Source organism: Quercus lobata, chromosome 4 (assembly GCF_001633185.2).
Source record: "Quercus lobata isolate SW786 chromosome 4, ValleyOak3.0 Primary Assembly, whole genome shotgun sequence".
In the NCBI taxonomy this organism is placed as follows: Eukaryota; Viridiplantae; Streptophyta; class Magnoliopsida; order Fagales; family Fagaceae; genus Quercus; species Quercus lobata.
The window spans coordinates 78,018,093-78,090,181 of NC_044907.1; the positions used below are offsets into that span (position 1 = coordinate 78,018,093).

General features: G+C 34.4%; 1 pseudogene; it reads right to left on the reverse strand.

The window, feature by feature from the left end:
• Positions 1-1,992: 1,992 nt before the first annotated feature.
• On the reverse strand, positions 1,993-27,766 carry LOC115984255 (annotated as a pseudogene).
• Between the last annotated feature and the right edge of the window lie 44,323 nt (positions 27,767-72,089).

Consider the following 72,089-nt stretch of genomic DNA (forward strand, 5'->3'; position numbering starts at 1 on the left):
TTAGCATAAGACGATTTTAGGTAGTGGGTTGATGTAATTTTTTTTTTTTTTTTTTAAATAATGTAATACATATTGTTACTTGAGTGTTAATGACCATTAGTTTGGATCCAACGTTGTAATTTATGTAGATTGGCTAGAAATTTTAAGGGAGTTTTGGGATTTTAGACTCACGACAAACATTTTAATTTGGATTTTAAAAAAATCTAATGTCGCGGTATAGTTGGCAGTTGCTGTAGTATGAAAATATTTTTTATTATTATTTTGTTTGATACATCAATTTTTTTTAATCCAAGAGATAACAACAAGGATTAAATTGACACCGTACTAAAAATATTAGGGATCAAATTGACATTATTGAAAAGTTAGGGACTAAAATTGACATATAATATAAATGATAAGGACTAATTTTGTGGTTTACCATGGTGTGCCTTTGTGTTAGAATCCCTTTCTCTCTCCCTTGTGTGTGTGTTTGTTTCTCAAAAAAAAAAAAAAATTTTTTGGTTTACCCAAAAAAAAAAAAAAAAAAAAAAAGGCATATAGGCCCTTCATTAGTCATATAAGCAATCCATATAAAGGAAGAGGACTAAAATGGTATATTTTAAATTATTTTTAAGGTCTAAAATAAACTATGAATCTATCGTGAGATTCTGAATTCGAACCTCTTACCAATATTTTGGGATTATTCCATATGATTTTTTCTATACAAAAATCTGAACACCCTCATTTGGAATCAAAATCTTATATTCCACCTTTTCTGTATCAATCTATGTTCCACTGATAAGAATTTGCCACTTCTCTTCTTATTTAATTAAATTCTCTAATTATGCCTTTTCTTAATTAATAACCCAAAATAAATTAAGAAAACAAATACACCACCACCACCAACCTTGGCCGGTGCCAGCCATCTCCGCCCTGAACGTGACCTGTCACGACAGCCACAATCGCCCGATCTACACCACCATTGGAGATCCAAGCCAATCCCACCAATTACCCTCACTCCACCAAAAAGACCAACAAATCTGACTTTATTTCTCATTTCTTCACTATCTATTAAGAAACAAAATCAACAATAAAAGGTGGAGAGTAAAACATAAACAAATCTAACGTAAAGGCTATTCAAAACCAAAAGGATCTCTAGAAGAAAAGCCCAGTAGTTTGAGTTGAGGTATTCACGTGATGGGCTTCAGATCCTTGGTAGCGCTGATGGTTGGATGGCTGTAAATGGCTGCTTTGATGGCGTTGACTCCAAAGAAGGTTGGTGGAGGTGGTGGTGGGGATATGTTGGGATTTTCTTTGTACCATTTGTCCAAATATTGTGTTAGATCCACTGCTTCCTGACTCTCCCTTTCCCGATATGCTCAAAACCTTGGAGGTGATGGACGGCCATGAAAGGCGGAGTTGTTGCTGTTGCTAACCTCTACTACTGCTGTTAGTGGGGCGACAATAGGATGTGCTGGCTATATATTTGTTTTAGGTAATTAAAATAAGAATAAGTATAAATTTTGGATTGCTTAAATAAGTGGACACATGTCCGGTTTTTATTTGTGGAACACAAAGTAGTATAGGGACTGTGGGACAGAAGATGTTCACTCCCTTGTTTATCAAAAAAAAGACAATTACTTTCTTCACTTTTATACATAGAATAAATTGTTGAATGTCACCATAACTTTGAATTCAGACATGAATTAATATGGTATAGAATAGATCGTCCCTTACATTATCAATTAGTTTTCTTATTATCTAGTGATGGATACTGATACTTTTGTATCTTAATTAGACTACCTTTGCTTCAAAAGGTAAAGATCTACATTCAAATTATCACGAATGAGACTTAATGGATTAGGAATCATACTATCCTTGTTCAAAATAAATAACTAAATTAGAAACTGAATAGATAATATAAAGAGTGAAAATATATAATGGAGTTATGATTTATTTGATTTAAAATAAAAGGGTTTAAAATGAAAAAATAAAAATAAAAATAACACGCAATATCCATCACAAGAGAAAAGTTCATTAGATATCTTTCAAAACAAAGTAAAAATAATAATTTCTAACATCACCCTACATCACAAATAACTTATGACCCATACTTCGCTTTCTTGTTTATGATCCTTGATCCATATGTTGAAATGACCATGTCAATAAGAAGGTGAAATTGCATGCATGTGAATAGGGTAACTGGAACACTAGCAAGACAAATGGCAGGAATGACCACCCGTGATTTTCCTGGTAGAATAATGGAAAGAGAAGCACAAAAGGTTATCATCATGTTTGCTATGGAGAGGATAAGGGTGGAAAGGCCTACTATCATCTTTTTGGGTAAGGAATCAAGGAAATCTTCCTCTGCATAACGTGATGTGAGGATGCCAAGAAACATCAACAGTGAAGTTGAGGCAGAAAGTAGAGACAAAGCATCAGATATTATAAAGACCATAAAAACCTTCTCATTTAAGAAGGTTGGCAAGCCTGTTTCTTGTTTGTTGCCACCTGGAACTGTAATTGCTGCTGCAAACATAATGGTAACAATCAGAGTAGCTACCACTGTACAAGAAGATGCTGTCCCCTTCATCCATTCTTCTCCTTCTTTCACCAACACTTTATGGCTTTCTGTAAACAATTCTCGAGGTCTTTTACCATTTGTGTTTATACATTCTAATTTGGAAGGAGGGACAATGCTCTCCACCTCCTGATTTATTAAACAAAATCTCATAAAGACTATTACTTAAGATATAAAAAAAAAAAATTAAATACTTAGTAACTTTGCATCTTTTTCCTTTTTTTAAGAATGATTCCATCTATTATAAATGAAAAGTTTATAGGATTAAAAAGTGAGAAAGATTGAATGCCTGAAAGTTAGCATGTTGAGTTTTGTGTATAGTATATGGGTTACTTTTATATGGTTTTTGATTTTCACACATGCGCTATTTCACATCTTTTTTTTTTTATACATTCACTTTTATATGTTAAAATGTGGAAATTTTTACATCAATTATGGATAGACCTATAAAATAGTGGATGTGAATGAGTGTGAAAGAATACTTTTCTCTTTTATATAGGCACACTAAATAATGCAAAAATACAAAAATACCTAGATATGCAAGTATATACAGGTAGAACATTGTAATGTAAGGATAATAAAGTGTAGTGAAAAAGAGTATTGATACTCTGAATCATGACAGTTACGACTTGGCCTTGGGCTCCTAGGCCTATTTGGCCTAGTACCTAGGCATTTTTTTTTTTTATTTTAACTTTTTGGAGAGAGAGGCCTAGTAAATAGGATAAACTATAATAATATGGCACTCTATAGGTTTTATCTATTGTAATTCATAGGTGAAATTACATAAAAAGTACTCAAGTTTATACACTTTTTTAGATTAAGTCTCAAGTTTTTAATTTTGTTAATTAGAGTCATAAACTTGTGAAATCATTTAAATTTGAAGCCTGTATTCATATATTTTATTCATTTATGTTATTTTGGACACTAATAGAGTACAAAAAAAAAGGAAGCCATTTATAAAATTTGTATTTTACTAAGGAATCAATTTTGATTTTTTGACTCTCTCTCTATGTAGTTTTCTCTCCAAGCTTTCTATTGATCAATAATTGCAAAATTGACTTATGAACAAATCTTAAGCGAAATGTAGAGTTTAATCACTTGTTTTATGTTTTAATCTGTCATGTTGCTGTCCAAAATAATAGAGATGGACAAAAACCTTAAATTGAAACAATTTTATAAATTTAAGACCTAATATTAAATAGGTATAAATTGTACACCTTTTTATATAACTTCATCTAATTTATATTAGTTGATTCTATTAATTAGATTTATCTTTTGAACTTAATGGAGTGGAACTCTTGTTAATTACTTGTTACGCACTTTATAACTTTTTTTAATCATTTTTTTGATAAATTCACAATTGAATTAATGAAAACACATAATATCTCTTTGCTAGCAAAATATCAAATTGATAAAAGATTAGTAATTATCTTTTATATAAAATTTTCAAAATTTTTAAAATTATATAGAAAACAAGAGTTAATATATCAAATCAATAAAAACATTGTTATAGATAGTTTAAATATTGTAAAAGATAACCAATTATTATATTCTGTACATTAAATTATATTATTATTTTAATTTAACAATTTAATGACTTTTTTTATTATAGGAATTAGAATATGAAACCACCCAACCTTTTACTCTATTTCATTTCACTTCCATTTCGTATTTGTCAGTTTATAATTCCACCCCCCCCCCCCCCCCCTTTTAATTATCTCATTTCCGTTCATTTTCTTTATCTTATTGGTGGGATATTGAAGTCGTAGTCATCCTCGCACATTTTGACATTTACGTGGATCCTTAGTCACCTATTCACTCACGCATTCTCACATTGTAGTTTAGAATAGAGTTTCCAAAGAGTGTCAAATAATTAATCATAAGAGAACTGAAAACAACTCATCATTGAAATTATATTAAAAATATATAAATAAATAAAGTGAGGGATATATATTATACCTTATACCATTGTACTTCTCTTTGCATAAGAAAAGCTGCTCCTGGAACCGCTAGAAGGTTCGAACATTGCTGCGAAGTGTAATATGGTATTTTTATCGCGATCTACTAAAGCAAATTTTGGGTTCTTTGCAGGAGATCTGCATAGGAGGCGAAATACTTCATCCTGACGATGAAGAATGGACAACTTAAATAAGTCTCGATCCGTGGAGTTTTCACGACACCATACAAGGTCAGGACATGCTTTTAGCATTTCGGTAACAAACTCAACTCTCCCTTGCTTGACAGCTTTGATCATGGCTTCAATAACCTTACCATTTTCTAGTTGTTGAAGATTCAAACCCGGTAATACTTCACAAATGCGAAGTAAAAGTTTTTTGGATTGGTGGTGAAGAAGCTTCAATTGATATATTTGATCGATTTCTAAGTCAATAAACAAACAATGTTTAGTCAACTATTTGAGAGAAAAAAAAAAAAGAAGAAAAAGAAGTTGACCACAATGATCAATGAGTAAGATATGAAATTAATTGACTAAATGTATCATACCCAGGAATTTACGGAGATTCCAAACTGATCCTCGAGCTGCAAAGTGAAAAAACAAAAAACAAAATCAAATACGATTACTTAAAAAGAATAGAGAACAGTTAGTTAGGGTTGCTATTAGTAGGTTACGCATTTGCTACCAAGATTAGTTTTGCTAATGCAGATTTGTAATGTATTTATTTGTGTAGTTAGAAGTTTGTTAGATCCTAGAGGAAGCTATCGACGTGCTTAAAAGTATACATAAAACTGTAAAATCCATGCAGAGTAGAGAATCAAATCTCCATTAACTTGAAAGAACCAAAAATTGTTTCCATTTCTTCAACTTATCACTAGCTGACCCTAGACCTGGGCAACTTCGGCAAATAAGTTGCCCCCAAATGCCAGGGCGAATAAGTACTTTTTTATTAAAAAAATGTGAGTTGTTCAATTTTGTTGGGTTAAAAATAGATTAACCTCGGTTTATTAATTCAATTATCCAAGTTGATTAATTATCCAAATTACATGCAATATCGTGGAGACACAAACAAATCACCAATTTAAACTAGAGTGCAGTAGAAAATAAATTGACGCAATGATTTGTTGATGAATGGGAAACCTTCACAGATAAAAACCCCATTGGGTAAATTTTAGGTCATCACTCTTGAAGAACCCACTAATTGAGAATAACTGGTTATAAGTATAAGGAATCTTACCACTATCCAACCTATCCCAAAATACCAAATTATAGTTAAACCCTTATGCTAATCTCCAATTAGACTTGATCTTGTAGAAACTTCTCCTTTGCACGAATCTCAATCCATAACTAACTGCACAACAACTTGATTGTTGTTGTTTGATGCAAAGTTCTTCAATTCACATTTAAAGATTTGAAAAATGCTTGTAACATAACCCAAAGATGCACAAGATGTCGCAGCAGCTTCACGAAAGCATGTATCTCAATAGTAGTCTCTGTGTCTATGATGATAGCTATAAATTTTTTTTTGCTTTTATATCCTCTGGAGATCTAGAGCATGAAACCTTAGAAAAGTCTTGTCATCATGTGCCAAAAAACAAATCTAAAATTTTAGAATCTGCATACATTGATAGATTGAGAGGTGACGAGGTATGTATCGCAATTCATTAAAGCTTGATAGATTGGAGGTGTCGAGCTAGGTATCTAGACAACTTGTTTCAGCTTTTCTTGTATTGTTTCTTGAGTAATCTTCATATCTTCAATAATACCACTTGTTATACTTCTTCAAAGTACTTCATATTGTTCTTAAAACCACTTAGAACTACATAATTATAAGTAAAGTGTATTTTGTCATATGATATACCAATTCATAAAATATGACCCTAACAATTTTTTTATTTTTTTTTCCTTTTAAGAATGTCAAAAAAAAAAAAAAATGATTAATGTTGAAAATACTACAAATTTTATTGCATGGGTCTTACAAATTATTGTACTACCAATTATAAGAACTAATTTATATATTCATTTATTATTTTGTTGAAATGCTACCAAATACATTCTTTTCCACGTCATTTTGTAATATTTTTGTTATAAAGGTTGTAGTAGTTTTAGCATTTTCTCACCAAAAAAAGAAAAAAGAAAAAGAAGATTAATAGAAATCCAACAAATCAGCATTAAGTAATTAAAACTGCTAAAACTGCTACAAATTCTACTAAAAAATACTTAAAAAATGACGTGGCTAAAATAGACTGGTAGTTTGGTACCACTTAAACAACATAATAAATGATTGGTTGAAACAATTTTTTTATTTATTGGAGACACTTTAGTTTGTAATGCCTACGTGACAAAATTTGTTATATCCCTAACATCGTTCAAGTGAATTAGTTATTAAAAAAAGTAAGAATAATGCATTTAAATGAAAAAAAAAAATTATAATGCATAACATTAACTAAATTAACTAAAGTTTTCATTTAAGGTCTCAAATTGTATTCAACTAGACTTGCTAATCATCTACAAATAACTTCAATCCCACAAGTTCTCAACCACAATTGCAAACACCAAATTTATTTCTATCCCACGTTTCAAATCTTATTTATATCAAGCTGATAGCTCTAACTATGTGCTTTGGAAGTATCAAATAATACCTTCCATTCTTTGATCATACTCCTTGCTCGATTTTACTGATGGTACATAGCTAAATCCTGAAAAGTATCTCCTAGATAAGAGTGGTACAACTCTAAAAGGCGAGAATCCACTCTATCAAAAAAGGAAGGCAAGAGATAAAGCACTTCAAAATTTAATCAATGTTACTCTTTCACCCTTAGCATTGTCTCTAGTAGTGGAACCATGGTTTTGAAACCCGGACCATTTAATGAACCGGGAAAGGGAGAGGTTCAAGGTTTTTAAGATTGGGCCGAGGTTCAACCGAGGTCAAACCGTGATGTATCATTTAATTTTTTAGGGTATATTTCATTAACTACCCTGAGGTTTAGGCAAATAACAAGCAAATCCAAACTTTTTAAAACAAACCAATTTAGTCCCTAGGCACAATTTAGTCATTAAACAGTGTCAAAGACTTTACTCATACTCTCTAACTCTCTTTTCCCTCTCCTTTCTTATCTACTGTCCCTTTCTCATGGATCTCAGACTAAAAAATACCCTCCACAACCCATAGATACCCACAGATCTTCTTGTTGTTGTCATATTCTTGGTGCCAAAATAATTAATTTGGCATGTTCTCTCTTTTTTCTTATCTTGTGTCCCTCTCCCTTCTCAGACCTCTCCTCTCAAATCACCATGACCACGAAACTTAGTCGGTGTGTCCCATAGCCACCAATCAGCGTGACCCCATAGCCACCACGATCTTTGTTGAATCTTGGTTCCTCTACTCTATGGTTGAGGATCAGCATGGGTATTTGTTGGGTTTGCTAGGTTTGATTTGTTATTTCTCTATAGATTGGTTTGATTTGGTGGTTTTCTGTTTGGGGGTCTCACTGATGATGGGTTTAGATTTGAGAAGAGTTACGTTTTGATGAAATATCTGGTGTTTCTAGGTGTGGGTTTTTGAATGGTGTGTGTTGTTTGGGTGTTGTGTATTTCCTGTTTATGTGAACAATTGTTTGTAGATATGAATTCAAACCTGATCTCTCTTCAACTTGGATGTTGTTTATGTTGGGTGTCCTTTAAGATCTGCATGGTTAGGTGGTTTGGGTGGCTGGAATTGATTTAGTGTGGTTTGGTTTAGCTGTGGGTGTTTGGATTAGTTTGATTTGGGTGGCTGTGAGCGTGGGTTTGAATTCTAATTTATGGTTTTGGTTTGTGGTGGTGGGCTTTGTAACGATGGTAGTGAGGTGGTGGTTGTGGTCTTAACTAGTAGATCTGTGGGCTATGGTGGATTTTATTTTTTTGTCTGAGATAAAATGAGAGAGGAGCAAGAGAAGTGACAAAGGAGAGAGAGTCAAGAATGGTTAATGTTCTTGATATTTCCCCAAACCTCAGGAGTAGTTAATGAAATTACCCAATTTTTAAATATATTTCATACTTAAATTGGTTTATATTTATTAATTTTTCATTCCTGACTAACAAGATGTGCGTGACCCAATGGTTTGCATGCTGGACATGTTATTTCACTTACTGAGAGCAGGTTCAAGTCCTGCTAGCAGCATATTTTCATCAATTTTTACCAAATAATGACATAGATGAACCGGGTTCTTATAGAACTAGTCTAAGGACCGATTCCTGGTTAACCCAGTTGGATTGACGGGTTTAGTCCGGTTTAAAAAACAATGAGATTTTTACCAAAATAGGTTTAAAAAACAATGAGATTTTTACCAAAATAATGACATGGATGAACCGAGTTCTTATAGAATCGGTCCTAACCTGGTTAGACCGATCGGTCTAGTCTAGGTTTAAAAACAATGAGTGGAACAAGACATTACGCATGGAGTTGGAAGGTTCTTGAATGATGATAGTGTTTATACCATAAAAAAAAATTTAAGACCAAGATATGGTTGTTAATTTAATCTATAATTATTAGTTGGCATAAAGCCACATATATTAGTGGAAAGAATGACATATGTGACTTGGTAGGCATAACATGTGGAAGTTTCGTAACCATGGCATATGTCTTGGGAACAAATGTCATGTGCAAGACACTTGTCAAGAAGATAATAAACAAGAAGACCTTTGCCACATTGTATGGAAGATGGAGAAGTTAAATCCTACACATAACCACCCCCTCCCTTACTTTGTGGGATGGTTACAAGCTGAAAATAATTTTGATCTACATATTGTTTAAGTAGAAAAAACAAAGTACATGAAATATAACTTTAGTAAAAGTAGAAACAAAGATGAAGGGATGGTAAGAAGTAACAAAAATGGATATGTCAATTAAGAAAGCAACGGAGAGCATGATTTTAGATAGAATAGACTGGAGGAATAGAATTAATGTGGCTGGCCCAATTTAATCTGTTGAGAATCTATAGTTGACCCTCAAATTTTAATATTAATGCTTTGTTGTTGTTGTATCGATATTTTTAATATAAAATAAGGCTATTACTATTTATTAGGTGAGAAAAATTAAAGTTTTCCAAAATATTTTTTTATTGTGACAGACCAAAATTCCTATTGAACAAAAAAAAAAAGAAAAAGAATATTGACAACAATTTACCTGATTCGATATTTCTTGCTTGACCGTATATTTCCATCTCTGAATTTTGGACGCTTATAGGGATTTGGTTGGTGTCATCAGCTAGTGGACTGCATATACCTTGCAGCAGAAGTGGCCAATTAATCTCATGTAAAATGAAAAAGAAAAAATGATGATGAAGAAAAATAAAATTGGAAGACTTCATTTTTTTTTTTAATTTTCTAATATCTATACTACTCCCTTCGTCCTAAATTATTTGGTCTAGTTAGAAAAACCCAATTATTTAGGGAAACATTATTAATTGTCTTATCTCTTTAAAAAAAAAAAGTTAAAATTTCCAAAATTACCCTTAAACAAATTTATCATTAACTACCTTATCTTTTTTTTTTTTTTTTTTTTTTTTTTTTTTTTTTTTTTTTTTTTTAAATTTGAATAAAGATGGCGCATATAGTGGATTTCAAAATTTTGGTTTTTAATTTTTTTTTTATTAAAAAAATGCTCCCACAAATCAATTAAGGGCATAAAGGGAATGTTAATAAATTAATGATGTTTGACTTTTCAAACAGGACATAATTTTGGGACATTCCAAAATGGAATACATGCCAAACAATTTGGGATGGAGGGGGTACTATTTAAGGGACTTTCTCTATTTGGTATCCTCATTTTTTTGGTTCAAAAATGCCCATATTCTCCTATGATTAAGTAGAGACAAAACTAAAGGACAATTTAGTAAAAATACAACTCTAACTCCTACTAAAACATTACCTAAAAAATAAGGCCACTCTTCTGTTGATTTTCAAATTGATTTATCCACTTATAAATTAGATTAACAAAATAAAAATTATATATCTAAATACAAACAGAGTTTTTTTTTTTTTTTGCTACAAAATAAACATTTAATATTTGTTCATTTTTTGAAGCTAGCCTCGTGACACTCCTGGTTGTATTCATAGTTCTAAATGCATAAGTAAACCTCAAATTGAAATGAATGAAAAATTATGACACTAAAAAAGGAAAAATATAATATTTATTTTAGTTATTATAAATAAGTTTTTAGAAGCTCACATTCATTTATGTTAAAAATATAATATTTATTTTTATTAGGTTTTAAATTTTAGAGTTATAACAAGTGCTAAATTGTTATATTAAAGTTGAAAACAACCAAAACTCATTGTTTCACTAGATTTAGACAAATGAATATTAAATAAATTTTGAATAAATTGTGCTAATCAAACTTTAAACAAACTAATTAAATTTCATATGATTTTTTTATACACATTTTCTTTGAAATTTCATTTGTTAATACTTACTATTTATCATATATAATATGTATGTTTCTTAGTTTTTCCATGCAATGCACAAGTTAACAACTAGTTTATATTATTTATAAAAATATAATAAAACTTAAAAAAAAAAAAAAAAAGTTCAATAGAGGATTAAGTTTTCCACTCTAAGTATTCATAAATAAAAATTTAATTAACTTAATCTCCCTTAGTGCTGGGGTCAGGTGATCTCTCAAGAGGAAGGGTCCGAGCATTGGGTCTCTTTTAAATACAAACGCCTGCCTAATATCTACTATTGGTATGGGTGCTTAAACCACAACGATAAAGACTGTGATCTTTGGATAGAGAGCAATGGAACTCTTTCCTCAGAGAACAAGGAGTATGGGCCATGAATCTGTGCACCTTCAAACCCCATGTTTAGGAAAAATGTGGTCATAATACCTGGTTACTACAAAGCTAGGAAGAAGGAGAAGAAAGGGAAGTCGAGTGCTAGGTCTTGGGGTGGCACAAGTTGCCCACCTCCTCCCGATGGTGGCAATTCCAGTGCTCACGGTGGTGCATTAAGGTCTGACTTTTCCCAAGTTACAAATATGGTTATAACGGTGTAAAAGGGCGATATCCTGCATATTTCCCATACACAGAATATTTGCTAACCTAAAGATATTTCAAATATCCCTAAGTCTACGGGTTACTTCCACCCCACCACCCCCCCCCCCCCCCCCCCCAATGAAGGACACGTTCGAAATTCAAATAGAGGAGATTGATTCAGGCTTACAAAAATTTGACTCCCCACTGCTTTCCTTCCCTGGTGAGTTATTTTCGGGATCTATTCCCCATTTGGCTAATTCTTTTGACGGAGAAAATTCAGGTAGCATTGATGAGGTTAACCCAAAGAATCTTGATTGTAGTATTCCTTCTGCGTCCAGCACACATACTCTCTTGGATGGGAATTAAGTTCCACACAAATGGAAAAAAATGGCTTGAAAAAATAACATAAATGATTTTACTATGCATGCTACTGTGTTAGGGAAACATGTGGGGAGACAAAATGGATGAAGATCAGCCAAAGTTGCATAGTAAAAAATTATAGGTTTCTAAGGAGGATGGCAGGACCCTTTTTGAATTGGTGGAAGCTGACAATCAGCCCCTTCAAATACAATGAATTGCCTAGTTTGGAACTGTCGTGAGTTTGGGAACCTACAAACAGAGAAAAGAGCTTGGTGAATTAGTCTAGACAAAAGATCCTTCCGTCGTGTGCCGAGATATGGGAGGATGAAGCAAGGCTAAAAAACTAAAGAAAATTTTGGATTTTGATAATATGTTTTTTGTTCCAAGAAATAACAGGAGTGGTGGGCTGTAGTGAATAAAGGGAGCGATGATGCATGGAGTTTTATTTGTTTTTATGGGGAACCAATTACACAATTGAGGCATGAATCTTGGAGTTTATTATGTGATTTAAATAATCATATGTCTCTCCTTTAGCTGTGCTCCAATGATTACATTGAGTTGGTCAGTCATTCAGAGAAACTTGGTGGGGCAAACAAAAACCAAAACCAAATGCAGCTCTTTCGGGATACAATTGATGAATGTGGTTTCTTACATCTTGGGTTTGTTGGGTTGAAATTCACCTGGCAGAAGCACTTTGCTGATGGACACTCAATTTGGGAACGACTAGACCAAGGGCTTGCCAATAATGATTGGCTTATGAATTTCGGTGGGACTAGGGCACATCACTTGCACTCTGACTCTTCGGATCATAGCCCTATTTGGATAGTGCCAGCTAGTATGGAACCTCCCAGATTCCAAAAATCATTTCATTTCAAGGAGATGTGGCTCTCTGACATGGGGTGTACAGACATTGTGGAAGTAGTTTGGTCTTCACAAGTATCTTTAGACCCATTTATTCTAACAATGCATAAGGTAGACAAGTGTGGAAAAAAATTGAAGTGATGGAGTCAGAAATGTTTTTGCAATGTCAAGCGTGAAATGAGAGTGAAGAGAGATTTGCTCAAAGAAGCCTAAAGGGAGGCTATGATTACTGGTTTGAACTTTTGGGTTTTATCAATAAAATACAAAATTAAAGACCTTATAGATAAAGAGACACGCATGTGGTTTCAAAGATCAAAAGCTCATTGGACAACATAGAGGGATAAAAATTCTAAATATTTCCATAGTAGAGCCACTCAACAAAGTTGAAAGACTTTCATTACCACGATACGAAACTGTGATGGTGTTTGGTGCTTGTCTCAAGAGGAGGTGGCAGCTTCTATAGTTGATTATTACTAGGCTCTCTTTTCATCATCAAGCCCGATTCAAGCAAGGAGCACTATTGATTCCATTCCAAGGTGAATTTCACCACTATTTTGATTGGATGTTTCACATTAAAAATCCTATTTTTAAGTACACAAAGAAAGAAGATTGTTATAAGAATGGTCCTTCCTTCATTCCTACATCCTTTTGGAAAAAGATGGTGGATAAATGAATGGATGGAGAATGAGGGGTGAGCATAAATGAAATACATGTCATAAATTCTCTCTATCTCTCTTGCACTCTCTCTAACCATTATTTGTGATTTACATTTTTCACAATTGTTATATTATTTTAATTTATATTTAATTTTGATAGTGGTTTAAGTAATCAAATTAAGTTATTATTATTGTTAAATTAAAAAAAAAAAAAAAAAGTTATTACTGTTGTTTATGATATATTGTATGATTATATTTGATATAGTACTATGTGTACTTATTTATTGAAGCATTGATACAAATGCAAATTCACTTTAATTGTTTAATTTTAACTCATGTTTAATGTTTTTTTTTTTGTTTTTTTTTAAAGGATGGTACTAGCAGAGATGAAGAGGACAACTCAAGCAATAACATGGAGGTCGAAAGCAACTTGGAGGGTGACCTAGAGGAAAACTAATATAGATCTTTTCATAATTCTAGTTGTTTAAAACAATATTTTTATGTCATGGTTTAATTTCAGGATTTCTTTGTATATTGTAAAGTTTGAACTTATAAGAATTTTTATGTTTCAATGGATCAATTTTTAGTAATCATTGTACTATTGTAACTGAATAGTTAAACAAAAATGATAGAAAATAAATTAAAAATAAATAAATAATAAAATATTATCATTGACATAAAACTTTGGTCATAAATAACTTTATAGTGACGACAAAGTCCTTTGCAATTTATAGAATAGTGAAGCCACTTAACCCTTTGCAAAAATGTTTTAAGTGAGTTTAACGTCGTCACTATTATTTTTAACTAATTGTGACGGTCAAAAGCCTTCATAAATAAATTTTAGCGATGGTACTATTTGTCTCTAAAAAGTATGTCATCAATTTGGAATTTGCAAATAATTAATTGTGAGGGTATGAAGGTTCTCACAAATAATTGTTAACGACGACTGCTCCCCCTTGCTAAAAATAAGTCGTTGACTTTTCTCGTCGTTTGGTAATATATTTGTGAGGGCAAATTTGTTCAATAACGACGGTGGATTGCCCTCGTAAATTATTTATTTGCGAAGGTATGGTCACAAAATCTCTTTTAGTGACGAGCAAATACGACGGCCTTTGAAGGTCATATGCCCTTGCTAATAACCTTTTGTGATGATATTTGAATTTTTGCGAGGGCATTTTATCCTCGCTAGTAGACTCTTTTCTTGTAGTGTTATTTGCTGATTACATGAATTGGGAGGTAGGGGCAGCAATCAAACAAATGGCTCCCCTGAAGGCCCCAAGTCTTGACGGTATGCCTCCTCTTTTCTACTAGAATTATTGGCAGCTAGTTGGTAATGATGTAACTCAATCCATTCTCAATTTTTTTAAATACTGCAACACTTCCATCTCATTTGAATTATACATATGTGGCCCTTATCCCAAAAGTAAAAGGCCTCGAATGTATCTCTAAATATAGACGTATTAGTCTTTGCAATGTTTTGTATAAAATCTTTTCTAAGGTTTTAGCTAATAGGCTAAAAAAATGTTCTACCAAATATTATAACAGAACATCAAAGTGCTTTTACTAAAAGCAAACTTATTTATGATAATATTTTGGTTGCTTTTGAGACTTACATAGCATGCAGAAACATAAAGGGAAGGATGACTATACGGCTATTAAACTGCATATGAGTAAGGCCTATGATAGGGTGGAGTGGTCTTATCTTGAAGCTATGATGAAAAAAATGGGTTTTGGGGAGCAGTGGATTAAGTTGATGATGGTTTGTGTCAAGACTATAACCTATTCCATCCTGGTTAATGGGGAGCCGAAAGGCTTGATCAATCCAACTCGAGGTATCCGTTTGGGAGATCCCTTCTCTCATTTTCTTTTTTTACTGTGCACAAAAGGGCTACATGGTTTGACATCCTAAGAGGCTAATTTGGGTAACTTGAGGGGTTTTTCTCTTTGTAGAATGACCCTAGATTAACTCATCTTTTATTTGTAGACAATAGTCTTCTTTTTTGCAAAGCTAATTAGCAAGAGTGTCAAAAAGTTCTTGAAGTTCTAGAGACCTATGGTAATTGTTCTATGCAACAGATAAACAAAAGCAAGACAGCCATCTTCTTTAATAAATCTACTTTAGATAGATCAGACGACTTATCAAGACAGCACTGGGAGTCCTAGAGATTAGACAGTATGAGAAGTATCAGGCTTTCCATCCTTGATAAGGAGAAAGAAAAAAGCTAGTTTTGAATTCATAAAAGAGCGAGTCTGGCATAAACTTCAAGGCTAGGAAGAAAAGCTCTCGTTTCAAAGGAAGAGAGTTTTAATTAAAGCCGCAGTCCAAGCTATTCCAACTTACACTATAAGCTGCTTTAAATTACCATTGGGTCTCTGTAATGAAATTGAATGTTTGATCAGAAAGTTTTGGTGGGGACAGGGAGGAGATCGTCGCAAGATTCATTGGGTGAAATGGGATACTCTTTGAAAACTGAAATCAGATGGAGGTATGGGATTTAAAGACCTTAGCCTATTTAATAATGCCCTCCCAGCTAAACAAGTTTGGCGACTCCTCCACAATAAACAGTCTCTTTGTTATCGCATCTTCAAAGCTAGATTTTTTTCCAAATTGTTCTATTATGGAAGCGGCTGAGTCAAATTTCGGATCCTATGCATGGAAAAGCAATTTAAAGGGTAGGGATGTTCTACTGAGGGGGGCACGGTGGAGGATAGGGAATGGGGCCAAGGTTAGTATATGGAAGGATGCATGGCTCCCATCTTTGGAGCATCCTAAAATCCAATCTCTTGTAGTGGATTTATTTTCTAAAGCTTCAGTAAACTCTCTATTTTCAACTATTCATAATACTTGGAATGTGGACCTATTGCATCAATTGTTTTCAAATCGGAAGGTTGAATTGACAAAGAAAATCCCACTCGGGCAAGGACTTTCAGAGGACAAGCTTGTCTGGCCCCATGTTTCTTCGGGTGTTTTTCATAGTAAAGTCAGTATACAACTTTCTTTCAAAACATAGAGCATCTGAGTCACAAACTTCTTCCAATCCGAGCCAATATCAGGAGGTTTGGAAACATGTCTAGAGTTGCAAAGTTCTGAATAAGGTTAAGAGTTCTCTCTAGATGGCCTATAAAAATGCTCTTCCTGTGAAACTCAACCTGGTTCATCGGAATGTTCTAGCTGAAGACACATGTGAGCAATGTAAACAATTACCTGGGGACATGATTCATGCAATTTGGCTTTGTTTTGAAATTTTTGGTGTGTAGGAGTTTGACCCGAATTGGAATTTTCACCGGACAAAACACTTTCCTATGTTTTTGGATCTGGTCCAATAAATTATTGATGAGGATAAAGATTTAGATCAATTTGCTATGTTTATCTGGACACTGTGGTTTCGCAGAAATGGACTTTAGGTTGAAGATAAACCCTTCCCTCTCATGGATATTATCATGATGGCCAGATAGATCCATACTGATTTGTTGTAAGTCAACCCAGGGACATCACTTAGTTGTTCAAAGAGATTGTGTTCGTTGGTCCCCTCCAGTTTCTCCTATGGTTAAAGTCAATTTTGATGGTGCTGTTTTTAAAGATTTAGGCAAGGTAGGTATTGGGGTTGTGGTTCGTGACTCTAAAGACTGGTTTTAGCATCAATGTCATGAAAGATCCTACTTCCACAGTCCGTTACTGATGTAGAAGCCATGGTTGCTGTGAGATTTGTCAATTTTGCTCAAGACCTCAGCCTTCCTTTCATTATTATAGAAGTTGATTCAGAGATTATCATCAAAACTCTTTGTAGTGAAGATGAATCATTCTCTTCCTATGGTCACCTTATCGCGGAGGCAAAACTTCTTACAGTTTCCTTTTATTCTTTTTGTGTTTCTCATATTCACAAACAAGGTAATTCAGTTGCTCGTAACCTTACTAGACATGCTAGACATGTTAGTGGTCTAATGGTGTGGATAGAGGATGTTCCACCACACATCAATTCTATTCTCTTAGCCGTCTATGGCTAGTCTTGTTTCTGTTTTTCAATAATGTGTGCTAATTTTCTTCTTTTTAAAAAAAAAAAAACTAAGTATTAATAAATTAAAAATTTTAATTAAGCCAATTATTGCAAAATTTCCCAAATTAGATATCAAATTCACCAGAATTTTGTAGTATTAAGTGTCCATCCAATTTAACACTAGTGTTAGGGTTTTAGACCCAGTTATCACCAAATTAATAAACTTTTAACCAATTAATTAATTAATTATGTTATTGATTAAAATGATTAAAACATCAAACAAACATAGATCACATGAACATAAAGAACAATGACCCAAGGAAGCTTATGAAATTGTGGTTTCATAGTAAAAACCATGGGGAGGATTAAACCTAAATAATCCTCAAGGCAACATTTCACTAATAGAATTGATGTTTGTACAATAGACTTAACCCTAAATCTACTGCGACCTCTAATAGTACTTATCAATTGTGACCCAATGTAACTCTGAATCCATAGACTTTTCTACTGTGAAATTGTTGCACACAAACTCTTCAATTTGTGACTTTGAGATCTTCACTCAAAGATTTAGATCAGCAACTGTGGCTGATTGGATGCAACAACCTTGCTTTATCACTGGATTTATTGTTTGCACAAGGTCTTTAGCTATAGCTCCAAAAGGGTATGGAAAATCTCCAAATTTGTGTAGAGAACACTGCATCCTTGAATGTGCAAAAATGTGCTCTAAGGTTTGTATTTATATATGATTATGATCCATCAAAACCCTAGATTAAATAGCTGAGTAGAAAACTAGATCCGCAATCTGTACAAATCTCAGTCAGTCGAGATAAATGGGTCTTGATTAGCAGTCTTCAATAGTCCACTTTCTGATTACTTGAGTCTTCATTTGTTCTAAACTTCATTTGCCTTGTTCCAAAGATAATTTCAACACTAATCAACTAGACAAACTAAGTTCTAAAATGTTACATTTGTTCATGGTTGCCAACCTAAAAATATAACCTTTACAACCAGTTGTTTTGAACTAGCTCAAGCATACAATTTATTTCAAACCTTCAAGAACCTTATAACTCAACTAGTTGACACTTCTTTGTATTTTCAATGAAGACATTTAGGGTTTAAATCCTTCCACTCCAAACTATTGATTCTAATATATATATATATATATATATATATATATATAATGTTTAAAAAAAAAAAAAAAAAAAAAAAAAAAACTAATGGTTTTTTTTTTAATAAATATTTTTGTGATTGAACAAAATTGTATAGCACACTAATATGAATTAAATTAAGAAGTAGAAAGTAAACTACCTTATTATTTCTTACCATAATAGGGTAATCAAGAATTACCAACTAACATACTCTATCGTATAATATCCTTACATGATTTTTTAAGGATTAGCAAAAAATTTAAAAACAAATATTGGTAGTGTTAGATTTAGATAGAAAGTTTCATATGTATCTAATTGTGATTATTCTTAAATGTATTTATGCGAAAGCAATTTTTACAAGCTTGATATTAAAGTAGAAGCTCAAAAAAAAAAAAAAAAAAATGTTAATCCACTCTTTCATGTTAGATGCACCAAATTAAATTTACAATCCTCTCTAACTTTTTGCAATTTCTAGTATATATTTAAAAATAATTTCCTCCCATTCAAAACTACTTCCAACTAATTTGAATCTAGTTCAAGCCCGTTCAAAACTACAAATTAATTTGAAACTAATATAATTACTTCAAATTAATTTGAAACTAATACAAAATCTCTTACCAAAACTTACTACTAACTCAAGTATAAACATCAATGAGAAGTTTGCCATATTCTAAAGTACTATAACTATGATTTTCAATATATGTTCATACTAACTAAATTTTAAGTTTATTTATAAATATTGAATTTTTTAAAAATTGATTATATCACAATTAAAAAACAAATTGTCAGAAATTAAAAAGTAAGTGTGTAAATAGGTAAACAAATCACCATCATATTTCTTTTAAAATGGAGCAATTTATGCATGAGATTACAACTTATTATTATTAGTAGTATTATTTTTAGATTACAAATTAGTTGCTAATAGCATGTTTATCTCGATTATATTTTTTAAGGCTGCAAACAACATATTTGTGATATATTTTGTTTATGCTTATATATAAAAGAACGAGCTCCTTAACAGTTTGTTTGAATGGAGGGAGAGGAGAGAAGAGTAGAGTAAATGAGAGTGATATAGTATAATGAACCTTACTTGGATGTTTTAAGAGGGGGAGAGGTTTGAAGGGATTTGGAGGGGTATCTTACCCCTTGTAACCTCACATTTTATTTCGAGAGATGCTACGTCCACAACATTTTTACAATATTTTCACAACAAATCATAGGTGGTTAGTTATTATTATTCAAATTTGAATCTAACACTAAGATTACTTTTTTGCCCCAACAATAATAACCAGTAATAGCCTGCTACTTAAGATTTGTTGTAAAAATGTTGTGGACATATCATTTTTTTTTTATTTCTCCCAAATTAGTGAGATTTGGCAAGGGAAGGGAGTACATAAGGGATTAAAAAAAATTGAAATGCCAATTTTGCCTTTAAGTTCTCCTCCACTCTCCTCTTCCTATTTCATTTTTAAACATTCACATAAAGGGGAGGGATTTAAAACATCCAAACAATGTGAAAGGGTAACCATTCCCTTCTACTTTCATTTAGTCTCCTCTCCTTCCCCTCCTTACCCTCTATTCTCCTCTTCCCCCAAACTTCCAAACATAGTATAAAGGTTAAATTGATTCATTAAAGTACTTTTGATAACTCTAATATGGCTTTTCATTCTATGAATCATATTACTCTTACACTTTTTTTAGAAGTTTGCAGGGAAAGGGGAGTAGAGAGTAAGGAGTGGGTGGAGTAAATGAGAGTAAAGAGGAATGGTTACCTCTTCACCTTATTTGGATGTTTTAAAAATTAAGTAGGGAGTGATAAGGGAGGAGAATTTCATATAAATTCACAATAATGACCTTATTTTATTAATTTTTAAAGAAATAAATATAAATTGACATATTAGAGGAAGTTTTTTAATCCCCTCCACTCCACTCCCCCTCCAAATCTCTCCAATTTGGGAGAATTAAAAAAGAGGGGTTAGGAGGGATAAGATACCCCTCCAAATCCCTTAAAACCCCTCCCTTTCCCCTCTTAAAAAACATTTAAGCAAAGTTCATTAAATCATACCCCTCCCATTTACTCTCCTCTCCTCCCCCTCCATCCAAGCAATCCATTAGGTATGCAAATCCATAAGAATGTGATACTTGCAAGTTTGAATGTTAACAAGTATCTTGGGGTCATGTTTTTATGTAATTGACATATCCTATAACAAAATGCACTTTACTTATAATTGGGTAGTTCTAAGTGGTTTCAAGATCATCATAAAGCACTTTGAAGAAGTATAACAAGTGGTAGTATTGAAGACATGAAGAATACTCAAGAAACTACTCAAGAAAATCTAAATCTACAAGTCCCGTACCTAGCTTGACACCTTTGATCTATCGAGACTTAATGAAGCTCGATACCTGTCTCAATACCTCTCAATCTATCGAGATACTATATTTCATAATCTAGCTTGTAACGTTTTATTCTAATTGGCTATTTGTTTATGGGTTTATGTAAACCTAATAGGAATAGGAGAGCCCATTTAAAAGGCACATTAAGCTCATATTTAACCAAGGTGGTAGAGAAAGAAAACCCTAACCCTAATGCTTCATAAGGCTTTTTTTTTTTTTTTTTTTTTTTAAATTTATTTAAACCCTAGCCTTCATCTCCTGAACATGTGAGTTTTAGAAAATAGAAGAAAGAGATCTTATTGTGACTCTTGTGTGCCTTTGGGTTCTATATCAAGCAAAGTCTTTGGCACCAACAATTAAAGATCTTATTAGTGTTTTTATGTGAAGCTGCTGCAAATCAACTACAACAATCAAAAGGGTTGCTGTAGAGTTAGTCATGTAGAGGGATTCATGTAAAGAAGTTAGTCACATACTGGGATTCATGCAAAGGAGAAGACTTCTACAAGATCAAGTCCAATTGGGGATTGGAATAATGGTTCAACCGTAAGTTGGTATTTTGGGATAGGCCAAGTAGTGGTAAAATTCCTTATACTTATAACCGCTTGATCTTGATTAGTGGATTCTTCGAGAGTGGTGACTTGAAATTCACCTGGTAGGATTTTTTCCTTATGAAGATTTTCTTCATTCGTAAACAAATCACCATGTCAAATTTAATTTCAACTAAGCACTAGTTTAGATTGATGATTCGTTTGTGCCTCCACAATATTGCATGTAATTTGATCTAATTAATCATTTTGGGTAATTGAATTAATTAACTAGGGTCAATCTATAATCCAACAAGTGGTATAAGAAAATTCATAACTATATCACTCATTTTGACTAGTAGTACTAAAAAATCCTAAGAGAAATGCATAAATAACTATCTCACCACTAAAACTCGTCAATCATGAACACTTTTGGGCAACTTATAAAAGTCGTGCTATGACAAGGTGTAGCACTTGCACAGCAAGAAAAAGGGTGTTCAAATCAAATTAATGGGTATTTTCTATTCACTCTTATATATACCCATGTATAATATGCATAAAAGAAACCTATGCAAAAAGAAAAATATGCCAAAAGAAAAACTAAAGCAAAAGGAATCAAAAAGCTTTAAAATATGATTGCAAACATGTTTCTAGGAGATGTGGGAGTTATAGGATATACCTCAAAGGTGATGGTTCCCATCAAAAGGATATGATTGTGATGTGAGTATTTATGATTCTCTCATAAAAATTTCAAACATATTTGTGCAACATATGCTTGTATGCAAATGTTTTCACACACTTCACACAAACCTCTTCTATTCTTGTTACATTGTACATGAGTTGTGTGATTTGGCCATAACAAGTGATGCAAGTGTTATTAAAAACTTACTAAACTATCTTAACTTGATTTTAGAATTAAAATTGGATAGATTGTTTACTGCTTTATGATTAAGAGTCCAATGCCTGTTTGAGAGTGATGTTTGAAATTTTTCTTTGGTATTGATTGCTTAGGGTAGGTGCATGGTTTTGATCATGTCTTGATTGCATACACTTCATGGCTTTTCACCTTGAAAATTCACATTTTTATGCATTTCGATACCTCCTCAATACATCGAGTTCATCCTTAATACCTAATTGATCCATCGAACTTCAAAGACAATTTCTAGATTTTTCTAGATACCTCTTCGACACCTCTTCAATCCATCGAGACCAACTTCTCAACATTCTGTTTGGCCGATACCTCCTCGACACCTGGTTGATCCATCGAGACATTTAGCTATCGATACCTCTCGACCCATTGAATTTTAAAACTCGATACCTCCTTGATATATTGAGACTGTGATTTCTATATATACTTGTGGGACAACTTTGTTCATTTTAAGCACTCTCTCTTAGATTTCTCTTTGACCTCTCTCGATTCCTTTTGACCCAAACCACCAAAATCAAGTCTCCAATCTCATTTTTGGCCTTTCAACTTCATCAATTTGCTGGTATGTGGTCTAAATCTGTCTCTTTTCTTACTTTTCATACATTTCATGCATCTTAGACTAGGTTTTTGAAATTTTGGGGATTTTGAAAATTTTTGCATGTTTGGGCCTTGGGGATAGTTGATTAACTATAGTATTGACATGCATTGTAGTCCATTAGCATTTTGGAGTATGCTCATACATTTTCTAGAATTGTGTATTTGATTATGTTTGAGTGTTGTAGTTTGAAATGAGTTTGTGCCCTATTTGTGGAAGATATTTGTTCATGTCACATGCTCATGCACATTCATGCATTGTTCTTCAATTCTTACTCTTACATGTGTCTAAATCTCTTGATTTTGTCTCTCCCTCAAAAGTTTATCTTCCCATGGCACCCAAAAAGCATGTTCCCAAATGTAATCTTTTTTCCCATTCTAAATCTTCTACTCCTTCTTCTTCTATTCCTCCTTAAGATCGGGTCTATGATACCAAAAACCGTGTGGCTTTTAAGGAGGAATTTTCTCTACGTTCTATTCTTGCAGAATGATAAATACTCTTGTCTGAGCTTGCAAACAATGGTACCCAATATGTTTAAGTCTTATGGATGGGAGTTCCTATGTGAACGACTAGTTTCCTATCCCAGTATATTTATACACGAGTTTACTCCAACATATACATCACCAATACCTCTGTTCCTATGTTCGTTACTTATGTTTGAGGTATAGGTATCACTGTTACACTAAAGCTTATCGTTGATGTACTCTAAGTTCCACAGGTAGAAAAACTTGACTACCCTGGGTCACTGGTGCTCTCTTCTATCTCTCGAGATGCACTAGCCTCTAGTTTTTGTGAATGTCCATCTACTTGGGGTGGAACCCTCAGTATGGAGACACGTGATTTTGTTCAAAACCCTATGATTTTAAACATGATCATGACATTCATATGCACTCTTCAATCTCATTATAACACAATCATCGAAACTCGTGCTCAATTTCTTTATTCACTTCTAAAGGTCTATATATAGACTTTCCTTTGCAAATGATATTATCCATTATGGATACGTATCTTGATACTACAAACCATGAGAAAGCTCATTTTCCCCTTTGCTATCACTCGGCTCCTCACTCATTTTTGTGTTTCTTTCCCTTCTTCTTCTCCTTTCTATGTCATGGGTGCTTTATGGAAGGTGACTTTATCTAGGAACTCTTCGCAACTATCGGCCTAGGCCAAAAGGTCTAGAGATAATCTAACTCTTGCTTACTAGGAAGAGATTGAGTTTAGAATTGCTGAGGATACTGCCTTCACATCCCGACCATCATCTTCATTTGCTCCATCTTCTTCTTTCGGAGTAGAGGCGACTCTTGCTACCATTCTTGATCAGTTACAGCTAGTTAGAGGTGATATTGGTGCAATTCGAAAACTTCAGACCTCTCATGATGATTGTTTGACACATCTTACTGATAAGATGTCTCAGATGAACCCTCGCATAGGACGCATTGCATGCCTCCAGTCTAGACTAGGTGGTTTTGTTCCTACTCCAGAGAATGTATATCGGGTTGCCTCTTCTGCTAGTGGAGATGATGATAAAGCTTCTTCCACTTCTTCTGATGATGAGATGACTACCTCACAGTGATCCACCTTTGTCTATCATGACAAAATGGGGGAGTAGTTTTGAAAGTGGATAGGTTAGCTGTTAAGGGAAGAGTGCTTTGAGGGAGGTAGTGAGGAATTACCTCATGTACTTTTAGTTTTTGTAAACCTTTCATATACATTTGAGCTGATTTGACATTTACTTTAATTTATGTTCTCTCATTGTATCACATGTGCTTTTCTTTTCTTATCTCTTGCACGTGGATTGCATTTATATAACTTGTCTTATATTTCACACATGATGCCTTGATGTATCTTGTTTAGTGTTTCAGTTAATGACAGGTTGCAAAGTCATATTCATACATTGATCTCTCTTCTTGCAAAGTTTTTCAAGAGTTCAAGTATTAGAGTAGACTTATTTTCTATGTGATCATTAGTATAATGTATTCTAGAACATTCATTTTATTCTTAGAGGTTTTATCATGGATTGCTAAAGGGGGAGCTCGTTAGGGATATCTTTATTTAATTGGAATATCCTGCGACAAAATGCACTTTAGTTGTAATTGGGTAGTTCTAAGTGGTTTCAAGATTATCATGAAGTACTTTGAAGAAGTATAACAAGTGGTAATATTGAAGATATGAAAAATACTCAAGAAATTACTCAAGAAAAGCTTAATCTACAAGTACCAATACCTAGCTTGACACCTTTGATCTATTGAGATTTAATGAAGCTAGATACCTCTCAATATATTAAGATACAAGATTTCAGAATTCAGCCTGCAACATTTTATTCTAATTAGCTATTTGTTTATAGGTATGTGTAAACCTAATAGGAATAAGAGAGCCCATTTAAAAGACCTATTAAGCTCCTATTTAAATAAGGTGGTAGAGAAAGAAAACCCTAACCCTAATGATTCATAAAGTTTTCTTATTGAAACTCTAGCCTTCACCTTTTGAACCTGTGAGTTCAGAAAACAGAAGAAAGAGATCTTGTTGTGACACTTGTTTGCCTTTGGGTTTTGTGCCAAGCAAGGTCTTTGGCATTAACAATTAAAGATCTTATTAGTGTTTTTATGTGAAGTTGCTACAAATTGACTACAACAATCAAAAGGGTTGCTGTGGAGTCAGTCACGTATTGAGAATAGTTCAAAGAAGTCAGTCATGTAGTGGGATTCGTGCAAAGAAGTCAATCATGTAGTGGGACTTCTACAAAGAAGTCAATCACATATTAGGATTCATGCAAAGGAGAAGGGTTCTACAAGATCAAGTCCAATTAGGGATTAAAGTAAAGGTTCAACTGTATGTCAGTATATAGTTGTAAGATTCCACTAGTATATAGTTGTAAAGTATATACTTGTAACCTCTTGTTTTTTATTAGTATATTCTTCGGGAGCGGTAACCTGAAATTCACTCGGTGGGATTTTTTCCTTGTGAAGATTTTCTTCATTCTTAATCAAATCATCGTGTCAAATTTGATTTCAGCTGCACTCTAGTTTAGATTGGTGATTTGTTTGTGCCTCCATAATATTGCATGTAATTTGATCTAAGTAATCAATTTGAATAATTGAATTAATTATCTAGGGTCAATTGATTCAACTTTTGATGCATATTTGAAGGGTTTCCAAACTCCAATTAAGCTGATCTTAGTGTCCCTAGAAAGATCTGGATGTCCAGTTTCCAAAAAACTAAAGTTGAAATTCCAACGGTCGGATCAAAAGTTTTGGCCTCAAGAAGTGTGTTGACGCTCTTCGCCCAGTTTTCGAGATATCTCAACCGTTTTACCTCCGATTTTAATCTATGAATAGTAATTGGAAATAGAATTCAATAGTTTTTACAATGGTACTGGCCCCAACCCGTTCTAATGGATGGATCAAAATTAGAGTTTTTGGGGCCTTCGGAAGTCAACCTCAAGTCAAACTTGGTTAAACTTTGTCAAAGTTAACAAAAATATCTAAGTAACTCAGGTTTGATGTAGAAATATGAAAAATGTTGTTTTGGGATGATTTTGACAAACTTTGGCTTTCGGTCAACCCAAGGTTTGACTAGGGGCATTTTGGTCAATTGGACCTAAAACGGTACTTCGAGTGCTCCGATGCCCAAACGGATTGCGCCATGTCAATCTAGGTGTTTCCGCGGCCCCATGGAGAAAAGTGAATATTTTTAGAATTTTCCAGGTCTAAAACGCAAATCAAGGACGGAAAAAATATGGAATCTACATACAGTGTGATCTATGCTGCCAGCAACCTGAATTGTAGGCCACCTGCTTTGGGAATGTCCATTTGCAAGGAACGTTTGGCTTTGTGTAAGGGGCAGATTCAAAAATGTTTCAATGCTATCCAAGATTTCTTCACTTATTTAGGTTGATGGTGGACAGACTTCCTCAATTTGATGTGGAATGTTGGGCGGTGATGTCTTGGGCAATTTGGAATGCTCGGAATAATCTTTATTTCGAAAATTTCAAGCCCACCCCAAATCCATTTTAAATGGAGCCCTTGGTTTCTTGGATGAGTATCAGTCATCACAGGCTTGTGGCTGCACACCCAAGCTCTTGATTTTGTTTGTGACTTTCATCTGCTCAGGTTTTAATTGTACTATGTTTCCCCCATTTTGTTTTTTTGCAGTTTCTTCCTACTGCTACAGCCGTTGTCTTTCCCCTCTTTGGCTTTATGCTCAGAGTTTTTACTTTGTATACTTTCAGTTATCAATATAATTTCTATCTTTTGCCTAAAAAAAACAGTTCGGTGAAAGTATAATTGTATTTATATATATATAAATATATATATATAAAATAATAAATAAATAAATAAACGAGGTTTTAAAATAACTATATATAAAACCAACATTCATAAATTAACTCTCCAAGGTGTGAGCAAAATAGCATATAATTTAATAGACTGATCGAGAAAAGAGAGTGATACTCACTGTTGTAGATCCACTCTTTCCAATATACGAGCCGATTTCCACTCCGATATGCAAAAGACATGCCAGCCAATACTTTCACTGGAGACCGCCCGTTGCAATCCGGAGCGATAGCCAACTCAGGGTGACGTTCAAGTAAATCCAAAGCCATATCTATTGAGTTGCAAACATAAGCAATTAATTGAAAGGGAATCATGCCTAGAGTTTCAAAGCATAGAAATGAATACGAAAATATATTTGAATCTGAACTTCTTACCAATAGCTTTGGAATAAATAGCCCGGGTAATAAACATAGCACCGTTGAAGCCATTTCTAGGCATTAGATCTTCTAGAGTTTGAGAATAGAGATAGCGCGCCATTTCTGTTCCATGGGGGTTATACGTAAGAGCTAGCACGACTGGAATGAGGTCATCTCTTCCATTTCCAATGCTAAGTAAGGTCCGGCTCTTCCCAATTATACATTTTGCCATCTGGATGTTTCCAGCAATAGCACAATAACCTAGAACAGTATAACCACCTCTATTTTTAAATTTTAAGTTTTCTTCCGACATTATCTTTACCAACTCCTCCACAATATTCATATGTCCTTCAAAGATAGCAATGTGTAGAGCCGTGCTTCCAGTAATTGAAATTTTTGCTATCACTACCCTCGGATTGGAGATAATGAACTGATTAGCAGCATCCCATTCACCTTCGCGGATATGTTTTTCGAGGGATACATACTGACTGAAACGACCGTTCTCATCGTTCTCCATCCCTGCCAAGTTTTTAGTACTTTTACTATAGAAGTCAAAATATTTGGAACATCTAATTGCAGTTCCTAGATGATTATTCTTTTCATTTAGATTTCAGCATTGACTAAACGAATAATATTATTTGCACAGGGGTTGTGCCTGAATTCAACCAGAATATATATACAGCGCGATTAGAGAAGATATAGTATCAATTAGAACACAAAAAGTGAGACAGGAATTTATCACTTTATATATATATATATATATATATATATATATATATATATATATATTATGATTGGTAGAGTATAAAGTAAAACACAAACAATAGAACAAAAAATTTGTAGCGCATATCCATGAATTGCATTAATGTTTATAATACTATCTTTCTCGGATTTAATTTATGGGTATAATTAACAGATGCCCTTAAAACATTTGTTAATGATTCTTTTTTCATAATAAGTTATTAAAAGTATTTTCTAAACTAATGCTCTCAGGGTATCCATTGTTTTAACCTTAATTTATTTAAAACTATAAGCACAAAATTCTCCTCTGTGATGGTGTGTCATGCTATTGCATCTTTTTCTTTTTCTTTTTTTTTTCCTTTTTTTTTCCCTTTTTTAGTGATTAAAACAGTGAGACTAAGAGTGCGAGGATCTCCTATTTCACTTCTCTTTGTTCTCCACAATGTTAAAAACTTTTTTTTAAATATTTTTTTATATTAAAATCATTAAATTTTATTTTAATCAATAAAGAATTACTAAAAACCAAAAATACAAACAAACATGATCACTAGATTTCCCCAGAGAACGTAAAACAATTATATTTAATACAAAATCAACTAGTTCTTTCCAACTAGATTAGCTCAAAGCATTGGTATATATGAGGCCCATCAAGTTTCATTGCTAAAAAATTACAAATTCACGAGACCAACTTTAACATCATATTTTTACTTTCTAATAATTGCCCATCACATCAACAGTTTATACAAAAAAAAAAAAAAAAAAAAGCTAAAATAGTTTGTAACTTTAGCATTTTACTTTATTTTTATATTCTTACTTGACAATAAACCCTTCCTTCCATTTTTTACTTTACCTCTCATCCATTAAAATAATATTAAACCCATACAACACTAATGGTCAACACCACAAGTGGCCAAACGACCCAAACCCAGCCAACATTACACCCAGTGACAACCACCATCGATTATGGCCAAACCTAGCTATGAAAACCCAATGCCAAACCTACCAGTAGCAACATCAACTACCTGGTACAATCATAATGGCCACCACAACCAAATCCAAAACTCTCAAATCAACCACCATGCAACCCACAGTTGATCGCCTAACTTCAATGTCGTCTCATCTACAAAGACGACCCACTAAGTTGGTGATAGGAGAGAGAGTGTGAAGGAAGTTTGAGTTTTTCAAAGGAGAGAGAGAGAGAGAGAGGGGTGAATAAAATAAGTGAAGAAAATAACTAAATCAGCTATAGTGGGAATTTATTTTTAGATCTTAGAGCATCTCCAATAGGCTCTTAGAAACTATCTTTGGAGAGGAAACACACAAAAAACACCCTCCAATAGCCTCTCTAAACTCTAATTTTTTTTAGAGTTGCTACAGTAGCTCTCTTGAAGAAGAAAGCTGTTAGAGTCATATTTTCTATGTAATTGACTAATCCTTTGACAAAATGCAATTTATTTGTAATTTAGTAGATCTAAGTTGGGTTTAATGTATCAGCAAGGAGTATGTTGTTCAAACATATCAAGCGGGTTCACTAAAGACATGAAGATTGATCCAAAAAAAAAGTGAAGAAAAGCTGGTTCATTAAGTCTCGACACTAGCTCGATAGATACTGATATCGAGGATTAATGAGAAAGCTCGACACAAGCTCAATCTATCAAGAATTACAATTTTAGAATTTCCAAATCTGAAATTCGACCTATGATGACTTGTTTGATTAGGGTTTCTTTTCTCACAACTCTAGTCATATATAAGACTTATTTTAAAGTTCTTCACACACGAAAATAGAGACCTACGAACACATATTCTCAGTTGAAGCTATTGCATTTATACACCTTAGGGTTTTGCAACCAAGTGTTTCCTGATCTTTGTTGTTGATGAAGTGAAGAAATTTGCAGCCAGCAACAGTCATTCAAGTTGCTAGAGTTAGTCACATACTAGGATCTGTGCAAAGGAGTTAGTCACAGATAGGAGATTTGGGCAACAAAGGAAAGAAGACTACCACAAGATCAAGTCCAATTGGGTATTGGAGTGAAGGTTTAACTGTAGGTTGGCATTTTGGGATAGACCAGTGTAGTGGTAAGATTCCTCATACTTTTAGCCGCTTGATTATTGATTAGTGGATTCTTGGAAATGGTGACCTTAAATTCACTCGGTGGGGTTTTTGCCTTACAAAAGTTTTTCCCTTTTGTCAAAAAATCACTGTGTCAATTTATTTTTTACTGCATTTAGTTTATTTGGTGATTTGTTGGTACCTCCACGATTTGCATGTAATTTGACCTAATTAATTAACTTGGGTAATTGAATTAATTAACCGAGGTTAATCTATCTTAACCCAACAAGTGGTATTAGAAAGGGCACTCTCTAATTATGTTTTAATCTTTTTTGTATGATCCATTGACCCCTGTTGTTATGGATCATGGACAATCATTGATTAAACCTCCTCTTTTTTATGGTACTAACTATGCATACTAAAAATTATGCATGAGAGTTTTTTTTTTCCATCTTTAGATGAAAAGGTCTAGCTGGCTTTCGAGGCTGGATGGACCAAACCTACTGATCCACCCATGTCTTGGGATGATAACAAGATCAAAGCTGCAAATTTCAACAGAAGAGCATTGAATTCCTTGTTTAGTGTTGTGACTAACGAGGAGATTAAGAAGATCTCATCAAAGGAGACGATTTCGCACCATACCAGCCGATACAGCCAAAATATCTCATTTCAACAACCAAACCAATACAGATGACCCTCCCATTTCGAATCGGTTTTTATGCCGGACTGTTTTGAGTGATTTCGGCCCTTTCAGGGTGTTTCGGTCATTTCGGCCGAAATATTGATTTCCGGTTGAAATCATTTGAGAACAGGTATTACCTCTTTGAAACTAATTTTTGCTTGCAAAAACCCATAGATCAGTGACACTGAGACAACAGCAAAGTTCTAGCGAAGCCTACCTCTACATCATGGCCTTTAATTTGCATCTCTTACTTTTTTTTCTTTTTTTTTTTTTTGTTGTTGTTGTCTTCTCCTCTTCTTCACTCATGAACACTAGAGACCAAACTTCTCATATCTAAGCATTTGGCTTCTTAGTGCATTGTCAAAACATGTGGGATGTGTTTATTCTTTTTGAAAGTAACGTGTGGTTGTGGTAAAACTAAGGCATTAGATTTTATTCAGAATTCACATGAGAGTTAGGTGGGATGTTTGACCTTTTACACTTGTTTCAAGTTTTTTTTTTTTTTTTTTTTTAATTTTAAATTTTTAATATAATGGTTATAGATAATTTAGATTTATCTGTAATGGATTGGGCCATTGTAGAAGGATAGAGATAAAGATGAATTGGGCCTAAATATACTTAAAGACATAGGATTTAAATTCAGCAAATATATATATATATATATATATATATATATATTAATTATATAGGATTTGATATATAGTGGTAATCTCGAAATGGTACACTGGTATTCACCGGTACCGAAATATATCGTTCCCCTAACTAAACCGAAATTGCTTCCAGTACGAAATTGACTCCCTTGGATCTCATCCACTGAGAGTGTCCATGAGGCACGGACAATCCTTCAAAACACTTATAAAAGTACCAAAGCTGTGAAAGATTCCAAGCTTCATAGGCTTACCATGAGCTTTGAAGAAATAAGGATGAATGAGGCATTCGATGAATTTTATGCCAAGCTCAAGAACATAGTGAATTCCGTCTTTAACTTAGGTGAAAAGATTCTAGGCAAAAAGCCAAAATTTGAATAGGGATAGAGCTTCGGATGTGGGGTCTTGTTTTAAAATGAAGGTAAAGATACTATTTTAGTCCCTACATTTTGGAGTCATTATTAATTTGGTCCCCACATTTTTGTAGCAGTCAATATGGTCTCTGCTATTTTCAAGTTGTACTCAATTTAGTTCTTACGATTAACTCATTAATGGAAATACTTACATGACAAACAAATGACAAGTTGGCACACTTGAAGCTTACGTGGCAAGTAAAATAATAATAAATTTTTTAATTAGTATTAAAAAATTGCTACAAATTATCAGTAAGAACAAAGAAAATTTCACCTGTAACACCTAATCTCCACCAAACCAAGAAAACATGCAAACCAGAAAATTTCAACCGCTCTTCAAATTATTAGTAAGACCCAGAGAAAATTCAAACCCAAACTCATGTACCCACATATTTTGACCAACAAAGAGATAAAAGCCAAATGAAACTCAATATCCTATAAGCAAATTTCATCTTGGACAAGCACAAAAAAGCAGCCCCTTTGTTCTAGTTTTAGTTAACCCAAGGACAAGAACAAAGAAAAAGGTTTCAAGACTCAAGTTTCATGTAGTGATTCATGGCTAAGAGAAGAAAGATAAAATTTTAAGTATCTAGGGCCTATTTGGTTGGAGAGGTGAAAAAGTGGAAGGATGGAAATGGGGAAGAGATTGAAAAGTGGAAAACTCATTTATTTGGTTGAGAAGAAAAATAAGAGGATGAAAAATGATGTAGGTATAAATTGAATTATATGTCCTTATTTAAAAAAAAAAATCAACCAAAAAAAAAATCCACCAAGTTTATTAAAACAAAAATAATGCCCAATTCAAAAAATAAAAACCTACCATACCCAGTTATAAATTTTTTTTTTTTTTTTTTAAAAAAAGGGAAAAAAAAAGAGAGAAAGAAAATGGCATACACATGCAACTGATCAAAAAAAGCATGCACAAGGTCATTTAGCAAAAGTAAAATGAGAGGCGGCTATAGACAAACAAATGAAGAAAACAACAAAAATAGATAAAAGTAAGAGAAAGTTTGAAATGTTGCTAAGGAGAAAATGTTTGGGTCCTACCAAAAGGTTACCTCCCCAATTTGGGAAGAAAATAGAAAGGAGAAGAGTACTTATAGTCAAATGACTAAACTACCCTTCATCTCACGTTTTGGTTTCTTTTTTTCTTCTTTATGGACGTGATATACTGCTTCACTTTTTCTTTTTCTTTGTTTTTTATTTTTTAATAAAACTTTTTTTGTTTAATGTTATTTTTCTTTTTTAATAAACTTAGGTGATTGTATTTTTTTTTTTAATTAATTGGGCATCATTTTTTAATAAGGGCATATAAGTAAATTTATACAAGTTTTATTTTCTATCTTCTCATTTTTCTTCTCAACTAAACAAAAAAGTTTTTTATCCCTTCACGTTTCCACCTGCTAACCAAACACAAATGACGGAAACTAAAATCTCTTCTATCATTCCACTTTTCTATTATCTCCCCATTTTCTATCCTCCTATTTTTTCACACCCCAACCATTTTTTTTTTTTTTTTTTGGTTAAAATCAATTTGGTCCCCTCTCATTTTTTCATCCCCAACCAAATGGACCAAGTGTTTGTTTAGAAAGAAATTGGTTTTGTGCTTTTGATTTTTGTTTTCCATTCAGATGTTGTGGCAATTTTTTTTAATGTTAATTGAATTTTTTTTTAATCACCACGTAAGTTTCAAGTGTGCCAACACTACAACAAAATGTAACTATAGTGACGAATTTTTGTGAGGAAAATTTTTTCGTCACAAAAAAGTACCATGTAGTGACAAAATTTATATTTCGTCACTATATATATATATATATATATAATAGTAACATTTAGTGACGAAATTTACATTTCGTCACTATAGGGTGTGATAAATTCAGGACGCTTAACAAAAGTGGAGGCAGGAAACCAAATTGATCTACAATGACTGAAAGTTCAAAAACGTGTATAAACACCTTTGAACGTTTAGACCCCCAAATTACAACTTAACCAATTCAAGCAATATGTCAAACAACTAGTGTGCGGAAACTTAACATATGCTATAATATGAAATTGGTTAAAAAACTATCTAAGCCAAAACAAAATAAAATCCACAGCAGATAATAAAAAGGCAAAGATAGAGAGGAAGGAAGATGCAAACACAAAGACAATACGCGATGTGTTATCGAAGAGGAAACCGAAGCCCTCGGCGTAAAACCTCTCCGCCGCCCTCCAAGCGGTAAACAATCCACTAGAAAATACAGTTGGGATACAAGGACAGCAATAGACCCTCCAAGCCTAATCTACCCAGTGCACCTAAGCCCTCCAAGCTTCTTGCTCCAACGAGGTTGCGCCGAACCTTTTTCTTTTCTAGCTTCCCGGATTCCGCTACTAGACCGTAGCATCAACCAATGAAGATTGGTTCCTTCCTAACTGCTTTCCAGAAATCCAAACAGCTGTTCCACAGTGATGATGATGGTGAGAACCAAGTTTGGTATAATGCCTCTCAAGGATTTGACAATGGAGAGGAAGAGAGTTGAGAAATTTGAAGAGACTCTAAGGTATAGATTGTGGGTGAAACAATCTTGTTTTTCTTTAGGGTTTCTCTCTCAAAATTCTCTCTGGAAGCTCTCTCACAATCGTGGGTAAAAGGGGTATTTATACTGGAGTGGGAGAGGAATGTGAAACGTCAGGTTTAACAAAACAGGGATGGCTCGCGGCTTAACCTCGCGGCTTGACTAAGTCGCGAGATCCAGTCGTGAGATAACCGTATGGCCAGTTGTCCTGTTTTGTCCTGTAGTGCTCCAGCTTGCATGACCGTTCACCTTCCAGCATGCTTGGCACGTGTGCTGCGTCTGGTGGCTTGCAGCCGTGAGTCACCCGCGAGTCCCAGCCGCGAGTCTCTGTTTTCTTGCATACTCTTGAGCAATCTTCACTCTCTCTCACTCACTACCCTTACATTAAACCCACCTAAATACAGGGTTACTGAATGCTGAATTACAAGCAAATTTGACACGGAATAAAGCCAATTAGATGGTTGAATAAATTCAACCTTACAATCTCCCCCTTTGGCTATTCCGTGACAAAACCCTAAAACAGACTCTAGACTTAACATGTGAGTTGGGAACAGTTGAACAAAACTCACTCACACCTAACTCTAGAAACTGTGAAGCACTTGAATCATATGAACATAATACTCCTGAAACATAACAATACACCATGATCATTGCAAAGCAGAAAATCGTAAAATGCATATGAAACAGGCAATATGTGATCAAGCAAAGATGGAGTTAAGAAACAAACCATGGCTTGATCAATCAAGTGAACACCACAAGGTAGTGATCACAGTGCTCATTCACACTTGGAATGAACACAAGGACATACAAGTTAACAAGCACAAGGCAAGACACTTGTATGTTCAACACTCAACCAATGCATAGTACACAAGGTATATGCATCTAGGAACAATCCTACAAGGGCACAAGAGTGACAGTACATAAACCAAAATGCAAGACATTTAGATTAAAGTACTGATTTCAACATAGCATAAAGGCTGCAATAAGCAAGGTACATACCATAAAGCCTACAAACTATGCATAAAACATTAACCCTAAAAGCTTACAAAAGTACATGGGTACAAACACAAAACATCCTGAATAACATCATCAAAATATATTAAAGTTTAAACCAAGAGTATAGGATAAGAGTTAGAAACAACTATACACCAAAAACACAGTGTATCAACCCCATAAAAACATTAAATAGTCCAACAAACATAAACCTAAAACTATAAGTTTAGAAGATAAGACTAAAAACAAAAGTATGACAAAAGTATGTGTGTACTCCCCCTATCACTATGCACACTTCCCTTTGAAACTTTCTCCCCCTTACTGAATGCTCTCACCCTTTTTGTCACGAATAGCTAAAGGCTCTCGTCCAACTTTCGTTGAATATCATCTAGCTGATTCTCCATAGTCTCGAGACGCATTTGGACATGGTTGTTTGTGGAGTAGAGAAGTGCCACAATCTCATCAATGCGTTTCTGAATATGCTCAAGTACACTCCCGACCCTATCAGTATGAGGAGCAGTCTGTGCTTGCGGAATACTAACAGGTGAAGCTTCAGGAACAGCACGCGAAGTAGATGTAGTATGTGCAGGTGTCTCTGATTCAGGGACAGATGGAGTAACCGGAGAGATGTGAACACTCCTTGGTGATTTAGAGGAGTGACTTCTGCTAGCTTGAAGAGTGAACATGGAAATGGGACGCTGACAGGTCAACATTTTTCCATCTGCAGGAGGAATAATGCCTTTACAAAGAATAAGCTTCATGATGAGACTGCAAAATGGAATAATTCCTCGAGCTGCAGTTCTACACGCGGTCTTCCTCAAGGTGTAGTAGATGTGAGCACATATATCAATGGGAGCTCCTGTAATAAGATCACAAAGGAAAATAGCTCTCCCAAGATTGATGAATGTAGTGTTGGACAGTGGGTAGAGATTGGTGAACATGATCAACTTCAGTGTGGTCAGCTCTGGTGCAAACTTTGCGGTGCTGATGGATGTTCCTGCACTGGATACTTCATGATCGGATCCTAAGATTTGTAGAATTTCTCCAACTTCTGGAGTTCGTTCATTGTAAGGAGTTAGATTCACATTCTGAGGTCTGGTGATGCCGAGAAGATCTGCGATGGAGTCTGGGGAAACACTAGACTCTGTTCCTCTGACCCAGAAAATGAGTTGAACTCCAAGATCAGTTGCATTGGAGAAGCATTCTTTGACCAGCTCATCCATTGGATCATCAAAGTTCCCGAACAAGTTTGCCCAATCTCGTTTCTCAAAGATTCGAGGGATAAAAGTGGTCCCTAAGGTGTTAAACTCGACCACCCATTCCACTATAGTAGTTGACTTGTCAAAAACGTTTGAGTAGACGTGTGAGTTAAGCGGAAGTCTGAACCTATCCTCATTGGGGTCTTGAGATGCCTGAAATGATAGTCGAGTCCTTTTAGCAACTAGTGTTACTGGTTCATTAGCAACAATGTCTTTACCCCTGGAAGATCGACGAGACATCTGCAAGATAACAGGCCCACAGCAAAGAACCAAACAACAGTACCACACAAGATAAATGTCAACAAGATTCAGTGCAAAAAAAAAATTTCAATACATAAATACAAACTGAAGATAGTGCAGACCCAACCAGACTTCCAACAATACAAAGGAGCACAAAAAGACAGGTGCAGCAAAATGGTGATAGTGCACAAAGGCATAGATAGACAAAACAACTAACAAAACTGTCAATGAGACAGGTTATCATGACCATGATATGCAAACAGATACAACATTCGAACATTTAGAGCAGATATCATAAAAACACTCCACAAGAGATATGAACATGGGAAAATATTTCAACATGAAGTAACAAATCATCCAAACTAGAGCACATGGTTGAGAGAAATCCAATACCATATTATGTTATCATAAAAACTCAGTAACCAATACCGAAATCCAACATCAATACTCAAGCAAGTGAAATGAGCAAGACAAATAAACACCAAACCCATTTAAGAAAAGATTTTCAGACTCAACCACAGGCAAATATCAGAACAATGAAAAACACATTGTGACCGCTCAACATGAAAACAGATGAGAACAATAGCAAACAAAACACGCCATACCCATTACACAAAGAGAGAAGTATTTCGAACACAATATCAATCCAAACGGTAACAAAAATATCCAGGAAAAGGGAAAATGAGATTGAGAAAGCAAAACCCATACCTTTTCTTGATGATTTGGATAAGAAATGAAGCACCAATGAGGTTTGAAAATGGATTCACAGAGTGTTTGGAAAGGAGATATTTTAGAGAGAAGATGAACAGTCACAAATGTTCGAGGGAAAACTGAAAAAGATTTAAAAACTGCTCCTATTTCTGCCAAACACGCGTTTTTCGCGACTTGATTAAGTCGCCACACAGTCGCCAGTTTAAGCCGCCAAAACACTCAAGGACAAAAATTTGAAAAATTTTTCTAAGTGTTTTTCACGACTGGAAGGTCTACCCGCAAGTGAGTTGCGAGCTGAGCCGCGAAAATCTCTAAGTAACCCTCGCGACTGGACCTTCCACTCGCGAACAAGTCGCCAAAAATGACCCGCGAAGATGCGACTGAGGCTCGCGACTTGACATACCTGCGACTGAGCCGCCAAAACAGGGCAAAACTGTATTTTTAAAAATTTCAGATTTTTTCAAACAAAATACTTTCCAAAAACACCTAAAACACTCAAAAATCTTTTTGTGCTTGAATTAACAAAGATTGAGCATGTGAAAACACATTTCATCAAGTACAATCACACAAATGAATATGGCATTTATTGAACATAAACTTGTGTGTTGTGTGTGGATATCAACAATGAGATAGTCCTTAGTCTAATGTGAAACTTCAATGATCAATTCAACCAAGACATACACAATTAGCACTAGATCATGTGACCCATCTCAATTATAGAAATATGTATATATGACCTCCCACACAACTTGATAACTTAACTTGGAGCTTTACATTTGACTCCACTTTTAATCATAACATTTGATCTTTTTGATCTTTTGAGGCAATCACCTCTCATTGTGAGAGTGATATTTGACATTTCACTTTAATGAACAAGCCTTTGGCTTTTTGAATAAATATTTTCTTTAATATAAAGTCGCTTACCCTTTTTCCTAGTCGAATACTAGAATGTGCGACAGGCTTTTGCAGCTCAATATCTCTTTTCATTTGGAGATTTACATTTGGTGAGCTCTTTTTAGCAAAACAAAAATAAAGAGTGGGAAGATATATAGACACAAGTCTATGCATGTCTCAAGATCAACATAACCATTCACTAATCATTCATGACAAGTTTGAAGATCTATTTACAACAATCACATAGATTTCAAGATTTTTCCCACAGTAATATGAGTGCATGAAAACAAGCAATGCTCGAAAATGCACAAAGCCATTAGCACAAAGGTACAAGGCAAAACAAGTTTTGAGACAAAAACTCAACAATGTCAATCAAGCTTTTTGATTTTCTAATTTTTATGTGATTTTTGGATTTTTGACACTAAAAGCAAAGAGATTGATAAAACAAAATTAAAAATATGCACAAGAAGACAAGCAAACAACCAACAGCAAAAACAGCAAGCAAAACAAACAAACATTGTCACAAAGCATAGGAAGTATTAATGCATGGACATGTTGTAATGCTTATGCATGAGTACCCCTTTTCACCCACACGTCACTTGCGTTTGGGGTGATTTCCTTATAGGATTGGGTACGGGAGTTAGGGCTTTCAAACCTTCGTGAGAAGCTTTCCAAGCAGTTGGTGAATGCACCAATCATCTTCATCACGTTCATCATTCCGGGATCACCATTCTGATCTCTAGATTGATCACCTGCCCAAATTCTTCTATCATTTCTAGGTCCTCCTGACCTTTGAGGAGTTGCATTATTCTTTACTCTCAGCTTTTGGCAATTTGGTCGAGTATGCCCTTGAAGTCCGCAATAATGACACACATAAGTTGCTCTAGGACCTCTTTGTGGTCGTGGGCGTGACTTGGCACGAGATTCAGACCTACCCACAGATTGATTACGGGGATTCAGCATCCGTTGGTTCACCACATTCTTCTTGTCCTCCACCTCGAGCTTCTCACCAGTAAGGTCAGCTACAACTGGATCTTTGGCCTTTACAAACTTCACTTCTTTAGTGACATTTCCAGATGAACTACTTCCTCCGGTATATCCCAATCCGGATTTGTCTGAAAAGTTCTTTTGAGATGAGATAACATCATCTAGCTTCTTGGTGATGACCCTCTCTATTTTAGCATTTGCTTGCACAACCTCATTCTCAAGAAATCTCACTTTTGTGTAAGCTTCGGACAACTCACCATTCAGTGTTTCTATCTCACATTTGGCCTCCCTATATCGGATTAAGAGACTTTTGTAGTCCTCCTCAGCTTTCTTCATTTTTCTCACAGCAGCCTTGGCCACCCTTGTGTACTCACCCGACTTCTCCAAGAGTGAGTTATAATTCTCTTGAAGATTTGTTGTGCTTTCATCTTCTTCAGCATCTGATTCATCAACAATTCCTAGTGATTCATCATCACTATGTTCTCCAAGGTCTCGTACAAGCAGATTCAACTCATCTGAAGACTCAACATGAGCAATAGTCATAAAAGCCGCATAGTTCCCCTCTCCATCACAGCTCTCTTCAGATTCTGAGTCAGACGAATCCGAGTCACTCAAGGTCGTGGCATACACTTTACCTTTCGATTTCAAATAATTCGGACATTCCTTCTTAAAGTGTCCATGCCCGTTACATTCGAAACAAGTGACATCTTGTGTGGGTTGGGATTCTTTTCCATCTTTCTTTTTGAATTCCCTTTTCTCCCTTCTAGAACTTTGGAATTTTCTTTTATCATCAAATTTGCCATTATTTTTGAATTTCAAGAACTTTCTGAAATTTTTGACAAGGTATGCAACATCTTTGTCAACTACATCTTCTCCCGATGAGTCTTGATCTTCCACCTTCTCATTAATGGTCTTAAGAGCAAGAGATTTACTCTTCCGTTGATTGGGCAGCGACATCTCATAAGTCTGCAGAGAACCAACCAGCTCCTGTACTTTGATGTCATCAAGGTCCTTGCTCTCTTCAATTGCTGTCACTTTAGCACGAAAACTTTCCGGCAATGATCGAAGGATCTTCCTTACAATTTTTGAATCCTCCGTTTTCTCCCCCAAGTTGAACTTACTGACAACCACCTCATTTAGCTTCCCATAGAAAGAGTCAAAAGGCTCATCCTCACTCATTTTGAGCTCCTCAAACCGAGTGGTTAGCATTTGCAACTTGGTGTCTTTCACTTTCTTCGTGCCTTCATAGGTGGTTTCCAAAATCTCCCATGCTTCTTTGGCAACGGTAATGTGAGAAATCCTGTGAAATTCATCTGGAGACACGCCACAGAAAATAGCATTGAGTGCTTTACTGTTAGCATTAGATGCAGCAAGTGCAGCCTTATCCCAAGTGGATTTGGCTGCCTCAGGTCTGGTCCAACCAATTTCAACAGCATCCCAAACGGATTCATCAATAGAACACAGAAAAGCTCCCATGCGAACCTTCCAAAAAGCATAATTACTACCATCAAAATATGGAGGTGCATTTAGGGATTGAGACCTATCCATCTCAAAAGGGAGTCAATGATCACACAATGGTAATGAAACCAATAGCAGTGTACCCGCTCTGATACCAATTGAAAGTTCAAAAACGTGTATAAACACCTTTGAACGTTTAGACCCCCAAATTACAACTTAACCAATTCAAGCAATATGTCAAACAACTAGTGTGCGGAAACTTAACATATGCTATAATATGAAATTGGTTAAAAAACTATCTAAGCCAAAACAAAATAAAATCCACAGCAGATAATAAAAAGGCAAAGATAGAGAGGAAGGAAGATGCAAACACAAAGACAACATGCGATGTGTTATCGAAGAGGAAACCGAAGCCCTCGGCGTAAAACCTCTCTGCCGCCCTCCAAGCGATAAACAATCCACTAGAAAATACAGTTGGGATACAAGGACAGCAATAGACCCTCCAAGCCTAATCTACCCAGTGCACCTAAGCCCTCCAAGCTTCTTGCTCCAACGAGGTTGCGCCGAACCTTTTTCTTTTCTAGCTTCCCGGATTCTGCTACTAGACCGTAGCATCAACCAATGAAGATTGGTTCCTTCCTAACTGCTTCCCAGAAATCCAAATAGCTGTCCCACAGTGATGATGATGGTGAGAACTAGGTTTGGTATAATGCCTCTCAAGGATTTGACAATGGAGAGGAAGAGAGTTGAGGAATTTGAAGAGACTCTAAGGTATAGATTGTGGGTGAAACAATCTTGTTTTTCTTTAGGGTTTCTCTCTCAAAATTCTCTCTGGAAGCTCTCTCACAATCGTGGATAAAAGGGGTATTTATACTGGAGTGGGAGAGGAATGTGAAACGTCAGGTTTAACAAAACAGGGGTGGCTCGTGGCTTGACCTCGTGGCTTGACTAAGTCGCGAGATCCAGTCGCGAGATAACCGTATGGCCAGTTGTCCTGTTTTGTCCTGTAATGCTCCAGCTTGCATGACCGTTCACCTTCCAACATGCTTGGCACGTGTGCTGCGTCTAGCGGCTTGCAGCCGCGAGTCACCCGCGAGTCCCAACCGCGAGTCTCTGTTTTCTTGCACACTCTTGAGCAATCTTCACTCTCTCTCACTCACTACCCTTACATCAAACCCACCTAAATACAGGGTTACTAAATGCTGAATTACAAGCAAATTTGACACGGAATAAAGCCAATTAGATGATTGAATAAATTCAACCTTACAATGATGAATTTTTTCGTCGCTAAAAGTTTAAGTTTTTTGTGACGAATAATTTCATCACTAAAAGGTGCTACTGGTCATGCTATTAGTGACGAAACTTGTTTCGTCACTGAATGTCACATTTAGTGACGAAAATAAATCGTCCCTGAATGGAAAACGATGGCCATTAGTTTTATTTTTTGCGACGAACCCAACTTCATCACTAAAGGCATAAAACCGTGACGAAATCAAATCGTCACTAAAGGTGAGGTATATATATAACACTTTAGCTCCTTTTTTTTTTCTTTTTATTTTTTCACACATCAAGCCCTTAATCTGAAACTCTCTTAAGCTCTCCCTCACACTCTCTCAAGCTAGCCGACGCCAAGCTCGCAACGCTTAAGCATCGTCGTTGGTTCCGTCAAGACGCTTAAGCGTTGCTGTTGACAATCGACGCCGATCACGATGCTTAAGTGTCACTGTTGGCATCGTCACAATGCTTAAGCATTGCCGTTGGCGTCGATCGCGAGGCTTAAGCGTCGCTGTTTGCACCGATCACGACGCTTCTGGTGACCCTTCGCCTCCCACCACAACCGGCGACGCATCAATTCGTGTAATGGGTATTTTTTGTTAATTTTTGTTAATTTTTTTTTTTTTAATGATCCAAATTTGAGGTCGTGTGATTGGCATTGTGACCCAAATGAAAACTGAGGCCACTGATGGCTACAACGCAGTCCAAGTTAGGTTTCAAAGGGTCAGGGACCACAAGCTCACAAAGCCAGAGATGGGTCATTTGCAGAAAGCAGGTGCTATTCCTATGCGCCATTTGCAGGAGTTTCATTTGGTTTCTATGGATGGGTTTAAGGCTAACCAGAGGCTTGTGTTTGATGATCTTTTCAAGGAGGGTGATCTTGTTGATGTGGCTGGCACCACCAATGGAAAGGGTTTTCAAGGTTTCTTTTTTTCTTTACAACTTTGGGTTTTTTTTTTTTTTTTTTTTTTTTTTTTTTTTTTTTTGCACTTCATTTTTGACAGATATATGTTTTAAGTTTTTGAAATTCTATTCTTTCTTCTTATGTGAATTATGCTTTGGTTAATTGCTGAGGAGAGAGAGAATATATTGAGCTGAAGATAAAGAAGTAGAAATTTGAAATTTTGACTTCACCAGGGAATTGTCGTATGATGTTTCTTTTGAAATATGCGCTTTGTAATAAGTCGTACCCTAACCCCATTAAAATCAGTGCTATATCCTTCCATTTTACATAACAATAAGTGTGTGATGAAAGTGAGCAATGGACTAGATCATTAGCAATCACCAGTGGAGGAAACTTAGATTTTTGTTTATATTTGGGAATTTAGAAATTAAGAGTCAAATATCACCATAAATCCTGGAAGTTACATTTGAGGAATTGACCTTTTACAATTGTTCAACGCAATATGTTTCAAAATATACAAAGGGGGAAGGAATGGTAACCACAAGGGCAATGTATGTATTCTAGGTTTTTTTTCCAATATAGTGACTTGCGGTTATTTATCACGTGTGCCTAAAATTTGAAGTTGCAACCTTTTCTAATTTCAATACATCATCACCAACTAGTTTTCTTGAAATATCTTGTGTATTTTCATGTGTTTATTGGAGTTTGAGGATGTTCACTTTGTATGAAGTTTTCTCATTCATTCTAACTTCCCAAAATGGTTGAGTGTAGTGTCAAGGGATTCATGAAATTGTTCAGTTATAAATGGGTTAAACAAGGGGAAATTTTGGTTGTGCATTGCATGGAAAGTTTGCCAAGCTTTATTAGTTTGAGCTGTTGTGCCCTATCTAGAAATGGTAACTAATTGAGGATTTGTTTCTTAGATACCTTTCAAGAACATTGCATTTTGTGAGGAAAAAAGAAACATAAGGTCAATTATAGATTATCCTCTGAATAGCGGCTATGGTTTGTAACTCATAATTTAGTGAAACTTCTCCCATCAAGATGGTTGGAGAGAAGGTTGTAGACTTTTGTCAAATTTTTCTTCAACATATATCTTTCATAGTACTTGGAGGGGTAGACTTCTAGTGTACTCCCTTTTTTTATTATAAATGATGTCATAATGCTGCGTCTTGCTAAATTTTCATGACAATATACCCCCTTGTTGGTAACACAATTTTCATGACAATATACCCCCCTTGTTGGTAACACCCCCACCCCTACCTTTTTTTAAAAAAAATTATTTGTTAAGGTACACACATGCACCCAGCAATTGAATGGTTGATTTTTGAATCTGATTTTTCCATTATAGTACAAGTAGTGTTGTTTCTGGATTGTGGCTTTTGTTTGCTAGTTTTCATGTGGGGTAGTGATTTTGAAGAATTAGATATTTGTGTTGATATTTGGTTGTTTACAAGCTTTTCATTCCCCTGTTAATATCTTTCTTCATTGGCAGTTCTAATTATTGTCTTATCTGCTTGTTTAACTTTTCTTTAACTTTTGTACTTATAAATTTAACTTTTCTTTTGTGGACTAAATACACATTGTTTGCAGTAACTTTGGATTTTTTCTGAAAGTTGTAAACTTAGCTTGAGCAAAGTATGTAAATTCTAGTTAAAAACTTATAAAACTCTATACTTATGATGTTGGAAATTGGATTTGTGGTGGTATGTTGTGTTGGAGCGAGTGGGTGGCTTGCATGATGTTATAAGGTGGTTTAAATTTATATTGGGAGTGTTTTTTTGAGATTGGTGAAAATTGTATGAACTTTTTGAGGAGGGTTAAAGTGTGATGAGTAGATTTTCACAAATGGGGTATTCGGTTTTACTTAGACTTTGATGTTTTGGCATTTGGGTGTTTGTTTCAAAGTGTGGTTCAATATTTACTTATAATTGTTTGGTTGTTGCTTTCAAGAATTAAGGTTCAAAGATTAATTAGTTTTTTATGGGGGATTCTTTGGTTTCACATTATTTCAAGGTGATCTAATGTAAGGGCTATATACATAAAACTTGGATAGAAAAGGGTAAAATGAATAGGTAAAGAGGTGTGTTCTTGTTAAGTAATTTTTTTTTTCCAAGAAAAGGGTCCTCTTCATTTGTCTTTGAAATGGAAAATGTCCATTTAATGGTGTGCATGGTGTCTTGTCCTCTAAAATAAGTATTCATTCCTTGGTGTAGTAAGAATAGAATACTAAATGATGTGTCACCATGTACACCTTTACATCCGAACACTGAAATGGAAAGTATAAGGGAGTCCTATAATTTGAATGTATATCACCAAGAGCCTTGTACTTAGCGGCATTGGCACATTGTCTAGTTCTTTATAGAGGTAGGAGAACTTGAGTTTGAATCTCCCTCCCCCACTTAATGTTAGCACCAAAAAAAAAAAAAAAAAACTTGAACGTGTAAGTCAGAAATGTTAAACAATGTTAGTTTTAAGAATCTAGTTTCATATTTGATGGTAGATGCTAAGAGTTTTTTTGTGGTAATATGTAGGTTTTTGGTCCCTTAGCTCAACAAAGAGATCTTTATGATCAAGCAGTGATTCCAATAGTACATGAAGTTTTAGAAGGTTTCAATTGTACCAAGAGGAGCGAGCTAAGGACCAAGAGGCATGAGCTAAGCAAGAGGCATGAGGACATCTTCCATTAGTTCTAATTATATTATGTTATACTTTTTGTATTGTTATAAAACATTTTGAGTTATTGTATGTGTTGCAAACAATTATTGTATACTTGTATGTAAGGAGTTTGAATTGGATACTTGTTTTATTTTTTACTTATGGAATGTATGGATCTTTTTATAATTAAATGTGTTGTTGAAATAAATGTGTTATTCAAATGTGAAGTTTTAATAATGTAATGACAGGTTATAGGTTAATATCAAAGCCATGAAAAAAATAAAAAACAAAAAATAAGTTTTAGTGACGAAAATTTTCGTCATTATATGTGACTGGATTTTCTTAAAAATAGTTTTAGTGATGAATTTTTTTCATGACTATATGTACCCAAGCATAGTTTTAGTGATGAAATTATTCGTCACTAAATATGATTTAGTAAACTAAAGTATTTTTAGTGACGAAATATTTTCGTCACTGAATAGTGTTTTTAGTGAGGAAAACATTTAGTGACGAAACGTTTTCGTCACTAAAAGTTTTTTTTTTTTTTTTTTTTTAAATCAAATCGGACTTTTAGTGACGAAATTTTTCGTCACCAGGACTTTTAGTGACGGGGCTACAGTGACGAAATGAGTTTCATCACTAAAAGTCCAATTTCGTCACTAAAAGTCCTCAGTGACGAAAAACTGGACTTTTAGTGACGAATTTTTTCGTCACTGAAAATATATTTTGTTGTAATGCAACTTGTCATTTCTTTGCCACGTCAAAAATGAGTTTTCAATATGGACTAAATTAATTGCAAGTTAAAAATAGCAAAGACCAAATCGATTGTTACTAAAATGTAGTGACAAAACTGACTATAACCCTAGAATATATGAACTAAAATGATAATTTCGCCAAAAAAATAAATACGGAACCCAAGATAGGAATGCTCTGATTTGTACAAGCAACACTTGGATAATCATATCTTTACGGAACTCTCCTTATCAATCAAGAAAGTAGGGAGCTAGTTATATATTAAAGAAATCAAACTCATAATTTACAGTTATATAGAATTTAGACATACACAGACCTTCCTTATCATCCATATCTCACAGGTATCTCATTCATCCAACACCCCCCTAAATTCTTAATAACCCAATAATCAGAACTGTCATCACTGCTCGTACCATACCCATTTCTCTCCCTCTCTCTTTGAGCGCGCCCTTGTTAAAGTTGAAAAGAGAAAACAAGAAAAGAAACTGAAGAAAGCTGCAGCGTTTTGTGAAGAAATAATAGAAGAACCCAAAGATGGAAACGGTGTCATTAGAATTAAAGAAAAGAAACAAGAGACAAAGAAACGATGCCGTATCATTAAATAAGAACAAACGAAAATTAACAAAATGATGTTGTATAGATAGCACACATGTCATAATCGTATTGGTTTCTTTTGCAACCGTTGCGTTAGTTAGATTTGTTATTTCTCTTTTCTTTTCCCGCCTTTTTTCTGGGCTCGTGTACATGCTCTGTTATGTAGTACAAATAGCAAAGGAGCTTTGTATTTTATTTTTATGTTCTCCATTTCTTTTCCTCAATAATAAGAATCATATTAAGAGAGTTTCTTTCTTAGTTTCGTTCTGAAAGTTTATTTCTTTACAACCCTATCAATGACCAAAATGGGCAAAGACTCACCGAAACCACCACCACCACCACAACCACGCCAAATACCGCGAAGAAACAAAGGCAATCACTCCAGTGTTATTATTTTAGCTATTATTTTATCATCGATTTGCAAACTTTAAGCTATTATTATAGAATGTTAGAGCATGTGTATCTTTAGGAGAGAAATAGTTACCTGTGTCTGCAATTTCGTACCAAGCGTTGTCAGCCTTACTAATTTTCTCTATCAAAGAAAATCTGTCCAACCCACAGGATTCCCTGATAAAATATAAGGCCAAAGTATTCTTCTTGCTCCAAGCAGGTGTAGTTGGTTTGTTGGTTGTTTCAACAACAATGTTCCAAAGATCATGTTCCATTAAAAATGTTTTCATCCGATTGCTCCAAGCCACGCAACTTTCTTCCTCCTTCAATGGAATTGAAACACCAACAACAGTTTAATATATCATTCTCACATATAATTGTGACTCAGTGAAGATTCTATTAAACTCTTTTAGATATCCAAAATACCGTAGTGGGGTATTAGGTATATTACATTTCAACCATTCTTGCTTTACGTGTTTACCTGATCTTAGCTTCTCCTCATACTTCCAATGTACACACTTTGGACATATGTAGGCACATTTTTTGAAAGGGGGAAGCAGTGACTTTTTCTAAGACTTTTTGTTATGACACTCACCTCCACTTAATTTGGAATAAGATAGTCACTTCCTTTAAAATATAAATTATTTACACATGCCCTCTCTTGAATGATTAAAAATACATTAAAATTCTTTGGGGAATTTTCTTTTTCCAAAGTTCTTATTAGAGGAGTGTGAATGGCAATTTAAGTGAAGGGAAAAAAACAAAATTTAAGTTTTTTAGAGCTTACTTTCGGTTATTTAGAAGAGGTTAGTGTAAATAATTTGTATTTTAATTCCAAATTGGATGTAAAAACATTGGAATTTACTCTTTTTCAAAGTGATATCCGGTGTGTATAGAGTGTGAATATTGGGAGTATGAGACAATAATTTTCCATTTGATAATGAAAATATATTATGATTTAATTTAACAGCAAGAGATTAAAATCCTAAGAAAAAAAAATAGCAGCAAGCAACTTTATGGCATTTTCCTCACCTAATTATATTTAACCTATAATTTGGAAGATCTAAATGAAATAAATATTACAAAATGCATACCAGTATCAGCCACCCAAACAAAAATATAACTAGTAGCAACCATTAAAAAAATAAAATTCCAATAATTGATAACAGGTCTGGGAGAACAAAATAAAGTTGGAATTTTAACAAATGGGGAAAACAAAACATAATTACATTTTTTTGGATGAAGTAAAAAAGTGAAATTTACTAAAACTTAGATCAAATCTGATGAAGAAGTTTGTAGCAAATGATTCTATTATATACGACCTACAGCTTAGACATCTAAATAGAGAAACCTACAAGTAGCTTAGTTATGTATTTATCCCACCGTTGTGAAGTACATGTGTTATGTTGTCATTGGTACCTAGAGTTGGTGGACCTTTTTGTTATATTAGTTATAAGCTATTAATTAGTCAGAGTTTCAGTTTCAATTTTTTTTTTTTTTTCCCTGCTTCTTGTATATATAAGCAAAGATTGAGTTATTCATTCAATGAGAAATCAAAGAAGATTATCACATTCTTCATCTCCAAACACAAATTTGACCATAACCTTTCAGTATCGTGTTAATTTAGTTTATGTTGTTATCTCTTGAATGGAAATTGCTAATGTGACTAATGGCCAAAATAAAAAATTAGTTTTTATTGATATGACAATAAACTAATTTTTTATTTTAGCCGTTCGCCACGTCAGCAATTTTCATCCAAGAGATAATAGCAAATATTAAATTAACATAACACTAAAAGGTTAAGAACCAAATTGAAATAAAATATAAAAAATAAAGACCAAATACATAATTTACCCCAAATTTAAATACTAGCCTCTCTAGATTCTGATTAAAAATATGTAATGCACTTAAATAGTTGACTAATGTATTTTTAATTCCCTCTAATTACTCTTATGTCATATATAGCTCATTAAATTATAGTGTATTTAATGTATACTATATTTATTTTTTATTTTTATTAAATTGACTTGTATATTTTTAGACATATCAAGACTTATTTATTTATTTTTTGGCAAAAATGTAAAGCCTTACTTAATATAAATATTTTTGTTTAAGTAAGAAAATATCATATGTGCCAAAGGCCTTATAGCTGAATTGGCACCTCCCCACACAAAGTGTTTGGGGGTTTGGGGGGAAAAGATTCAAGATGTGGAGTTAGCAGCATATTGTAATTATTTCTCAAAAAAAAAAAAAATCATATGTTAAAAAAAAATTATAAACATTCTTCATGTGTATATATATATAGCTTGGTTACCCTTGAAAAAGTTTTTGGCACCGCCACTGCTTCAGTGTTAGCTTCTTCAACGTTTGCTAAAATATGTTCTCCAACCAGACTTCAATTGGAGAATATGCTTGAAACCCTTACTATTTGCATAGTGGAGGATAATCCAAGCACTATTCTTGTCACTCAACTTTTATGGATGAAACAATTACAACACCTAAAAGTAGATCTTTTCTCATGGTAGTGACTACCAAAAATAAGATTTGTTATGTTGATGGAACAATCTTGCAACCCTTAGATATCTTGAGCCCAGTATTTAATGCATGGAGGCACTATAACACCATGTTGCTATCATGGAGCTTCAATTCCTTCTCGAAGGAATTTATGTTTCACAGGAAGACATGAATTGAATAAACTTGAAAGTAAAGAATTGAATTAAAAGAAAGTGAAGTTTAAAAGCTAAACTGAATTGAATTTGAAACAAAATTAGAGGACATAATTTGTAATTTAACCCAAAACTTATTAGATAATTAAGTAGTATGAGATTGACCACAAAAGAGTCTAACTTTATTTTTTTGGGAAAAAAAAATAGAGCCTAACTTTATGATTACAGCATAAAAGCATATTATAAGACCACGAATTATAATTTATTTATATCTAAATAAAATTGCCATGGGGATGGGGCATTTCTACGGGAGTATCAGAATGGGTCTTTTTTGAATGCTTCAATCATGGATTTGGCACCCATCACATGTCCTCCGGCATAAGGCCATTCCCGCTGTTCAAATGTTGGCTTTGCTTCTATTAATACTGCTGGTGGTTGTAATGGTGGTGGCAACTAGATGAGATAGAGGGGAGGAGGAAAAGTGTGATGATTCTGTATTTCAATTCATTTCTTTCTTTTAAGTTTTTTTTTTTTTTCCTCTTTTTTTGGGTAAGTTTATTATCATATCTTCTAGACCTTAGGCCTATTTGAGGTATAAAATGTTAGCACGTGCAATATAGAGAGAGACATACCAACATAATGTCTTTTGGGGATCCGGCATATTGCTTCCAAAGTTTCCCAAGCAATTTTGGCAGAAGTAATCAGACTAATCACATGACATATCCGTTGCGGGCATGAAATTTGGATCACATGTAAAGCCATGGCATTCTTCTTGCTCCAAGCCTTGAAAGCAGCTTCATCATCTTCTTGTTTAGGACATTCGTCAGTTGTATTAACAATGTCCCATAGATCTTGAGCAATCAAATAGGTTCTCACTTGGATGCTCCAAACCAAATAATTGTTTACATTAAGAACTTCACTTACAACTGCACTTGAGGCTGTCCTTGTTTCCATCTTTAATCTGTCAATATACCTACATGGTGTTAGGATCGGGGTACACTTTGGCAATCAAATCCGTTTAGAATATAATCCAATTAGGTACAGGTTTAGAATCGACGCAACTAAACTTGTTGTACTTTTCTTTTAAAAATTAAATTTTAGTCTTTTATGGGTCAGATCAATTCAGAGCATTTACATTGGGAATGCCATATGCCATATGTAAGCAAAATTTAGCACAAAGGCCCAAAAAACCCCCTACATCCGGACTTGTAAAAACCAAGTATTGCAAAAAAAATTGCAATACTGCTACAGTGCAATTCTAAAGGTAGAATTGCACTGTAGCAATATTGTAGTAAAAATAAAAATAAATAAATAAATAAAAACCCTAATATTTTATGGGTTCTTACTTCCTCTCTCACCGGTCACACTCTCATCTCCTCTCTCTCTCTCTCTCTCCCCTTTTCTTTTTTTTCACTCATTCAATCCCTCCCCCTCTCTCGTCCCTCTCTTCCCTTTCATTTTTTTTTTCCTCTCTATTTTCCCTTGAATAAAAGGTTTGATGTGGTGGAGGGTTTCCGTGGTGGTGGGGATGGGTGATTGAGGGTGAGGGAAGAAAATGGGCATGCGTCAGGTGACGGTGTGGGTCGTGGGTTTGCTGGCATGGAGGCGGGTCGTGCATGGCAAGCTGGGTTCCGGTGTGGATTCTGACGAGGCATCGGTGGTGGGTTTCTTTGGAGGTGTGGTGGCTGTTGCTGGTTCCGATTGGTTTGATGGTTTGTGTGTGTGTGGCTCAATTGATGGTTTGATGGTTTGTGTTTGTGTGTGTGTGTGTGCCTCTGTTGATGGTTTGATGGTTTGTGTTTGTGTGTGAGTGGCTTTGTGTGTGGTGATGGGTTTGGATAGGTGGATTGGTATATCATGGGTCTCTGTGTGTGTGGCTCTATGTGTTGAAACCGGTGCTAGAGGTTGAGGGAGAAAGAGAGGAAAAGGAATAGAAAAAGAGAAATAGTAAAAAAAGGAATAAAATAGAATATTTAAATAAAATGGGAAAAAATAGAATTTTGAGATGTTGGGCGTGTTATAAAATGGTATGGTATAATTGATAAAGTAGCTTTTTGGGATAATAAAATGGGATGGGATAGCATTTCCTGATGCGAGTGCTCTTAGGATGATATCACTTATGTCATAATTTGTACACATGTTACACATAAAACATTAAAATTCTACCTTGCACTATATATACGGGTGTGTGTGTGTGTGTGAAAATTCTACTATTTTATTAAAAAGATGAATATTAAATCTCTCATAAACACGACTAAATACATAAAATTTAAGGATAGAATATAACATATTGGATTAAGAGAAAATAAATTAATAAATAATTGGAAAAAAACCTATAGAAAATTTATATTAAAAAAAAAAAGACTACTCAATATTAGTAATAAATCTAAAATTAAGAATATTTATATTACAGAATTGCACATCAAATTATTTTTTAGTTTGGCACCCCCTCTATAGAATTAGACCTCTCTCATTATTTCTCCAAAAACTTTCAAAGTGGCCATAAACTTGTATTTACATAATAACCAGCCAAATAACTAAATAAATCGTTATTCTTATATATTCTTCTTTATGCGGATTTAAGGTACCTGCCCAAGTTTACAGAAATAACAGAAGTCTAATTAAGAGCATCTAATATATTATGCAGGGACAGAACCTTTAGGGTGGCCAGGCCATGCCCTGACCCCAAAATAATAATAATAATAATAGTAGTAGTAGTAGTAGAGAGACGTAGATTTTTATTAAAAATTATGTTTGGGGCCTTTGGGACCCCCTCCCCTCCGAGAACAATTCATCCCCAGCCCTAGCCCAACAAGGAAATCATGAGTATAACCTAATTTCAACCCACAAAAAAAAAAAAAAAAAAAAAAAAAAGGAAAAGAAAAGAGAAAGGAAACCAAACATTACAGAGAGACTGAGCGATAGAGAAATAGAGAGACGTAGATTTTTTTTGTAATGGACTTATTCATAGTTCATTTATATGAAGGTTGCTTTACCCAAAAAAATAGAGAGATCGAGAGATGAATCATGCATTTAACCTAAATATTATTATTGTGCAAGAGGGTTTGTGACTTTGGGTTTGGGATGGGCTTAGTTTAGGATTTCTTAAAAAAATTATTAAAAAAAAAAAAAATGGTCCATATTCTTTACCCTATATTTAACCCCAAAAAAAAAAAAAAAAAAAAAATTCAAGACCATTAATAATAGGTAGTTTGTTTATCACTTGCATGAATCTATTATTTTTTCTTCACCATTTACACTCTGTCACATGATAAATTGTGACCAAAAAGTTGGAATACTGATACAACCACAAACTATTTTACAATATTTTTACAACTTATTGATGTGACAAATTCATACTAGTTTTTACTTTTTAACTAGATCTATCACTAACATCATTTTTTTACTTACCAATAATCACTTACCATATTATCAATTTGTAAAAAAATTTATAAAATAATTTGTATACATAGCATTACCAAAAACTTGTGAAATAAGATGCAGTAATAAAATTTTAAGAGCATCTAATATATTGCATAGGGATGAAGGGTAATTATTAGATACTCCCAGAATACCATAAATGCGTGCTCCCCCTTTCATATAACCGTGAGTCCCACTAATTAAATTTGTGGTGGAACCCACAATTCATGTGAAAAAGAAGAGTACGCATTCATGGTATTCCTGGAGTATTCAATAATTTTTCAACCTTTTAGGGGGGCAGGCCATGCTCTGACCCCAAGAAATAATAATAATAATAATAATAATAATAATAATAATAATGGGTAATTTTTTTACTAAAAATTATGTTTGGGGCCTTTGGGCCCCACTTCCCTCTAAGAATAATTCATCCCCAGCCCTAGCCCAACAAAGAAATCATGCGTTTAACCTAATTTCAACAACAACAAAAAAAAAAGGAAAAAAAAACCACAAAAACCTAGAAAAGAAAAGAAAAGAGAAAGAAAACCTAACAGAGAGACTAAAAGATAGAGAAATAGAGAGACTGATGAGCTTTTTTGTAATAGATTTATTTTTCTTTAATTTATATCAGTGTTGGTTTACTAAAAAAAAAAAAGGGAGACCGAGAGATGAATCATGTGTTTAACCTAAATATTATTATTGTGCAAAAGGGTTTGTGACTTTGGGTTTGGGGTGGGGCTTAGTTTAGGATTTCTTAAAATAATTATAAAATTAAAAATTAAAATAAATAAACAAAAAATAAATAAATAAATAAACCTTGGTCCATATTTTTTACCCTATATTTAAAAAAAAAAAAAAAATCAAGACCATTAATGATAGGTAGTTTGTCTATCTTGCGCATGAATTTATTATTTTTTCTTAACTACTCATACTTTGTCATACGGTAAATTGCGACAAAAATGTTGAAGTACAATTTACAATAATTTTACAACTTATTGATGTGACAAATTCATACTAATGTTTACTTTTTATCTAACTCTACCACTAACATAATTTTTTTATTTATCAATAATTACTAATCATATTATTAATTTGTAAAAAAAAATTATAAAATAGTTTGTATAAATAGCATTTCTCAAAAATTGTGAAATAAGCTGCGATAATAAAATTTTAAAACAATGGGCAGAGGAAGAGGTAGAGTAAACAATGGTCAGGTCACTCTCTGTAGACCGTTAGTGGTGGTTCCGGACCAGATCTAACCGGATCGGGTTAGATCCGAACTCTTGCACCGCCGGCCTACAATTGTCAACTCCTTCACTGACCACTCTTGCGAGGTTTCTCCGAGTAAGTCCCCCTGACCTCCTAGTGGTTGTGGTTTTTCTCTGTACAATGTTGTTTCTTATCCCTGAGATTTTTCCGATGCTTTTTATTTCATTTATTTTAATTTTCTTTAAAAAAAGAGGATAAATTCTAGGAACTACGAAAAAGAAAGTTGCTTCAAAAAAGTTTTGCAAATGATTAAAAGCTCGTAATAAAAAGTTAGCGAGCACACGAACCTGAACGGTTGAGCTGAGTTCCTACTCCAAAGAAGATTGGATTGTTCTGGTCTAGAAATATTTACTGGCCGGCAAAAAGATACTAAGATTGGAAAAACTTATTATAGTCTAGTTGTTTAAATTGGACTTGGTTAACTATAAATAGAAAAAGACATCCCATGCAATACATGACATAATTATATTCATTAGTGGTCACCCGAAGAAATAATGCAGAAAATGGAATGGAGATAATAAGTTGCTGGGTCTTTGTCATTCTTTAAGATTCCATTAGATGATGTCCTTTACTCTTTTTACTTTTTAGAGTGTATTTAAATTAGGTAAATGTTAGTCATTGTCACTATTGGTTTAAAAGTTACTTTTATAAATATTTTATTAAAAGAATAATAAAATAATAAATTATGTTAATAACTTTTTATATTTTTCGAAAAAATAAAGTTAAAATGTTTTTATTATAATTTATTAATAATTATTTTAAAAATATCAATTAACATACCCTTTTAAATTAACAGAAGAGTCGTTCACTTGTTCTAAGAGTACAATAAAAAAAATTACAATATTTTCATTATAATTGAAGTATTTGTCAACCAGATCAAACTAAAATCAAATCAAATAATTAAATATTATACCAAAATTTACTGTTGTTACTTTTTTTTTTTTTTTGGGTCATAACTAAAACTATAACTTTATTGGAACTTGTTAACTGCCATTCATTTTTAAAGGTAAAAAGTGATAGAAAAGAATAGAAAAGTAGAGAACATAAAAATTATAAATTAATATTCTTTCTTATCCACTGGAACAAAAAAATTGAAATGTAAGGAAAAAAAAGAAAAATAAAAAGCCGCCTTGGCCGAAAAGTCAACAGGGAAGAATTAAAAAATGACCACAAAAGGGCATAAGACATTCTATTGGTGGAGAAGATTACGTATTATCTCTTATCAAATATGAATGAATTTTTTTAACTACCTAAGGCATTCTATTTACACTCATTAAATAATATAAAAATTAACACAAATACATATACATTTATATTACTTTTTTTTATTAATATATATAATTTAAAATTTATGGACAATAAAAATTGATTATGCATTAAATGGGAAGAGATTTTCAAAAAATAAAATAAAAACTTTATCCACGTGACCATTGTCATGTAAACTGAGAAGATATTTTCACAAAAATTAAAAAAAAAAAAAGAGAGAGAGAGAGAGAGAGAGAGAGAGAGAGAGAGAGAGAAGAGGACCTTGAGTTCACGTTGATGTGCTGTAAAGATGCTAAAAAAGAGAAAATGACAAAGAGGCAAAAGGTTAATCAGGTCACAGAGATAGTGGAAAAGGTAGGTGAGTGCAATAAATGTGAGGATATTTATGTAATTTACTATTTATGGACAATAAAAATTGATTATGCATTAAATGGGAAGAGATTTTTAAAAAAAAAAAAAACTTTATCCACGTGACCATTGTCATGTAAACTGAGAAGATATTTTCACACAAAAAAAAAAATTAAATAAAGAGAGAGAGAGAGAGAGAAGAGGACCTGGAGTTCACGTTGATGTGCTGTAAAGATGCTAAAAAAGAGAAAAGGACAAAGAGGCAAAAGGTTAATCAGGTCACAGGTATAGTGGAAAAGGTATGTGAGTGCAATAAATGTGAGGATATTTATGTAATTTACTACCGACATCATCTTTTCTCCTTAGTTTTCCTCCCAAATTGGGAGGACAAAATTATGTGGGCTTGGAGGGATTATTTTCCACCCCATTTTCTGTCTCTCTTGTTTTCTCTCCTGAACCAAATAAGAAAAAATTCTATTTTTCACCCTATTTTCCTCTCATTCTTTTCCATCCTCCCTGTTTTCACCCAAACCAATCATACCCTAAGGGTCCGTTTGGTTGGAGGAGTGGAAAAGTGGGAGGGTAGAAAACTTTTTTGTTTGGTTGGAGAGAAAAAGGGGAGGATGGAAAATGTAGTTTATATAAATTGACTATTATGTCATTGTTATATAATATATAAAAAATAGATATATTTACAATCATTAAATAATATAAAAATTAACACAAATACATATACATTTATACTACTTTTCTTTATTATTATATATAATTTAAAATTCGTGGGCAACAAAAATTGATTATGCGTTAACTGGGAAGACATTTTCAAAAAAAACAAAAAAACAAAAAAAAAAAAAAAAAAAAAAAAAAACAAAAAAAAAAAAAAAAAAAAAAAAAAAAAAAAAAAAAAGAAGAAGAAGAAGAAGAGAACCTAGAGTTCACATTGCTGTTGTGAAGATGCTAAGAAAGAGATAAGAATGAAGAAGCAAAAAGTTAATCAGGTCACAGGTGTAGTAGGAAAGTGAGAGAGGTAGGTGAGTGTAATAAAGGTAAGGATATTTGTGTAATTTATTACTCACATCATCTTTTCTCCTTAGTCCTCCTAAATTAGGAGGACAAAATTATGTGGGCCCGGAGGGATTATTTTCCACCCCATTTTTTCTCTCTTGTTTTCTCTCCTGAACCAAACAAGAGAAAATTCAATTTTCCACCCTATTTTCCTCTCCTTTTTTTTTTTTTCATCCTCCCTATTTTCACCCTAACCAAACATACTCTAAGGGTCTATTTGGTTGAAGAAGTTTTAAAGTGGGAGGATGAAAAAGTAAGAGGATAGAAAATATTTGGTTTTCCCTCATGTGTGTTCAGTTGGAGGGGTAAAAAAGTGGGAAGGTGGAAAATTTTTTTGTTTGGTTGAAGAGAAAAAAGGGAGGATAGAAAATGTAGTTTATATAAATTGTTTATTATGTCCTTGTTATATAATATATAAGTCATAGATATATTTACACTCATTAAGTAAGAAAGTGAGAAAGGTAGGTGAGTGCAATAAAAGTGAGGATATTTGTGTAATTTATTACCCACATAATCTTTTCTCCTTAGTTTAATTTCCTCCCAAATTGGGAGGACAAAATTATGTGGGCCCGAAGGGATTATTTTTCACCCCATTTTCTATCTCTCTTGTTTTCTCTCTTGAACTAAATAAGAGAAAATTCCATTTTCCACCATATTTTCCTCTCCTTCTTTTCCATCCTCCTTGTTTTCACCCCAACCAAACATACCCTTAATTTTTTTTTTTTTTTTTTAAATGACCTCAACTAGTGGAAGAGGGTCCTCCAAAGCGGGTGGAAGAGGATCCCCCATCTAGTACATATCTTAAAATACATTCCTAGTATTTTTAGCTAAAGAGTGGGCCACATAATTAGCACCCTAGTTTACACAATTAATGTTCACCCAACGAAGCTCCAGAGCAAGTCATTGTTAATCATGAATAATATGGCCTGGTTGAGACAGGTTTATGCCACTAGAAGAGATTGATTTCATGACATATGCATTATCCGCCTCAATCACCAATTTTGAGAAACCTACATCAATAGCAAACTCCAACGTCTTTCTACAGGCTAAAGTTTCTGCCTCTTCACTATTTCCCACTGGAGGGCCTCTCACTAACATAGATGCCATCACCTTGCCCTTCTCATTACAAATTATTGCAACAACACTGGAGTTGTTCATTTCTGAAAAAATTGTAGCATCAAAATTCAACTTGAATATCGACTTCAGAGGAGGTTGCCATATATGTACACCATTATGTCTCATTGGGATTATCAGCTGTTCTTGGGCTTGATGAAAGTCCTCCAAATAGTCCCTTGACCTTTTGTTTAGCCACCTCAGATCCTTTCATCTCCCCCCATGGTTCACAGCATTCCTCTGATTCTAAATCAACCATGCTTGAACTAAAAATAATTAAAACTCAGTTGTAAACAATCTACTTAGCAAGTTGCGGAATAACTGAAGCACATCTTGTTAGCCTTAAATGCACTTTTGTAGCCTAATTGAACAATCAGCCCAAACATCTTGTGCCATCCCGCATTCCCATAATGCATGGATCCTAGATACAGTAATCCTTGTACATAGTGTACAAACATCATCTTCTATAATCTTTCACCTTGCAAGATTTTCACAACAGATATAGACGATAGTAAAATACTATTTTAGTTTAAAGTTTGTTTTTCGTTCCTAAATTTTAACAAGTTTACTTTTTGTCCTTAAATTATTGAAAACATTTCACCTTTTGTCCTTAATTTTTTTTTTTAAAATCATCCTTAAAACATTGAAAAAAGATTTTTATCTCTAAATTTTTTTAATTTTTTTTTTAAAGTTTAGAAACGAAAAAAAAAAAATTGATAAAATTTAGGGACCAAAATATTATTTTACCCAAAATAAAAATGTTAAAGTAGTACATAAAATTTTAAAATTGATGTAACAATAAATGTAATTTATACAGGTAAACTTCACCTATTTAATATAATATTGTTTATATGTAAAATCTCCGCATGCAACACTACTATTAGACTAAAACTTAATTATATTATTTGGCCTAAGTGATGAAGACTTAGACAAGATAAAGAATTTTTATTAGGATAAAATTTAATTATAATACTTTAAGTGTAGTACATTATGTTGTTCAATTAAATTAAACTTAAATGCATTAAATTTAATTGTCATTAGAAATAAAAACATCTTTTCTTTTATTTTTTGTTAATGCAACAAGTATATGAATTTAGTTGGGAAATCCAATATACTGGATCTAAGTTTTACCTTTTTCATCAAAAAATAAAATTATAAAATATCAATAACACCAAATACTACAACAGTATTAATAGGTTCTTCTAGAATCATACCATTTGATACAACGTTAGTAACAACTTAAAGAGAGATGTAACTGTTATTTATGAACCATTATTTTTACCTAAATCCATTACTTTTTATACACCACTCAACTGTGTGAAGATTCTAGCAAAAGTTAGTGCCACAAAACTTGAGCCCATAGACTTTCTCATTATTGACTCACATCATAATATTTTCTTTCTAACAAGTCGCAACGACTTTATTGAAAACTTTAATTTTTATACCTTAGTATAAAAATCTAGATGTTTAATTGTTAGACTCTTATATCTAACTTTAACTACACTAGATATTGCATATATATGTTTTTCATAAACTTAGTCAGTTTTTGGATAAACCAAGAGAGAGATGCAAGGTGCTAATAGGGAGAGAGCCCAACAGGGAAGAATTTAGCAACAATTTTGCAAGGGCTATTTAGGAGTTTTAATTTTTAGAATATCAAGTAGGTAAAGTAATAGCTATTACAGTTATTTTGATAATGAATGGTTATTCTTCATTATAAAAGAATAATTTTTCTAAAGAAATAACTATTACTTGTAATAAAATAACAACCAAATAATTGAATGGTTATTGCTAAGGAACTATAATATATAGGATCTATTATAGTGTACTAAACTTCAGAGATAGGATTTCAATTGAAGGCAGCCAAAGTATCAAGAAAAATTCATGAAAATCCAGAATAACACCCATTTAGTATTGACAAATTATGTCTATCTTTTTTCTCAAAAAAAAGTATTAATAAATTATGAACAAATGAAAAGACACAAAATAATTATATCTTAATACATTACAGTACATTTATTATTGCTTAAATTAATTATGATTGCTAGGTAAAAAAGAATAGGACAAAGTTTAGCTACAAAATTTGTTGTAGCGTTAGGCTACAAACTTACTTAATATCTTTTTATTGGATGTGAATTTTGACAAATCCACCATTGGATTATATCTTCTTCTTATATCCTCCATGCTTGCAAAATTTCAAGAAAATTAAAGATCAATAACTATGCCATCAATAAATTTTTTAAATTGCAAGTTTTTGTAATTTAAAATTATGCACAAAATATAAGCTTATAGATCATATAGTAAATGATATCCGATTGACATAAAATTTAACATGTGTATTAAGGGCATAAAGAACATGCAATTCAACGGTTAGATTTTCAAAATATGTTATAGTATTTATTTTATTGAGTGAGTTTGTAGCCTTAAGCTATAACCAATTTTGTAGCTAAACTTTATCGAAAAGAATAATACTAGAAAAAAAAAATCCAAAGTAAATGTTTGCTAAGATTAAGATTGTTGTTAATATTGATAAAAAGTTGGATTGGTGATTTGATTGGTGATTTCTTCCTCTAACGTAGAGAGTTTTTCACCTAGTTAAATTTTGTGTTCTTGTATAGTTGTTTTTTTCCCCCCTAATGCTTGTGTGAGTTTTGTTTAGTTATTGCTTGGGATTATTTAATTCCTTTTAACATATAGGTATTTGACCTAACAGAGTAGTGTTAAAAGTAAAACTTTCGTTTACCTTCAATAAGGATTGCTAAGAATAAATTCTATTTCGAAGGTCTGCAACTACATGCACTGCTGTAGACAATGGACATGGTGCTAGTTTTGTTTCGCATCTTTAGAACATAGCACAACAACCTGGAGGAGATTTGAATTTGATTTTGTACATTAACCTTCTTGCGGCCAACGAGATCCACATTTGTATACAAACAAGACACAGTTAATGGGAAACAAGTTTTGCCTTGTTGGAGTTATGTTCCAAACTTCCAAGTAGGTTCCAACTTCCAAGGCTAGTACTGTACAAAAAGTTATTACATCTCTTTTTATTGTACAAAAAGTCTTATCTTTCTTTTTTTTTTTTTTTTGATAAACGGGGACTTGACTGAGCATAGACCAGGTCAACCCGCCCCACCCGACCGAACCCAAAGGGTCTTAGGTCGAGTTGGGTACAATATTCGGGTCTGCCTTGGGTTCGGGTCTAACCCGACCCAACCGATCTTAAAAAAAAAAAAAAAAAAAAAAAAAAAAAAACTAATGTATTAGACAATCGAAACTATGGTTGAGAATAAATTGAATTTGACTAACCCATTGTAAACTATGGTGCTCCCTCTTTTGTCTATGAATCTGTGTTTTTTTTTTTTTTTTTTGGCAGCATAATTTTCTAATGACAATACTTTCCATCCAAATGAAGGTTAAAATGATAATATAATAATTGGAATTCACAGAAAAGGAATAACTCTATTATCATTGACCCTGCACTGTAGGATAATAAAAAAGGAAAAATAGGCAAGAATACAATGCAAAATCTAGCCTAACTTCAAGGCAAATAATAAAAAATTTTAAAAAAAGGGTTCAGCTTCAGCCCATGATACTAGTCATGCCTTGTTGTCTTGTTTTGGAGGATCTAAGAAGAGCCACGTACATGTGCTTTACATGTCTTACCATAACTGTGTGTATTAGATAAGGTTTGCCTTTAATATTTTCCATAGTGAAAGTCAAATTTTTGTTTAAAAAAGATTTTATTTCGGTCCTAATTATATCAAGAGTCTTGTTTCTTATTGGAAAGTATATTTCCAAATGTATTGGGTCAACTACAAGCATTATAGCAGAGTTTTGGGCTCTAAGGGATGGCCTACAATTGACCATTCAGCTTGGTGTTCAATATTTGGAAGTGGAACTTGATGCTAAAGTTGTATTACATGTTATTAGTTCAGGAAACTCCCCTACTGCTGCTTATTCTTCCTTGCTTTTTGATTGCAGATTATTGTTGGAAAAGATTCCTCACTACACAGTGAAGCATGTATTTAGGGAGGCAAATAGAAGTGCTGATGCACTTGCTAGAATGGGCTGTAATTTGTAGGACGGTCTTGTATTTTTTGATTATCCCCCATCTGATGTAGTTGTTGCCTTAGTGAGTGCTGACAAAAATGGGGAAACATTTTGTAGGCATGTTGCCAACTTAGCCATCTTGGCTATTTAGTTTTTATATATATTTCCTTTTAACCCAAAAAAAAAAAAAAAAAGTATATTTCCAAACTAAGCCTAATGTTGATGTAAACAAAAATGGTAAATTTTATTTCTCATTCAATGAGGAGTGGGTCAAGATGTACACAAGGAAAAAAATTATAAAAGTTTGTTGCCTAATCAAGAAATCACGACCATTAAGCCTATACGACAATAAATAAATTATTGAATTTAATTTTTCACATTAATGTAAATCACTAAATTAGTAAAATAATTTCAATAAAATATTGCCTAAACAAACATGCATTAACTTGATAAAGAAAAAGGAATTAACATTTATTATCATAAAAAGTGGAGATCCTTCAAACATGGAAGTATAAAAATAAAAATAAAACCATGACAACTTTTAATTGGCAAGTTTGAGTAATAGGGTAAGTAATTGTTTCCCCATTCATTGCTCATTAAAGTGGTGGCTATTTCAATGTTTCTTTAGGCCTTTCACAGTTTTATCTTCACACAATTGGGGAAAAAAAAAAGACAGACAAACCTGACCCGAGACCCGTACTTTTCGGGTTGGGTCGGGTTTCTCCCTGATGAACTAGATTGTTATTGGGTCGAGTTACGGGTGGCAGTAAAACCGACCCAACCCGACCCGATATTAGTCCTAACGGGGAGTATTACTTAAATATATATAATGTCAAACAAGAGCAAGTTTTTTTTTTTTTTAATAAACAGGGAGTATTATTTAAATATATATAATGTCAAACAACAACAAGTATTATAGCCTTTACGGGACACATTCTAGTAGTCCGTAGATGTTCCATATCCCATACAAAAGCCACATATACAAAAGTGAGACATGTATCATAGGTTTCCAAAATGCGCCATTGCTGATTTCCCCTCTTTGCTAGAGTATCCACGTAGCCATTAACTTCACGGAATATGTGGTACACCTAGATGGTCTAGTCATGCTCCATAAGGTTCTTGCAATCACATAGTAGGGGGATAACATCTTGTGAGATATCTTTATCATTCGTTAACTAAGAAAGAATTGTCATAGAGTCTATTTCCAGATGAATAAATTTAAAACCCAAATTCCTTGTCAGAAGGAGACCCTGGCGAACTACTTCCAACTCAGCGATATTATTAGAAGTAATACCCATGTGTAATGAAAAACTTGAAATCTAAGCACTTGAGCTGTTGCGTAGCAATCCGCCTGTCTATATCTAATTTTATAAAAGGTTCTAGAGGAGCATTCCATTTAATAATCCTAGGGATTCCAATTTTAATTTTCTTTGCAAGGCAAACTAAAAAGAAAAATTATGTAGCGCACTAAACTACCTTTTGTATGATCCGATGTTGAAAGCAAGATTGATTGTTAAAACTATGCTCATTCCTAGCCAACCATAAGTGCCAACAGAGGAAAGGGAAGTAAATTTTCCATGGTAGCTAATAGCGGAAGATGAGAGAATCCAATGTAGCGTTGGTATGGAGCCAATCTTGAAGTGGAAGGTGAAAAAAGGATAGGGGCAAAATACCTGGAGAGTGACATCAAACCATCTTAGCCCAATGGCAATCTCTTAAAATATGAATAGTAGTTTCAGGAGTATTACACCTAGGGCATCGGTTATTAATTTTCGAGTGAGAAAATGCCAGATATTGACGAGTAGGCAAATGGTTGCGCATGGATTTCCAAATAAAAATTTGGATTTTTTTGGGGCATTGTAGTTTCCAAATCCAATTCCAATAAGTTTTTGCAAATGGAACATTGGCTTGTTGGTATAAAAATTTTGAAGCAAACCGAACCAAACAAAAACTGTTATTTTGAGGCCATATAAAAGAATCAGACAACCTAGTCAGCTAGGCCACCAAAATACCTTGTATAAGTTGTGCAATTTACATCAGGATGGGAAATTGTAGTTCTTATAACTTCCAATTATTATTGTCCCATAGAGAACTCACTAGCCTCTGTTCCTCATTGGGCATAAACAAACCATGTATATAACTTTGTAGTGGTCCTCCAGGTATCCAGTGGTCCTCCCACACTCGAATGGTCTAAACATCCCCTAATATCCATTTCATGTCTCTTCGAAGCCATTTTATCCCCACTTGTAAGGCTTTCCAAATGTGAGACGCTCTAGGGTTTATGTCACTCTCAAACAGGTTTGTGCCTGGAAAGTATTTGGCTTTTAATACTTGAGCTCATAGCATGGATGACTTCTGTTGAAGCCTCTAGGCCTGATTCATATGCAAAGCTACATTCATATGATGTGCAGATTTAAGTCCCAAACCACCCGTATCTGTAGAAGTAGTCATGGTTTCCCAACTCACCGTGTGGCAGTGTCTCGTTATAAAAATTTGCAATTTAGTTTATCCAGTTGCTGACTTATTTTTTGCAGGAAAAGGGTGGTTTGCATGGCATGGATAGGGATAAAAGGCTGAGGTGGAATTGATTAAAGTAACTCGGCCCGCAACAGAAAGAGATATTTAGCTTGCCATCCCTTGATCTTTTTTTGAATTTTATCAACTAAATATTGGTAAGCCGATGTCTATCGACGGGTAGTAAAAATAGGAGTTCCTAAATAAGTTCCTAGTTGAGTCGTAGTAGGGATGTCAAAGATGCCAACAATCAGTTCTTTTGTTTGCCTAGGTGTGTTTGGTGAAAACCAAAGACATGATTTTTGTGTACTAACGATTTGGCTGAAGCACTGACAGAATTTTTGAAGAATGTTTTTAAGGTTTTGGCACTCCGTTATTTTTGCTTTAGAGAAAAGAAAGACATCATCAGCAAAGAAAAGATGGGAAATTTTAATTTGACCCCTAAAAGTAACAGGATGAATAGCTCTGTCCTAAACCGCCTCTTCCAGAAGGATGGATAGTCTTTCCAAACACAGAATAAATAGATAAGGGGATAAAGGATCTCCCTGACGTACCCCCTTACTTGGGACAATAGCTGGTAAAGGAGTACCATTCCATATAATGTGAAAACGAGTTAAAGAAAGCATATTCATAATAATTTGAATCAATCTAGGAGGGATTTGAAAGAATTCAAGAGTTTCCTGAATAAACGACCATTCGAGACGATCATATGCTTTTTCAAGATCAAGTTTAAGAGCAACGTGCCCCTTGGGTCCAGACTTTCTAACCATCGTACGAATAATTTCCTAGACTAGAATCATGTCGTCGCTCGTTCGACGACCCGGAACAAATCCTGCTTAGCAAGGATTGATAATATCAGTGATGTAAGGTTTCAGCCTTTGCAGGATAATACATGAAACCAATTTATAGAGGATGTTGCATAAGCTAATTAGGTGAAATTGTGTGATCATGTCCGAGTGATTTATTTTAGGGATAAGGATGAGATTTATGGCACCCCAATCTTTAGGAATAGTCGCAATCTCAAAAATTTCTTGAATGGCATGAATAGTGCCAGGTCCAAGAATGTGCCAATTTTTTTGAAAGAAAATTGCATGGTATCCATCCAGACCTGGTGATTTTAAAGGGGGGAGTGAAAAAACATTTTGATTTATTCCTTTAGGTAAAGGAGTGCTAGAGAGCCTTTGGTGTTGTTAAAGAAAGTGATTGTTCTGATGGTAATATCTAACCAAAGGGAAATGAGATACCGTATGAGGAGATGTGGACATAAATAGTTTGGTGAACACAACTATGATGTGTGTGGTTAACTTGTCTACCGATACACATAATCTTGTGGAATCTTTAAGGGTCGTAATACATGACTAACTATGATTCTATAGTGTTTTTAAGTGGAAGAATTTGGTATTAGCGTCTCCATAGTTTAACCATGTGACACGGGATTTAAGTTAAAGAATAGGAATTTTTGACGGAGGATATGATTGTAATCTTGGATAAGTTGGTGTTCTAGTGAATAAAGATATGCTGAGGGTTTGCGTGATAAAGCTATCTGAATGCCTTTAAGTCTAGCCAAAGCGCGGTTCTTTTTCTGAAACAGGTTGCTAAAATGATTTTTATTCCAGTTGATAATGTTGGTAGTTAAAAGTTTTAGACAGTGTTGGAACCTAGAGAGGGAGAAGGAAGAAGATGGTATAAAAGCCGAGGAATTCCAACTATTTTCCACAAGCTTTGAGAAGGAAGGATTAGTCAGCCACATTTGTTCAAATTTAAAAGGTTTGGTTGATTTACGAGTAGGAGGCTCAAAATCTAACAATATAGGACAGTGGTCAGATTTGGTGAAAGGAAGATGTTGAATCTCCGACCTAGGAAATAAAAGTTTCCATTTTGTGTTACCTAAGCCTCTATCTAATCTTTCCTTAATGCTACAATGCCAAATCAGGTTCTTGTTGGTCCAAGTAAATTTGGGCCCATGAAAGCCTAAATCCATAAGACCACAAAAATCAATATAGTGCTTAAAAGCATTTAACCTATATCTGTTAAGAGGAAGCCCCCCCATTTTTTCTATCTTCAGCAAGCATATCATTGAAATCACCTAAAAGGACCTAAGACATATTAACAGATGGTGATAAATCTTTTAAATAATTCCATAAAATTTTACGCTTATTAAAATTTGGTGAAGCATATATAGCTGTATAAGGAAAATTACATGAGTTGGTAGGTATCTTGACAAGCACGTGGATATTGTATTCATTGATGGTGAGAATTTTCACTATGAGTCTACTATCCTCATTCCACAGTAACCATATACCACCTGAGTAGTAGGGATGACAATTTAAATCCAACCTGCGGATACCCGGCCTGGCCCGACCCTAATAGGCCGAATTTTACCCGGCTCAATAAAAAATAGGGTCGGGTATGGGTTTAAAAAAAAAAAAAAAAAAAAAACCCGAAACCCAACCCAGATATGACTCGGTTACCCTGACATTACAAAAAACCCCCCCTTATATATATAGTTGTAATATAAACCCTATGTCCCTAACCCAGCTACCTCTCATAATCTGATCTTATTTCAATTCATGCCCTTAGCCCCTCACACCCTTAGCCTCACGCCTCAGCCTCACATCTCCAGCTCACAATCTCACTCACTCTGTCTCAGCTCTCTCACTCACTATCTCACACGGCCACAAGCCCATAAGCAGTCAAGCACAGGCAGTCGCCGTCGCCAATCTCACACTATTGCCACATGGTCACAAGCCTACAGCTCTCTACTCTCTCAACTCCGTTTCGTCTTCACCGTCGCCGATCTCACACTGTTGCACAGCCCTCTGCCCCTCTCATCTTCCTCGCCCATGGCCTCACGACCTCGCTCCACCTCGATCTCCATTTTTTCCTTTTTTTTTTTTTTCTTTTTTCTTTTCTAGGTTCAATTTGTCTCAATGTGAGTTTGTGTTTGTGATTTTGAAAGGGAAAATCATAGATCTAAAATTTGTGTTTGGTTTGTGATTTTGAAAGGGAAAATCATAGATCTGACATTTGTGTTTAGGATTTCTGTGTTTATGTTTGTGATCGTGTTTGGATTTGTGTTTGTGTTTGTGATTTTGGGCCGGAAAATCATAAATCGAAGTTTGTGTTTTTGATTTTGGGCTTGGCTAGGCATGAGGGGATGGGGCCCACGGAGGCCCAACAGGGTGGGTTTGGGGTTAAGAAAAAAATCCGTTTAATAAACGGGCCGGGTCCGGATTTTTGGGGCAGACCCGCAAGCCAAGTTCCTGCAGGTTCGGGTATGGAAAAACCCGGCCTGGACCCTACCCGTTGCCATTCCTACTGAGTAGCCTATTGGGTCGACCTTTTGGGAATGGGAATACGGGAGAGTGTCTATGACTGCTTGGGCAACTATCTTCATGGATGATGTGTTTGGATTTAGATAATCAATGGTGACTCTCCCGAAAGTCCTTGGAGTCCTGGTTGTGGGAGTGATGCATTGATGAGTCGCTGCCATTGTCTTGATCCTGTACATTGGTTCGAGTTCGCCGAGCCTTGGCCAGTACGTGACGGACACGATAAATGGAGGACTTTGGTTGGAGAACATGATAATGTAAAGTTTTACCTCCTCCTCCCTCAGAGCGAGGTTGATTTCGCTTAAGTCTAAGAAGCGAAAAATGGCTTTTGGCAGTGTTTCCGGAGACATTGCATTGTTGGAGCCTTCTTGCATATTCTTCTGTATGGGTGGCAGTGGAGCTTGTACTGGCTTTCATGGATGTTGTCCCACTCGTCGGGCTCATGCATGGCACTTGACGTTCCTCCTTTGGCAGTGGTGAATGGTTGAGTCTACCCGAAGAGGCAAGCTGGGAGTTTGGGTCATCTGATTCCAGGCAACCCATGTCCGTGGATGGATTGGAATACGAACATATGTCACTTCCTCGTTGTTCGAGGTTTCTATGGAAAGGCAGCTCATTAGGCGGTTGAGGTAATCCAGGGGGAGGGAGTGGTCGTGAGGGGGAGAGAGTTGCATGGGCATGGGATTCGTATTTGGGTGAAGAGGACTCCCCATTGGTGAGAGTGATAGCTGGAGCTCCGGGTCTGTTGGTGTCGTGGAGTTTTGGTCTGATGTGGGGGCCATGATTCGGTATGCTCTGTTTTGTGGAGAGTAAAACAGGGGTTAAGTTATTTACGGGTTGAAGGGTAAATGATTGAGGTGTACGTAGCCTTGCATGTGAGTGTTGTGGACTCTCTTCCTCGGTGATTTCATGCATGCTGTCCGTGTGTATGTGAGGTGGCAGCAGTAAATTTGAACTTTTACCATTATCTTCCACCTCTTTTGGTCTAAGTATTATGGCTTGACGTGTACCTGTTTCAGCTGAATCCGTGGGTGCCATCATGTCATTTCCATCAATTTGAAGAGCTTGGAAAGTATTAGAGGTTTGTTTGAAGTTGACTTTGGGGTTCGGTGGATAGCTTTCAGACGGGTTTTTGGATTTCAAAGGATATTCACGTTGTCCTATTCCGCAAACAAGTGTGCTGCGTGTTTGTACCATCTCCCATGCCGCCTGAGGTTTGTTTGTTTCAGAATTCGAAGTAACAACTCAGTGTGATGCAGATCCTGTGTTTGGAGTTTGATTCAAAGTGATATTTGGTTCCGAACAAATAGATTCCTTATGCCCTATCCGACCACATTTGTAGCATAATAGAGGGACATTCTCGAATACAATATCTTGCCAAAATGTCCCTATTTTAAAACGCTTGGGAAGAGATTTATAAAGGTTGATTTGGACACATATCCGAGAAAACCTTCCCCTCGTGGCAGAATTAGTTATCGCATTTATTTTTAAAAGTTTGCCTATTTTATTTCCAACGTGTTTTAAAAATTCATCATGATTGTATTCAATAGGTAAGTGCTCTAGTCTAATCCAAACTGCAGTGGATGTGACCTTGACTGTTCCGGGGTGAAAATCAGCTTCCCATGCTTGGACATGGAGATACTGATCTCCCATAAACCATGGACGTTTATGATATAACTTTACATTGCTAATATTAATATATATATATATATATATATATATATATTTTGGAAACGTTTGAATCTTTATTGACCTCTCTAAAACTTACCACATTATTATCATATTTTTAAATTAAATTATTTTTATTTAGTCCAAACTTAAGAAAAAATGAAACTCTATCTCTCTAATAATTCCAACTCAAACTCATTATTATCTTTTTTTTTTAACAAAATTATTTTTGTTTAATCAAATCTTAACAAAAAAGTAAAACTCTATTTCTCTAACAACTCCAACTTAGGTTGCATTTGTTTTGGTGTAAAAGGATTTCAGGAAATCATTTTACACCAGCCTATGTGTTTGATAAGCAAAGAAAATTGGGTCAAATGGAAATCAATTTCTGCGTTGATTGTAAAATAACCCTCCTTAGGTGTAAAACCATTTCAGGTTTTATTTGACCTTCAAATGATTTACACTTCTTACACACTCTCTCGAAGCTTCTCACATGCACTCCTCACAGGCATCACCGGTACTCTCCAAGCTCAGTTGTGACCAAGCTTCACCCTCTCTCTCACAGCAAACGTAGGTCCACTCTTTCCCTCATGCCAATTCGAGCTCCACCCACAGTCCAACGAGCGCCGCCAATCAACCCATGGTGAGTTTCCTCCACTATTTGAGTTCATTTCAATCCAACAACCTCCCCTCACGTCCGATCCACCCTCTATTTCAGTCCAACAACCTCACCTCACCTCTCCTCCGATCCACCCTCTATTTTAGTTCGACGACCTCACCTCACCTCCGATCCACACACCTCCAACCCACCCTCTACAAAAGCCGATCCACATCCCCTCAAACCCATCTAGCCAAAATCCACCCTCAAACCCATAAACAACCCAAATGCTACTCTCACTATCTCAGATCCAATCTATATATATATATATATATATTTATTTATTTATATATAAAATTATTTATTTAAATACATATTTATTTATTTATTTACTTTTTATAATTATCCATTTTTTTATTTAATTATTGTTTTAAGAAATTAACTTTTGTTGGTGTTACAATTATACAAAAATATATGTGCATAAATTTTGGTACTCGTTATCAATGTGATTTGGATGTTTTGGTGAATGTATATGGCACCTTGTGAATACTGTGGACACACTGCCACAGTTGTTGTGTCTTTTCCCTTGATCTTGAACTGGGCTTGTTATGACATTTATGTGAATTTGGATGGTTTAATAGACTTTGAGCATGGTTATATATACTGATTGTGTTAGAGATTATGGGTGTTGTGTTGGTTGACAGGGTGTGCTTTGCTGTTTTCTATTTGTGGCTGTTTTTATATACTGTGTAATCAATAGCATGCTTGTTTACGTACCTCTTAGACCACAATGTTTGTGATTTTTTAGATGAAGAAAAAAACCAAAGCCGCAATTCTTGCCTCAGTTGCATCTGTCCTCCTTGTGGGGGTTGCATTGGTAAGGAAATTGCGGCG